We start from the raw sequence: 60,754 nt of genomic DNA on the forward strand, positions 1-60,754 counted from the left end.
CGTCGTGCCCCCATCCCAAAACCACGCGGCTCCACAGCCCTGACTCACGGCCCGCAGAAGGTGCTATTCACTCCAGTTACCAGAAAGCTGAATTAACTCATTTTACATCTCACGTACCGACGTACAAATGATTTCCAGATCCCAGAGAAATCCAGTATTTTGTAATCTCCACAAATGTTCCTATAGGAAATTAATCCCCTGTGTGTGGGGCGGTCTGAGGATGCTGTTCCCCCAAACACAAGCTGCTCAACCCCGCTGCTTTACAAAGATTTGAATTTTTTTTAACCTATTTTTCAATATGCCCCAGCGTGGCCTCACTGTACCAGTCAGCCACGGCGCACGGTTGCTCTTGGGGATGAGCACAGCCCGGAACGAGACGTTTTAACCCACCTCATTTTGTCACGAGTCAGCAGTTTCAGGTCACACATTTGATCAAAGCCAAAACAATCAGAAGTTACTTTTAATCATTGAGCCTTATTACCGCCTTGATTATAACGTCTCCATTTCATGTGTGGTAAAAGCCACATAAAGCAGGCTGCATATGTAAGTATATATTAGGAGAGGAGGCTTTTGGTGTAATAGCCAATGAATAGGAGGAAACCGATTTCACTGTGCCCTCCTAATTGGCCATGCAGACAGCATGTCTTGATTTTTAACTTCAACTAAATTCCCCTTTATTTCCCAGTTTAAGAGTGGCCCAGTAATAACAGCGCCGAACACGAGCTGGGGGAGAGGCTCAGAGCCGCAGCGCTCGCTCCTGTGACCGACTGCTTTTGACTCCTGCTCTGAACAGAGGGAGCACAAGGGCAATAATGGGGATGAAGGAAAGCTGGTGCTAACGGGAATCATAGAGGAATGTGGCTGTGATCACATACAAGAACGTAATGGAGAAGACCAGCAGCCCAGGAGATGCTCCCAACAGGCACCAGGCAGGTGCTGTGCTCATGAGGCTGTGCTCATATTTGGGGAAACAGCATCCTCAACTTTGTGGCCTACTGCTGTATTTCCCCTCCAGCCTGGGCTCAGTCTCTAGCTGGAGGATGATGCAGTGGGGTAGAGGCGGCCAAAAACACTGCTGTGTCTATCCTGCCCCCTGCCAGGGGATGAGAAAAAGATGCTTCAGCTCTTGACCCTACAGCACGACACTGACTTGGCATTATAGGGATGCTGCTCCAGCAGATCAGTTAACTGCACGAGCATCCTGAATCACTGTAGTGAAAGCCAGGAATTTGGAAGATTCACTCCCAAATACAACTAGTACTTGGCACTGTGAACCCTTACTTATTCTCTCTCACTGCTCTCCTGTTTCAGGGCAGCCTGGACTGTGACCACCCAGATTTATCTGTGACTTTTCTTCCTCCTCCTCCTCATAATAAAGAGCATTTCTCCATGTGTTCAATCAGCTGGTGACATGCAAGGAAACAAAACCCCATCCCACAAACCTTCCCAATGCCTCTGCTGGTTTGTCAGTGCTCAGGTACATAATTCAGTCAGTAAGACAAGGAGATGGGCAGCAAATTCAGAAATCAATTGCTGAATTTCGGGGACACTGCTGACCACTCTGGGCAGAGGTGAAACATGAACTAAACATGACTAACCCCCTCCCCTTGCTGCAGCTCATCACGTTTCCTGCTGACATCTGCAGCAAGAGATGTGGAAACACACAAGTACAGACCTGCAGACTGAGAGGGCTCAGAGAAATTAACCCCACACACTCATCTTTGGAGGTTTCAGCATGCAATGGAGGAGGTGAATTGCAGTCACAAGGTCCACAGCCACTACGCCTGGTGATTTGCCAATCCAAATTCGTTCAGGAGCTCTTCAGGTCATAGAGAACAGCCTGGAATAAACCCCTCCAGTCCCAAATCCCAAACACCTTGGGAACATCCACAGCACATTGAAGGTGCACTCTTCACTCCTGTTCAAAACAAGAGAGACTTCTAGCAGGTTTATGAAGATAAACCCCATTGCTGACAGCTCAGGAGCTCCCTGAAGTCTGGGCAGAGATTTTGGCAGCAGCATTTTGGCAGCAGCTGGAGCTGCACCACCAGAAAGGCAGATGTGCCACCACTGCCCTCTGCTGCAGTGGCCCCGGGCCATCCCACCTCGCCTGGGGGGACACGGTGTAAGATACTACAGCTTCTTAATTACAAAGACGTTCTATACCACCTGCCCTGACACCCAAATACCTCATGCTCTTCATCATCTTTTCCCCCCACCCCATCAAGTCACCCCCCCTACGCAGACCTGGCTTAGGGTGTAAAGTTTTTCTATATCCTCACATATTCAAAGTTTCTAGTTTGGAAAACTTAAAAGTCTTAAGGTGCATTTATAAAAGCCAAAACCCAATCCCAAAACATGCTTAAAACCCGGTTTAAACATCAGTAAACAGCGACCTGATTTATGGTGTATCGGAGGGGAAGATTTTTCCTTCACATAATCCCTCACAGACAAAGCAAACGATCAAAAAGGCTGCAAAAAATCCTTGTTTTGCAACAATGGGAGGAGTTTAATGCGGAAAATAAAAATTGTGGTCATGCGTTCACATCAGCCTGTTGCCACACATTTCTTAGTCCTTTTTCCTTTGAGTAATACACTGCAGATGACAGATTTTAGCAACAAGTGCATTCGTAATATCCTTAGTGAAAAATACAATTAATACCATCTGAAGAAGTTCCAGTTCGTGCTGCTACGAGACCATTTCGACACTTACTCTGTCAATCTGGCAGTTACTCACTGCCGTTTCTTTAAAATAATTAGTAACACTTGTAACCTGTTCACATCGAGTGAAACGCAGAACTGAACATACAGCTTGCTCCTCCAGTCCTGGCAACTGTCACTGTGTCTGTACGGGTCTTTTGTGACCAGGAAAGGTCTATGCTGCCTATCAGAACCTGACCTGTGATACAAAAAGTCCTTCTCTAGTCTTTCACCCCTGGGGATAATGCAGAGGACATGGGAAAAAGCCCTCAGAGCTCCCACAGCTGCAAAGCAATGCAGAACCATCAATCTCGACACCACAATCCTCCTGATGGCACAAAAGTATCATACAGGATGTTCTTATGGTCACACCTGTATGAGCTAAAACTGTTTTAGGTGACTGGACAGTCACTGGAATACTCTTTAATGTTCATCCATCACACATGCAGCAACGCTAAGCAAACCCCAGGAGAAGCACAAGCACACTAAATGAAGCAACACCTCGTTAACTGCACACCAAATCTCTCTCCCTTCCCTCTCTTCTTCCCCACCTCCCCTTTTCTTTCTTCACTTTACCCTTTTTAAGCAGTTCCTGCTGTGCTGGAGTCCCCTGGAAAACGCTCAGCACCAAGAGGCCAACCTGTTGCTTCCGAGGTTGATGAATTACCTGTAGCGAGACGACTCGTTTCCTCAGTCACAGTGAGATGGAGACTCAGGCATGGTTTCCTTTCCCAAGGAGAGCAGAGGAGACTTTCAGACAGCAAAAAAGTTGAACTGTATTTCATTGCACAGTCCCAAGTCCCTGAAAAGGCTTGCAGGGTGGCTTGCAAGCAGCAACCCCCCCAAAATAAAAGGTCAAGACATTTGATCAGACACCCATACTTTTAACATAACTGTTTTAAGGTGTCTTCAGGTGTTAAAAGCTTTCTGGAAGAAAATCCTTTGCTGTTGAGTGCACTGTCAGTGCAGGAGGTGACAAACAACATGGGGCCAACTTGGTTCTACTCAAAACACTGGAGGTCCTACCTGCAAATACAACCCCCTAACTTCTGAGTCACAAGGGACAAACTCACCTGTCGTCTCATCCGTTCAAAATCAAAGTTAATTGCAAGGGACTTGATCGCACGTAGTATGTTACTCATTCATCACCTGCTGCTTGATCTGGAGTATTCTGGGGAGGCTGTGCTATCAGGAACATACCTTTTCCCAACCTGCTGGGCAGACAGGTAAACACTCACCACAGACATAAGGAAAAAAAAAAAGAAGAAAAAGGATTTCTGCAGCACAGAAACTACTCAAACCAGACCCCCCCAGACACAGGACATGAATAACCACCACCAACACGGAACAGTAATTTCAAAATTTGGGGTTTTTCCTATTTGGAACAAGCCCCACTCCCCCCGATTCCAAACTCAAAACAGAAGCAGTGTCTCACATGGGGAATTCCCAGCAGGGCGGCCCTACACTGGGAAGCCCTGGCAGCAGCAGCCCCAGCCCCTCCACAGCCCCAGCTTCAGGGCACGCTGCCCAGCGAGCAGCCAGTAGCTGAGGTTTTCCCCTGCAACTGGCCAGAATCAAAACAAGTTTTGGACAGAAAACTGTTTCAGTGGTGGTGGCATGTCACCAAAAATCTGGAAGCGTCTCAGCCACCACCTTCTGAACAGAAAATGCTAATAATTTACTCATCAACAACAAGAAAACCCGTATTTGTTTGAATACCCAAAATGTCAGTATTTGTCAGTAACACTTTCTCAGTATCAGGACTGCAGTGAGATAATGTCACCTAATAACTCGAGACAGAAGATCACCCATCAGAAGATCACTCAAGGCTGAGCATGGAGCTCAGGACCAGCCCAAACACTCACCCCAGCCCCAGGCTGGTCCCAGGGCAGCACACTCATTACCGATGGGAACAGCAAATACAATTAAAACCCCAAATTTTCCCCCCAAATGCCACTATAAAAAAAGTGCAGAGTGTTTAGTCAGATTTTACAGAGTTTAACCTCACACTGATAGTCTAGGCTAAAGTCAGCTCAGCTTTGCTGGCAGCAATTCCAAGCACTTCTCCAGCAATGCACCACCACTGTCATCAAATTTAACAATGTATAGATGTTTTGATCATCATCAACAGCAGGGAAGGCAAAAGGAAGCTTGAGCAAGTTAGTATTTTTACCAAATCTTTCAATACAAATGTCACCTGGCTAAAGAATGGACTACTTCAGGCACAGGCAAATAAAACATCTTCCTCAAAAGCAACCACGCAGGGTTTTCAGGCAGGATAACAAAGGGATTCAACACCCCCATGGGGCTGATGGGCGGTCAACCCTGGGAGTACCACATCCCCAGGAGCACAAACGGGCTCTGCACTCGTGGTGTAGCTGTTCTGGGCTGAGCAACCTCCTCTCCCTCTCTTCACAAAGTCCAGTTTTGTCTCAATGCTGAAGGGGAACGTTTCTGAAGTTTCAAGAAGGTGTAAAGAGAAAATCATCCGCCCTTCACCTGGGGAATGGTGAAGGAAGAGCTCTACGTGGCAGTGTAAGTTTCCAAGGGCAGAATTTACACTGGAGGAAAAACAAAACCCACACACACACCTTAAACCAACTTTGTGACTTTTATTGATGGGCGACAACTTTATACTTCTAGATATCACTAAACTGTGTACAATTAGGAACTCAACATTATAGGAGAGCAGACAGCAAAATTAAACAAAGCAGACTTAAAGAAATATCAATCTTAATTATTTTGCCCATTTTTTCTTCTTAAATTTCATGTACACAGAAGCATAAATGCAGTTTGAAATTTCTTAATAGCAATAAAGTTACAATCACCCATCTATATAGACTAACATCTTAACTCCAAATATTTGATCTGCAATGTGTACTTAAGCAGTTTCTCATCGCACAATTATTAAAATGTGTCCTCCCATTAAGGAACCAGCAACTCTGCCATTTGTTTTTTTGAAGCACATAGGACCATCTCCACCTCATACACATCGGCTCATTTTTTTTTTTTAAACCACTTATCAAAAACTATTGGGGAAGCTGAGAGCGCTTTCTTCTTTTTTTTAATAATTTTTTTTTTATAATTTTTTTGTTTTTTTTTTTTACTTAAGTAAAGATAAAACATTTTCACAGAAATCTACAAGTTCTGTTGCTGGTGCAGGGTTTTCTTCTACTACGCAATTAGAAAGTGGGAATCAAATGCAAATCCCCTTTTACTATCTTAGGATTCAGCATTAACTCAGATTAATTTTTGTTGGTTTTTTGTAGTTTTGTGACTCACGAGACTTGAGTCTTTCAACCAAGTGACTTCATTCTGCCAAGTCAAAAAAGTCAACACAAACCATGATGTGCACAAACCCAAGGTAGTTTCCTTTATCGCTCTATCCCATAGTTGCAAGGGAAAAAAAATAAAGAGAAAAATAAAAAAAAAGAAGAAAAAGGAAAAAAAAAAGAAAAGAAAATATTCACTCAAGAGAGCATTTACAGGAGAGAGAGAAAAAAAGTTAGTGATAGTTGGCGTTCTACAAAGCAGGTATCTTGCACACACAGCGTAAAAGGGAGAAGGTTCACAGCAGGTCAACTCGGCGGTAGTACAGGAGGTAGGCTGTGCGTTCTGCAGACGGCTTCACCACCTGGTACTGATTGATCACTTTGACTGCCTGGTCATCGATGCGTAACCAGCCGTTTAAACCGATTTGGAAGACGTCCGTAGTGTAATGGCCACCAGTTGCGCTGTTTCCGTGATGGTAGACAACTGCAAAGAGAAAGTCATGATGCTCTTACACATGACATGGATGTAAATGCCCAGTGAAAAACTAAATCAAGGGAAAAAAATGTCATATGCTGCCTTCTTCCAAGACTCATTAAGCATTTAGTGTGTGTTTGCTTCATCTGACACCAAACATGAGCCGACACCTCCAATTCTAAACTTGCACAAATGACCACAGTATTCATTCGGAGGGAGATCTTACTAAAACCTTTAGAACAGTCTTTCCAAAACCTAAACTTAGCTCTTTAGGCCTACATTACCTTTAAAAAAATGCAAAATACCTTGGAGAATCAGTAATGTTTCTCCAGCATACCAAATCTCATTATTCTAAATGGGTGTCAAATTAAACTCTGAATTAAAAGCATCCGGTTTCATTTTAGAACATTCCTACAGGATTTCCCAGGACAGATTTGCCTCACCAAGGCTATCTGAAACTGATGCAGCATGCCCTTCAGACCTCCCAACAGGTACCACCATGTTTAGAGTGAGGTACTCTGAGCTAGCCAGTCACTCTGCCTCCTAATAAGATGTTTCGTCCCTCCCTGTAGAAACCTAACCCAAAACTTCACGCTGAGCTCTCAGTGCTCAGTGTGACAAATGCCCCTCAAAGGAAAAGAGAGATCTTTTATGTATGGAATTCTAAGGATGCATACAAGAAATTACATTTCAACTCCTGGGAACACTCAAGCCCTAACCAAATGCTTAGGAACAAGTACAAAAATTAGAAAAAAATGCTGTTATTTGACACAAGAGCACAAGAATACAATTATGAAGTCGCTTACACTACTTCAGATTAGAAGCACACATCAAGATTATTCTTTTTTTTCCACAGCTCTATGAAAATAAACTTTAGGATAATGAGCAAAGCAAGAAGGCTGAATATATGGCACCTGCACATCTGAGGAATTTAGGAAATATAAGCTTCAACTTCAAATACTGATGTTCTAAAATTTATTGTTAGATAATTAGGCAAATCCTGGATGACATCCAAAATGTACTTCTTCCAAAGCTTATTTGTTAATTTAAAACTCATCTAAGCAAGGTCAGTTTCTGGGGCTGAGAAGTCCCAGACTGACAGAAGTATTGTACTTTTCCACAGAAAGTCAGAAAAAAAAAAAAAAATCAGAGTTGTAACACGTTTTCCTCAAGCCACCTTAAATACACTGTCTAAACTTGTCCTGTGAAAACCACTATCAATTAAAAAAATAAATAAATTAAAATTACACTACCAGTGTAGTGTAATTTTACACTAACAGTCCTGAATTTCCACAAGAGACAGGTATGTTATTTCCTTCTGTAACCTCAGCGGTCACAACACTGGATCCAAACCACCAAGTCACATAAGGCCACCAGTACTGGCAGAGATCTGGTGACGTAGAAGTTGAGACCTCTGGTTCTCCAGTTTATTACATTCTCCTGACGCCAACATAAATAAGCAGGTGCAAATTGTAAACTGTGCAGGAGTTTTAAACTTCAGGAAATTCATTGCTGCCCAGAGATTTAAAAAAAAAAAAACAAAACTATTTTTTAATATTAAAATGCTGCTTCTGAATTCTTATGAGAGCTTCCAATGTTAACCACGACTTTAGGCATTCTGTATACATCACAGATGCTCTTCTAAACACCACTTCCTCACACAAAAATCAGCAACTCCTCCAAGTTAAACTTTTCCCCCTACAATACGCTATTCATGGCCTGCCAGCAATAGTCATCCTGAGGGTTCAAAAGGGATGCAAAGCCAGTTTTCAAACAGCTATTTCAAAAGATATTTGGAACATTATTCTGAGGATATGTGGTGTCTTGTAGGTACAGTTATGTTACAGCTGTACTGCAGCTTCTGCTGGATCTATTACAGAACTCTGGTTTGCATGAGCTTCAAGCTGGATCACTCAAATATATAAACACAGAGCAATACAGGCACATATGCACATATGCAAGAAGTCACTAAACCCAAGTATCTGACACCCACAAGTTACTTCAGTGTGATTTTAAAGAAAAATGTTTTATATAATTCAGGAAACTCCAGTGTTTCTAGAATTCTATATGCAGAATTTGTGTTTTGTACAGGGACTAGAGGCATATAGATAAAATACCTGCAAAGAGCCGGTAGGTTCTTTGGCCTTTAAAAATTTTACTTTTCACACCAGGAGATAGTAGCTCTGGAGGAAGAAAAAAAAAGTCACAAAGGTAATAATTAGCAAATTTAGAAATTGAATTTCAAAGGGATCAATTATTTCTAAAAGAAACACACACTACCATAATTTAATTAAAATGCCTTTTGCAGCCTTTAAAGAATGGTCAAGGTTCTGATAACTCAATTTGCTGCCACTGACATTTATAGAAAATTTAACACTACCACCAAAAAATACCCACTGAAGAAAAATAAGAAAAAAATGAAGGATATAGAAATCAGACTATTAATTCCTCTTCCTGGCATTCCTGATGTCAGACATTGACAAGAATTCATTTCAGATTCCAAGACATACTACAAGCAGCTTTGCCAGTCAAGGCAAATGGCACAAGTTCTGCAAATATCCATTCTTTAAAAGAATTTTAAAAATAAATATTAAGTAAAATAAATGTACTCTCTGACAAAGTATGTATTTCCCAAGAAAAACCCCAAACAAGAGACTCCCATAAAGATGTTAATCCAAATTACTACGTTTCTAGACAACGAGAGAACGTGGTGCACAAAGATGGGAGCAAAGAAGAAAACTGAAACAAACATTATCCCCAGGAAACATAGCATTATCTTTCGCTAAAGAGAAGACTCTGGTCAAAAATCTTTACCTTTACTAATTTCCAGATCAACAGGATACTCAATATTCTTGATAAGCTTCTGACATCCACCAGTCTTCTCATATACAAACCTCTTGAGGTGTAAAACAAGAACAGGGGGGAGTTCTTCTAGGGTCACTCTTCGGCTGATCTCCACCTAAAACACACGTAGAACAAAGATGAAGAAAAACTGCAAATTTTTGTGTCAACTGCTCAAAATTACTCCTTTACAAGAGGAATAAATATTTAATTTTAAATATGATAGTGCATAACAGTTCAAAAATTATTTAGCATTGACCAGAAGATAATGTACATGTAGTCCTGGAAGACTAAAGTGAGCTGTTAAATGTGCTACCTAAAAATGAGTGAGACATCACAATCTGTTGTTATGGAAGAGATCAGTAATTAAAGGTTTTTCTTTTTAAGAAAAGTACATTAAGTTCTTTAAAAGGTTCTAAAAAAAATTCAAGGAGAAAAAAAAAAGTTATAGCCTCACCTTTTTCTACTAAATATTGATTTTTATATAATTATAACCAATCTGCCAAGCTATATCTGAAAATCTGAAACTGAACTCAGAATTGCAGAGCAAAAATATTTTGCCTTCCTAGAAGTAAGGAGAAAAACATTTCTCGAAGTAACACCTTTAGGTTTTGGTTCTTTGTTTTATTGAGAAAAAGCTCTTTATTGTAAATTGTCAGCATATTCTTTTTCAACAGAGCCTGATTCTTCTAGAACCTATAAAGTGTGGAATAGAGAGAGTCATGGGAAAAGAAACTATTATCTCTTTCCAAGTGCGAAAAGTAATACTTCTTGGGATGCTGAAGCAAGCAGATTTTGTAGAACACTTTATTTTCAGCTGATCCAATTTACAAGAAGTAATTCTACATCTGAAGAAGAAACATTCAGTTTATAAACTGTGTAAAATTTCACCTGCATCTTTAGGGTTTAAAATATGCTTTTCTGCATCCAAAACCCATCAACCCTCTGGCAACAGCAGCAGCTTCACTGGGCACAGAGAGGAGATTTTGTGTTTTGTAGAATATGTAAGAGTGTTTGAGTAACTATTTACAAAGCAAGAGTGGTATAAAAGTCCTTTTAATAAGTTTTAGCATTTGACTGTAAAAATGGGTCAAGAGAACTCACCTCTTGCTTGGTTTTTGTGGTATAGCCCTGGACAGACTCTCTTGCCACCAAACTTTCCAACGCATCCTGAACCGTGCGTATCTTGTCTGACTGGATATCCAGTTGCAGGGTGAAAAAAGGCTGAAGCGTTGCAGACTCCTTAGAACTCTGCTGGTAAACAACCGATCTACAGAAACCAAAATGTTAAAATGTAATAAAGCAGAGTCATTTTCAGCAATATAGAATCTTCAAGAACAGACTGAAGTCTACATTAGTAACTGGATTTACAGTTATTCCAAGCCAACACAGACATACAAAGGTTAAGCCTAAGTTTCAACAACCTGAACCCATTTTACTGCAATTTAAATGATTTTCACATCCACTTAAGAGTACACTGAATGAGGGAATGTTTGAATTGTTTTAGTTATATAAGGCTTAAAAATGTAACTGGTTAAGCATCAGAAAATCGAAATTTTGATAATGCATTTTAAATTCACCTTTGAATTATTTTCCCCATTGAATGCTTTGAAATTAGGTTTTGCAAAAGATCTTCAAAAGTTACAACACTAGTGATTATCTAACTGCATGTTCTATTGTAAAAATTACAACTGAGTCCAGATTCTCCGATAAAAATACAGTCACTTCACCAAGACCAATTTCCCAGTGACTTTACATTGTTTGAAGCATATTCAGTTGCAGCTGGTACACAGCCTGGCTTGGAGTGCATTGTTTTGTGCAATGGGATCAGACCCTCTTCAGCCCCAACCTCACTGTATTAAGTGGATTGTTCCTGATCTAAATTTTTCTGAAGTTTTGTTGAAAACTTGAAATTGTCAAACATGGCTCAAGAGTATTTTTTATTGTTTTGAAAGCAGAACAAGCCCCAGCTGCTACAAAAATGTGTATTGTTACACTTGTTACAGTGCCTTACAAGGCTTGAAAGTAGTAAGACAATTAATCCAGCTTTAATCCATGTAGCAGTGCTGAAATTTCTCCAGGTCATGTCTGAAATGGGAACGTACAGGCTGACTGCCCATACTGCAAACTCCTACCAAAAGAGCCCCTTTGACTCAGGCAAAACCTGAGGCACCACGAGAGAGCCAATGCATCTTTATATTGGCAAATATATAGCCTTTGGAGGAAAGGGAGAGGATGAAGAACAGCAGCATCTTTATTTCAGTTTAACACTTCCTCCTTGGCTATATTTAAGGACAAAACCTTCAACACATGGCAAGCAGAGTGTTTCAACAAACAAACAAACCCTTCACTGTGGAAGCCTTGCTGGTTTTGGATACACTTCCGAAACCCTTTTTAAGCTAACCATTATTTAGTGCAATAGCTAACAGAAACACACTAACAACTCTGACTGTTTCCAAGTCCATATATTAAAGATTTAATTAATAATACCAATAACATTCTGAAAAGATAATAAGGAAAAATATTTACAAAAAATTAAGGAATTAAATTGTAACATTTCTTCATTAAGATGCAGAATCTGATTTGACAGCAAAACTTTTGCTGTACTGTGATTTTCTATGGTATCACTTAGAATAATTACAGATTCCAGTTGGTCAAGAAAAACTGAAACATTTTCAATGAATAATTACTCTAGGGGCCTGTAAGAACTGTACAGTAAGAATTCTTCAGGAAAACAGGCACTGCCCATTGTTGTAGTTTAAGCAGAGTAGCAAAGTCTTTGATTTTTTTTTTTAAATAAGAGTGCATTCAAAGGGAAAAGCTGCTGCTACTAATGGAACTATGTAGCTGACATCTGCCTGGCTTGTGAGCCAGCTTATGCAATCACCATTAGAAATGCATACAAGCTGGAAGTCAAAAGTCCTGCACATGAACACACCAGACCCCGATAGGACTGTGTATCTTTGTACTCCCACATTTCAACCTCACACAGCTTCAGACCTTTTGGGTTTTGTTTTGGGTTTTTTTTTCTTGCCTCAATAGGATTTAATAGACAATTAAAGCCTCAAGGGGACAGTCTAAAGTTTCCCAAGCCAAAGGATGCCAGTTCACACTATGTTTTCCTAGCTGCTTTTCCCATTTCATTTGTCCAATTTCTGATGCTTTCATTTGGTGGACTCCTACTGGCACTTCTGTGTTCAATCCTTCCTATCTCCACCCTCAGCCTCAGAAGATGAAGTTTTCCAACATCACAACACAGGATTCTGTTTTTGCAGTAAACCGTGTGGCCTGGTTTGGAGGCTAAATAACGTGGGTGTGGTGAGGGCAGACAACAGATGTTGGATTAGACCCTGTGGTTCTGCTGCTCAGTACAAGTTTTTGCCTTTTTTCAGCATTACCTTTGCTTTTCATCGTTTTCTGTGGAATTTACAGAAGACATCTTTCTCTTGGTATTCTTAATTTTAAAACTAATGGAATAATGTAGAGAACTAAACAGTTCTGACCATGATAAACACAGGAAGGGTACTAACAATACCTTGGGTATGCCAACATACCATCAACATGGAATTTCATCAATCCATACAAACATCTGCCTGCCAATTTCTATGGAAAATATATTTTTATTTGCCAGGTGTCTGACTCAAATCCCAGAAGAATCATTTCAGTGCATTTCACAGGCAGAAGGCACTGGCCCACATTATTCACACCTCCAGACTGAATATCTGGCAACGCAGGGAGTCAAACACTAGCAATTAAGTGTCTGTCTCCAATTTAAAAATAATTCTTCAAGTCTAGCATTTTTGTTTTGGAGTATGTTTTTAGCAATGTTTACCTTGCTTTCATTTTAAATTATACATTTCTCCCAACAAGTCATGAGGCTTCCTTTCCAAAAAATATTCTGTCAGTAACTTCTTTCTGCCTTCATCTGGTATCAGACCTGAATATAAGTCATGTCCCACATCCTTCTCATTCCTGTAATATCTTCTAGGTTATTTACATTTTTAAAACTTCTTTTGCTTTGAACATTTGTTAACTATTACACAAAACTTTCCTGCCTCTGGGAAGTATAAGTCTATAAATGGAAAGGTTGCAATTTTTATAAATTTCATTATTTTCCTGACAAGATTTAACTCACTGTCCCTTAGTATCTTTATTTACAAAATGAGTAAAGTCTCTTCTGAGGTCACAAAAATTAGGTACCTCTAAAGTTCTTTGGAAATCTTTAGACATTAATCTACAAATTATATGCATTTCAAACCCCTTCTCTATATGCAATTCAGGGCTTTAGTTTTCTAAACACTCTGCTCTTTTAAGACAATTAAAAGGGTTTGGACTCTATAAGAAGTCAGAGTCATTTGATCACTGATTCTAGTCCATCTTCTGAACTCTCTCTCGCACAACAAATGCTTTGTGGTAGAATGCTCTCCTGCCCTGAACAACCTGTGTAACTGCCTCCTCCATCCAACTATCTTAAGAATAGTGAAAAATAGAGAAAACGAAGCAGAGGAAAAAGTTATTTGTAAAGACAAAGCAGTCTATAGTCTCAGAAACTTTCATGAAAAATTACCATACCTTATATGACCACCGAAAATATCAGTAATTGGAGTCTGAACAAAGTCAGCCTGTCGAGTGACTGATGATTTGTTGCGAGGTCCCACTTGCTCCCACTCATCCTCACTGCCTTCTCCTTGTTCATCCTGCTCCTCTTCTTCATGAAGAGTCTGAGCCTCAGGGCCATTGGAAACTGAGAGTTCTTAAGTGAAAAAGAAAATAAAAATCACTGTTTTTTCCCCCCCAAATAAAATATATTTAGAGATGAAGAATCTGAAAGGCAAAAAGTCCAAACCAAGTAATTTTCAGAGGACAAAAGACTTCCACAAATCACAGATCTAAGAAATTAAGTGAGACCAAGTCTATTCCAAGCTCATTCACAGCTGGACACCTCTGTGTATTAACAGAATGCAGCTTGCTGATGACTATATGTAAACAGATGTAGTTTTCTAGCAAAGTTTGATATATTTTTAGTAGTCAATTTATGGGATAGAAAATTAGAAAGTCAAGTGTTATTCTGGAAACATAATTATGCCATTATTAAATACAACTCCTTTTCTGCACAGATATTTTACAGAGAACCCAAGGCTCAGCAAATATTTTCTCTGCAAGTGCCAAAGTCAGGAGGCTATAAACTGCACACAGCTAAAGAACAAAATATGGAATGATCACTTTATATCATAGAAAATTTACCTGAGTAATTGGATAACTAGTGATCTTAATTCTATACGTGGGTAATGCTTGGCTAAGACTAACAGTGTTTTGTTTCATTTTTAACAGGGGACCCAAACACAAGCCACTGTAAAATAAAATGTCATTTTACTCTGCAAACAAATTCTAATACTTCTTCCAAAGAAAGTTTTTCTCCAACCTTGTCAGTAAGAATACGAAAATAATTTACTGTGTTCTGCTTTTATACTGGACATAAGTTAACCATTAGTCTAGAAGTTTCTGTTTTAAAGAATTATCTTAATCAACAGTGGTTTAAAGATCAGTGACAAAACACACTGCTGTGTTTCTGAACTAATATGGAGAGAGCCAATCCCTCTGTAAACAACTGACACTGCAGGTATAAACATACCTATGCCTAGGTCAATTTGAATTAGCATCAAATACTGCTCAGTTGAGCTCAGTAAAAATTTGTAATCTAGAAATTTGAGGTTTAGAGGACTGGGTATATGACTTATTATTATGGTCATGACATTTACAGAATGATAATGCTTTTCCAAATACCCAGTAATATTTCAGACCATTTGTAAATTGGACAGAACAGACTAATTTTATTCTTTGGACAGATTTAAACAAAAGGCTGTTTGTTGATGCCTTAGAGTCCCCCAAAACATGGCATTCTATCCCTATCTTAACATCTACTCCAAACACTTCTCTGTATTACAGAATCACCACCACAAAAAAAGAAGAATAATATTTGAAAGAAATTGCATTTGCTACAAAAAACCAAACCCCAAACACTAACTTTCATTGTGTGGAGAGAGAAGTTTCTTTAGGGTCAGCATTTCTTCATGTAGTCCGTTGAGGATAAATCCCAAGTATTCTTCAGCATCCTCTTGCCTGCCCTGAATAAAACATTGTGGGTGTTTTTCAGTTATGAAATGGATATTTTCATGGTTTTATTTTAACAGAAGGTTCATGACATGGCTTTCTCCTAATAATACAACTATTGTACCAACTACTCAGTATCAGTGAAGTCAAGTAAAGTTTGAAGTTTACTAAAACCACCCCTCATTTTTAACTAATTAAAAAAAAACCCTACACTTCAACTGATAACCTGCCATAAAGAGCAAGTAGAACATAAGCTTGACATGGATATGAGCATTTCTGGATTCTTCTCACATGTAAGTGACTAAATTCTTTTTTTCCCATTTCTTTTAAAAATCGTATTAAATGCTGCTGTCAAGCCAAGGTCAAAGCAAAAGATAGTTTGAACAATTTTATTTTCTTTACATTGGAACTAAACCTGAAGTAGTATTTTGAAGTCTCTGTGGACCTTCAATCACTCCAAGCTGAATGCCAAGGAAAAATGAAAAACTGCTGATTTCTTCATTATAAACCAATAGGTATCTTCTTTATAAAGAGATGTTGCATTTCAGGTATAATTTTTTCATTATTTTGATGTATCAAACTGCCAAACTTATAATTAACATCTTCCTAGAATTTAAGTCACGAGCCAGTTTAGCATCACTGTACATGAACTATCAACTAGCTGATTTTAGCAATATTTAGGCATAAAACCTGATGTATGGCTTCACACTGCCTTGCAATGCAATTACAAATGTCAAAGATTTGTAAGTCACACCTTTTCTGACAGACTTGACTTTATAACTGTCAGAAGTCTATAGATGTAGGTAGGTTCAAAGGCAGCTCCTGGTCGGATGTCTCTGACAATTTTTTCACCTAAAGCTGAAATGCAAAGAAAAGTAGATATAAGTAATAATATATATATGTAGTCTTTCTACATTATACCTTTATATCCTCTTCACAAACAACTAGATTTTGGAATGCAAAATTATTTTTGTTATTAGTTTTATTATAATTTTAGTGGCTGAAGCTCAGAATCCATAAGACAACTCTTCTCTGCAAACTTTCTCTTTGTTAAAAACATCTTGCATCGCCCTACATAGACTTACAGAGGATGTGGAAAAGTTAGCACTCTTTTTATAGTCAGCACTGAAGATGAACAAGAATATCCACAGCCATCATGAAAGAACAATTCTGGTTCTGTATAAAGTTCTGTACTTCTGTTGTATTCAAAGAACACTTCACTTTTGTATGTTTGTAATTCTCATAGAGTGCTATTCCTCATTGTGGGGAAAAATACTAGCAAAACACTGCTTGACAGAATGTTCGATCTGATGGCAATACAAGGCCTCAGGAACTGTATCTGAAAACCACACAACACAATAGTGACCTAGAAGCGTATGGACTTGAGTAAGACAGCAAGATTTGTTTTACAGAAATAAAACTTAAGCAGCAAACCACAGCAATGTCTGACCTGTTTGGAAATCACTGGAACAACCAGCTCCTCATGGTATTTTCTTATAATGTTACACAAGCAAATTCCTGAATTTATTTTTTTTTTAATTTCTGTAAGTTTGCATTACAACAGATTCAATTTAGAGATTAAAAATGAAACCTACAAGGTTTCTAATTGCATCCAGAAAAGTTCTATTCTTCCCCAGATGATCATCATTGATCCTTAACATCTATTAGTAAGTGCTTCTAAAGTTTTCACACCCAAGTGCATAGGATGGGGAGGAATTAAAAGCCATGGTAACAGGCCCCTTCTAACTCCTAGAGAGACCTATTATGGCCCTTTTTGTTCTCAATGAAGGAGGAATGACAGAATCAAGCAAGTTGATAATCAAACTGCTGGAAACAGTAAGGGAGGGAGCAAAAGATCCCAGTGAATATCAGATGATTGTTAGAAGTGCATGTTCTTGGGTATCTTAACAAGCTAACCCTCAGCAAAAGCTATTCTCATTGCATTTGTATGTTTGGGCTAACAAATAAAAGAAAAAAATATCATGTGCAACAGCTGTGACTTCCTGACATGAATCACCAGTAAGGATAAGCACAACACTGACAGGAAAACCACAGCAAGCCTTTTAAGGCAAAAAGTCCCCCCAAAAGCCATGACACAGATGAAGCATCAGTATTTAAAGGCCTTAGACATATCACACAATGTAGATCCTTACCCCAAACCATCTTATCATGTTTTTAAGATTTTCTGCCAGCTATTCCCACTCACCTTGCTTTGCTTTAGGAGGTACAGGCATATTAGTGAACTCATTCATTAAACGAACACTGAAACAGAATGGAACAACTACACATGAGCAGCAAGTTATGATTCAGAAGGACAAATAATAAAACTAAATCATTGCTATTGCTGACTGCCAAATAAATAAAATCACAGAATATCATAACAATTAAAGTTCAGACAAAAATTCACCTGATCATTGCTAATGAAACTGAGGTGTTAGGCTAGTTCTTGCAGGTCTCATGGTTCACTTTGTATATTAAACACAACTTAAAGCTGATACTCCTCAGGCAACAAGAAGTATCTTCTTGGACTAGTCAAGCCATTGTAAAATACCTCCTTCATCATAAAAGCCACATACCACCAAAAATCCCCCCCCCCAAAAGACTTCTGCATAAGTATCAACCTTCAGCATTGTCAGTAAACAAGTATTTGTTAGATACTTCTGAATGAGAGGTTTTTTAAATTATTTTTTTAACAAGCTACTTACAAACTGTCTATCATTGGTGTTGAGGTACACGGCCGCTGTGATTTTGAATACATTGGAATGGACTTCATTAAATGATACATTGGAGGGCAAGCAACCAAGGCTTGCAGGGTCTATGCAGTGGCATTAAGGAAATACTCAGAAAATGACAAGTATTTGAAATTCTATGCAAAACAAAGCAAACTCTTTATTACATACAGCAACCCAGTAACTAAACTGGAATAGATGGATGGATTTGTATCACATTAATAAATGTACAGAAGTTATACTAAAACCCCTGGCACCTTGTAACATGCAGTGATTTCACTGACATTTTAATAATGTCAGAATCTTTTAATTAAAAGTGGAAGGAAATATTCAGTCTAGGAGCAGGTGATGAAAAGAACTTTCAAAGGATAGATTTTTTTTTTTTTTACAATTAACAATTTGAAAATTGGCAAGTGATAACCTGTAACACGTTTTCTTAAGAGAATGGAAGAAGCTAGATGACAGGCTTCAAGTCAGAAGTGATGATTCAGCCCCATAATCAAACCAAAACACAAAACCCTCTGTGATGTGAAACATTCTGTAGTGTAAAAAAGAATTCAGAGTAACTGGTAAAACTACAGTGTATCATGGGAGAAAATACTTTAAAACATCAAAATCCACATTATCTGGTGAGAACAGCAAACAAAGGAAAGGTATTAAAAGTCTGGAGGGGCAGGGAAACAACAAAGCAGCAGCCTCAACAGCTAGAGATGTTAACTTGATCCCTACAGCGCGCAAAAATTGAGTAATGAATTCCCAGGTAGCATTTTAAGAATGAAAAATGGGAGCTAATACATATGATCAGACAACTTAAACAGCAGAAGTGGTTAAGTAAGATAAAAGCTGACAGGTTAAAGAAGAATGCCTGGTCTGGACATAGTTTATTGGGTTCTGCAGTGATCAGTCTTGAAATTAGTGCTTTTCACTAGCAGTAGGAACAGCTAAATAGAAACATCCTGTCACTTGCAAAGAGCCACCACTAACATAGGAGATACAGATATGAGTAAACATAACTAGAAATGACAAGAAGGTTTCTGGTCAGGAGAAAGTTACAACTTTGAAATGTTTTGACAGAGCAAAGAGAGACAAACTGTGAACAGGATTGTGCAACCAACTGCAGGGGAATGTTGGACACAAGGTTCAACAATCTGAAATATCCCTGGGTTTCTAGACACTACCCTTAAACAGGATATGGAAAGACAGCCACTTCTATAAAATACTTACCAGAATAGTCCAGAAAAACTTTGACAGATATAATATACAAAGTTTAACTTAAGTGTATTTATTTTTCGAAGGGAAGGATACAGCATTGATGTAGCACCAGTTTCCCTTGTTGATCAGCCCTCGGGGTTGCAAAGACACTGGTTTATGTATTAGTCTTACATTTTCCAGTATTTCTGTAGAATGAGAAACAGTAAATTGAGCATCAACAAACTGCACATGCTAGCCATCAAAACAAGTATCTGCTGACAAATTATAAACTAATTCAAACCAATTAACAAGATACTTAGAAACTTCAGCAAACAGTTTTCACTCAGCATAAACACTGCTCCCATTTCAAATGAGACATTTCTTAACCAAAGACACTCTGGAATCTGGGTCAGGATGATGTGGATACAAGAAGTAATCACTGTAAGTCATCTCAAAACTCAGAAGACTTATTTGTTTTGTGGTTGTGGGTTGTTGGGTTTTTTTTTTTGCTTTTCTAAAATCAGATTCTTTTATCCATACAGGTACAGGTACCACGAGCCACAATCCCTTGTCACTGCTTTTATGAAGTATTTCCCAAATTCTTCAGCTTTCAAGGGCGACGAAGCTGATACAGGGGTCTCAGTTCCCACGTCTCAACACATGTTATCTTACAACAGAAGTATCTTAGTGCAAACAGGACTGACAGGTGTTAACATGCTCTTCTGAACAATGTGTTATTTAGTGGCTTAAGGCTTCCAAAACCTGTAAGATAACAAACAGGCTTACATAATATAATGCCTACTGTTTGCCTGCTTTCACAAACTTCAGCAATGGCCCAAGTTTAAAACTTAGAAACCACTGCACATAAATAAGTGTCTCAGTTTTGAAACTCAGAGCAACAGGGGGGAGCTGCTCCAGGAAGTCTGACCTGTTATTTAGCACCTAAATAAAAACTGTTTAAGGAAAATATTGGATCTGGTATATTTTAGATTTGCAAATCTAAACAAGAGGTATATAAGACAGAATAAAAAATGCACATAAACATAGCAATTGTCTGCCAAAGGAGTTGGTTATTTTTATAATAAATGTGAAGGCCTCTAATGCCCTTATGTGCGACACTGCATAAACTTGGAAGAGTTTGAGCTACTGCTCTCTAGGACTTTAAACACACAAGATAATATAGGTGGAAAAGCAGATAGGGACAAAGCACTAAGTAAACAGAGGAGGTGGCAGAATTATTTCCAAACTATCTCTTTACCTCTAAGATCCTACTTCCTGCTGATACCACCAGTTCTCACCAAATAAATACAAGCAAAAAAAAATTAGATCACTCTTCTATCACATAAAGAACCTGACCTCTGAAAAGGCAAGACAGCAAAAAGATGTTGAAAGGGAAGATGTTAGCACCTAGCACAGATAAAGATGAAAATTCTGCAAGTGTTGAAATGTATTCATTAAGTTATCGATGCTCAAGTACTTCAGAACAATTCATTAAAGCAGAAAACTTTGAAACATGTTGTGCACACATACAAGTTTGCTGTTAATATAACTAAGTCTCATTGAAAATTAGGATAGAATAATGAAAAATACTTTGTATCTAACAGTAACTTCTTATGTAAACTGTATTTCCCCCATTTTTGTATCATACTAAATAAAATTATTATTAGGACCTTTAGCATCCTCTTGTGGTCATGAAGCTGCTTTGTAAACAGTGTTTCTTTTAACATTCAGGTACAGCAATTACATCTAATACTGCATTTTTACCTCTCACCTAACATTTCACAGTAACTGAAAGAACTGTTACAAGGGTGTATCAGAAGAAAATTACACTTATAACCAGGAGAAAACTTTCCTTACATTTCAATACCGTTATAAAGCACAAGTCACTAACCAGCAAGATTCACATTCCCTCTGCTGGATACCCCACTGTGATACCTGGCCCTGATTTCAAAGCACAGCTAGACAGATACTGCATTTAAAAATTTCTGTTGGTAAACAGTTATTTTGCTGAAGTTCATTCACCTGTTTTGGGCTTTTTTTAAAAAGAGGGAATTCCCCAAACAGTACAAGCATCAAAGTTTAACAGAAGAGAAACCACGTGGATATGGTCTCCCTACTGAAGAGATGTGTGTTACAAGGTAGTGATGGAACGCTTAGTGTGTTTGGCCAACAGCCTGTGTCACTCAGGTCTCACACACCTCTCTTCCACACCTCCTTGCTCCAGTGCTTACCTTGCTTTATCAGTAAGAAAATAATTTCTGGTTTGTAACAGTGAAACACCATTGTTACAAATTAAACCCTGTAGTTCTGTGTCCACTGCAGTCCTGGGAGAGCAGTTAATCATCTGCTTTACAAAGTTTTTATGTATTTGAAGGTACATCCATGATCACTCCAACAACCTCATCTGAGACAAAGTAAATCCAAATTTTCCATGTTTCCCCCCAAAGAATATGGTTTTTGAGTAGTATTTTTGCTGTCTCTGCTGCAGTATCATGTCTTCCCTGAGAAACGATACCCAAAGACTGGCATTTTCATTGAGTCCTCAACAGCAACAACACAATTACAGTTCTCTTCCATCTTTTCCATGCAAATTGGTACTAACACATACTGGAAATAAAACTTAAGTCTTCTTCACCTTTACTAAGGGACACCCATCAATTCCCTAGAATTTCTATATCCTTTTATTTCCTATTACTATTAACAACCATTTGTTCTTCATACTGCATGCTTGTATTTAATTTCTGTTCTGCTGTGTCCTTCTATACTTGCATTTATTGAATTCCACTCCTCCTAATATAAAATCATGCCAGATTTAGTCCCATCTTAAGTGTTTGTGTTCTTCAATTCACCTGAAATTCTGCCTGCTGTAAACCAATTTTACGTGCACTGTAAATTCCCTCATCCACAATGAAAACACTGCAAGAAAACACAATTTCAAAAATCTTTTAAGATTCCCACCTGGAAAATTTTACTAAGAACAGTTAAAAGACTACTTAAAACATTATATAAGGCATTAACAACTATCAGCAGGTAATGCATCGAAGTGTAGTAACTGAAACACCCAAGTGAAGCCTAAGTGTTGAACTTCTTACAAGTATGGGCTTACCTTACTGTCCTTTAGAAACAAATTGAAGTGTTTGCCCTAGCATCTAAATCAGGCTAGCATACAGTTAGTACTTGTATCCCTTTCTAAATATGCAAGTGCTGTACCTGTACTTTGCTACCATTCTGATGATACCTGTCTTGAGCTTTGCCCAGTGAACACCAAGGGTTCATAGTTTGCTTCAGAAGCTCCTTTCACTTGTTCACTAAAGCTCCTCACTCCACACCTTAGGCATTTCTACAATGAACTCTTCAGTAACTTTTTCCTCATTGAGGTTAACATGAAACGTGTCTCCATTATTTATTTTCTAGTCCTGATCTTGCTTAGCTTTCATTTAAATCCAAGGACTAAAAAACTACAGACCTTTAGCAGGCTGAATGAAGTAGCATTAAACTAACTTCATGGTGCCTGTGAAGCATCAGCCTCCTTGTAATACCTGGTGAAATTAAGGTTCAAACCAGCATATTGTCCCTAGAAAAGTAACTTATTTCTTGAGTCCTGAGCAAGTTCTGAATAAAACTATACAGAAAGGCCTCAAAGCTCCAACATTAAGTCAGAAGACTTGCTAATTTTGCTTGCTAAGCTCAAAATACTTTAGGTCAAGATTTTACCTGTGTCTAGTACCTTGTGGAATTGTGGTCAAAAATTCATTCCCACTGATATGAACTGAGACTGGTGCATTCCCAGCAAATCCAACAACAGGATCTCAACTCAGTCACACAGAAAACAAGGAACACAATCTGCAGCTACCTATGAAAGATGTACAGGCTTGCCAGTCACCCTTACACAATGATGCCAGCCTAGCCATCTGAGATGAAACGTGCATGGAACAGAGCAAATGATCTCTCTGGAAATCAAACTGAAACTCACCAAACACATCTGAGTGTGGGTGTATAAATAAAACACTCATGCACCTAAATTCCTACCTATATTCCAAACAGGACAGAGAATATTAACAAAAGGAACAGACAATGAGAAAAGTCACCTCTTTCTAGTCAGCAAAGCACTGTTGACATGGCATTCAGACCTTCAAGCAAACATTTCATACCAAAATCAGCAGCATTTGAACTACAGGAATTGCAGCAATAGAACTCCTACCTAATACAGCTACAATGAGATTAAAACTTCTCACTAGAAAAGAACCCACACCCAGATTACTCCTCTGCAAAACCAGCTAGCTAATAGTGAAGATGAAGATAACCCTATAAAAATTATATTACTATTTTAATACATTAAAGACAAAATAAAAAGCTCTGCTCCCACCTGGTGGCAAAAAATAGTACAGAAACAGCAAAAGTCTAGAAAGTTAACTTGAAGTCAAAGCAACTGGACAAGTTTAACACAAAAACCAAATCCCTTTTCCATCTATCACAAGCCATTCTAGGTTTATGGTTGTTACAAAATATTCTTAAGTTAAAATTCATTTCCAAGTGACAGTTTAAGATTTTAAGGAGTACACATATGGGTTCACACAAACCATAATCACCTGCTTATACGTAATTTTTTAATAGTCAACTGTGTTTGTGGCACCTAAGTGAAAATTACACAGAATGACAAATTATTCTGACAGCTTTCCTCTAATTTTAAGTAATGAAATCATTACTAAGGAAGGGATGAGAGGCAGCCATATACTTCTCTCTGGGTGTTCTGAACAGAAATCTCCAGGTCAGCTTCTGGTTAGAGTAGAAAACTTTGACTTGAAGCTGTCACAACACACAAAAGGCCATTGTACTTGTAAATTAGCTTGTACCATAAATAGAGGGAGTTTGCATAAGCCTTCTGACATATGGGCTTTTTCACAGATTTAAAATAATTATACTTGTTCCACCAAGTATGAATCTGTGACACTGAATGCAACCAACTGGATATTCTTCTTCATGCTTTCTGACCAAATTTGCAGAAAGGATCACCTGGACATTCTAACATTTCTCCCTGGAACCACAGGACCAAGGCCTTTGTATCACACATCTTCTTCCTTAACATTCCCTCTGGACACTTTACTACAGCTATTCCTGAACAGGCAATGGCTAGCACTGCTTCTGAATAAAATATTATTTTTTATAATGGTTAAGGATAATTCTTCAAATTCTGGAAGGCAGTCCTCTCAAACAGCAAACCAATTAACATAAAAATCTATTTCCTGAATTAGCATTTCTGGAGGCAGACCTACTGAGATGTTACACTTAAGCTACTGTATGTGTCCACAAATTTCAGCTATGTTGGCTTAATATTCTTCTCTTCTTGCAATGGAATGCATTGAAAAATTTAGAATACTGGACAATATAACACACTGTTTTCATAACACATATTTCTAACATGTTCTCCCTACTACAGTAGCACACAGCTGAATGCAACCAGCCTATTTAAAAAATAAAATAAAATCACGGATCACTTAAACACATAATTTGGTAAGTCATAATAGTTTTACCACATCTGGATTAACGACATGGTAACTTCTCATTGGAATCTTTACTCAAGGGGTACAAAATTCACTTATTTAAATTACATCTTGCATAGCAGTGTTTGACAGCCATCTTAGTAAGAACATTAACAGAGGAATCTTCTCTACAATAGTGCAGCACGTTCTTGTTTACAAGCAGAGTTAATACCCTTCCAGTGTAACATCCACTTGTGTGTATTAACTATACCTGCAATCTTTATGGCTACAGGATCCTCTGAAACTGGAACAGGTCCCTCTTTGACTTCAACCTGTTTTTCAGGGACCAGAGTAGATGTGGCAGGAGGGGTATACTTAGTCTCAACATAGACCACAGATGTGGAAGCAGAGGGCTTGGAATTGTGAAAAAGACTAGCCCACGATTTTGCAGGCTGATTAACAGGGACTGATCCTGCAACCGGGACCGTTGCCTCAGTAGTAGGTGAAGCTTCCTCAGGCTTAGCTTGGTCTGAGTCAGTGCTTTCCACAGTGTGCAATTCTACCCCATTGGCAGCTGTGTCCTCACCAGAGGATTCAAGTGTTTGTCCATTAGTAACGCCAAGATTTTCAGTAGTATCAGTACCAGCATAAGACTGTACAACAGCTGTCCTTAAAGGGCTATCTCTGCCAGTCTCTGAGGGGATGCAAAACTGTTCAGAATTAGTAACACGGCATACCTCAGGCTGCCCTGCAGTCCTGGTATTGTCTAGTGCGCTAGAAACAGAATCATCAGACACAGCTTCATTAACGAAGTCCACAGAATTGTCTGGGCTGTTGCAAGTCCTTGGTGTGACCAGGGAGGGGATGTCTCCTGCCAGTTCCGTATCCTCCGTGCTTATACTGTTCAGTCCCGATGAATTGGCGTGGCCATTTACAAGAGCTTCCGTGGGAGCGATGCCATCGTTGACATCTTCCAAGTAACTGTAGTATCCAGGAGGTCTTTTTTTCTTCTTTTTACGCTCCCTTTGCCCAAGGCCTCCAGACAAGCCATCGTTTTCAGCATTAGAACCGCTGTCCAAAGCGAGGGCTGGATCGCTGAACTGGCAGTCAATGGAGTTGTAGTTTGTTTCGCTGAGGCTATCATCAGGGGTCTTCTGAGCAGGTGCACAACTGAGAATGAATTCTGGAGCCTGAGGATTCAGAGTACTTGAAATACTGTAGTCAGTGTTATTTAGTACAGATGCCTGTGTCTCGATAACTTCATTAACACCAAATTCAATTCTCTGATATTCTTCCCCTGCACAAGAGAAAGTAAACCCAAGTTAGCAAACGCCATCTAATCAAAATCCTACCCCAAAAAAAGAAGAAAAAAAACCCCATTTCTTCCTGCAACTCAAGAAAATAAACCACATTCCTTCAACGTTTAAAGAAAAAAAAAGTTCTTACTTTCTAACTCAATCCTGAACACCATTTTAAAATGCCATTTTCTTAAAGACAAGCGTATGATTCAGGTTTTCTTTAAACAGAGTATGTTGTTTATCAAATCAATGCAGTTCCTGAGAAAAACTATTAAAGCCAAATGACTTAGCAATATTCTGCACTAATTACTGAATAACTGCATATATAATATGGTGCTATATTTCATTCCACACTTCTAATTCTGGTCTTTTCCACTGACAACTACAAAAATCCAAGCCTTTACCTGTTTAACTTTTAGAACTAATTTCTGTATGTGGACTTTGTTTATTGAGGGTTTGGTTTGCTTTTCCTGATATGTGAAGTTTTACCATAAACATTAACAATACAAAAAAATATTCACTAATTGTGTGGAAACACTGCAGTTACAGCTTTTTTAACTGTAGGTTCATTGATAACTGACTATTATCACAGTTTATTACTATGTGATAATATGATATATACGTATGTGACTGCATGACAAGAAATACAACAGACATCTCAACCTAAGTCAAAAGGGTTCCACATATATAAGAGCAGCATTGAAAACTTTGTAAACAGGATTTGGTTTGGGGATTCTTTGGTTTTGGTGGGTTTTGTTGTATTGTTATTAATCCCTTTCTTTAAGCTGGACCTTTGACATGCTTTTTGCAGAAATGCTGAAAAATATCCTCATGGCAGGTTTCAGATTCACAAACTATTTTCAGTGACAAAGTACTGCAATTTCATGGAGCTTAATTAGTTTTATGATGCATGTGTGCTAACTACAAGAAGTGAATACTTCACTTACAGCTACTTCCATAAAAAGGGAGACATAAAATTAATGAGTCTCACCAATGTTAAAGGTAAGCTCACTTTTCAGTACTTGGAAGTTTTACAGCTTTTTCTATGACATGTAAGTTACTGTTTCAAAGACATTAGTTTCAATAATTTCTGTTTTCTTCAGAGATGGAGGGGGGCAAATCCACCTTGTTTCAATTTTTTGAAACTGTTATTAAAGAGCCAAACAACACCAGATACTAATTCCAAAGGAATATAAATAGATGCAACACTGAACTTTTGTGCAGCTTACATTATGTACTACATGTCAACTGAACAAAGTTTTCAAGTATAGCACAGGAATTAAAAAAGTCTGTTTTCTGTTTGTTGTTAAATGCAACAAAAAGCAACCAACAGCTCCTAAGAAAAAAAAAAGTTATTCCTACAGCTACAGAAATAATCTGATGGGAGGAAAGAGTCTAGTGGAGAGTATCTTGTTACATAACTGATAACGTAATTGTTTTGAAACTCTAAATATGTGCTAGAAAAGTCTGGTGAAGATTTTTAACTTTAAAACCAAAAACCAGTGATAGAAACAAAGGCACATACTGTTTTTAATATCACATGAGGGGTAACAAAACATTCAATGTGCACTGAGGTCTGACTTATACATGCAACACCAAAATATTATGAATTAATGAACAAAGATCAACCTTATATCATTTATTGCATATTTTATATGGTCTGTAGCTCACAACAAATTTTGGAATAGAACTTCATGCCAAATCAAAGTATAAAAAGTAAATACAGATGTTAATTGCTCATCTCTTAATACTTTGATTGATTAGCCTGAGGTGTGAACACATCTCACCTATCAATCTCACTGCCACACTAAAGGAAACTTCAAAGAAAGGGAAAAAAAGACAAGTTTTCTTCACCTCTCCCCTACGCCCATGAGAGCATTTTAAACACTGTGCCTGGTAATCCACCAGTCCCCAACTACTCCTGCAATCCCTGAGCAGCTATTGCCAAGCAGAAAAGAGGGCCTAAGTTCCTTGTAAAAGGAATAATCAGCAGGGAGGAAGAAAGCTGCTGCCTGATATGCACTTAAGGGGGAAGGGCAGGGAGATGGTGGGCATCCCCTGACTGCTCAGCAGCAACACTAACTGGGTACCAGTGATATGTATACACTGGCTGACTTGTCAGGACATACACAGCTCACAACCAGCCACAGCTTCATTTGCTTCCAAAGGCAGAGCAGGGGGTTTTAAGGGATATGGGACACCATCAAAGCTATCCCTCATTAGTTCATCTGCTTAAGGAGCAACTTATTAGTTCAAGCATGAACCAAGAGCTACTTCTTTACCCTTTGTTACACAGTAAGAAGCACAAGCAACTGTTATCAACTAATACTGCTTTATTCACAGTAAGAATGAATTACTGGGCACACTTCAAGTTGCTACAAATTCAAAATAACCTGGGACTTCTGTTTGTTTTCCAAAATCACAGCTTAAAAAAGTAAGAATTGATTTAAAGCACAGAAAGTGGCTTCCCTTCATGGAAGAATTAAGTCTACCACAGCTGAAAGAAAGAGCCCTCACTTCTGCTCTCCTGTCCTGCTCCTCTGCTCTCCAAGGAACTTCCAGCATCTGTGTTACCAAAAGCTGTCCTAGCAAAAAAACCCAATTCAAGTGAGGATTTTTTCCTCTTTTGGGGAGCAGAAAAAGTGCATCCCTTACAATTATGGCATAATGGTAATTTAGCTGAAGGTTCAACACACACATCATAGGGTCAAATCTTACCAAAAGCACAACTGAAATTCTCACACTTAACATACAAATTAGGAAGTTACATCTAAGGAATTAAATTTTACACCTTATAGGAAGATTAGAATAATAAATGCAAGTATTTACTGTACAGTTAGTCTATAGGATGACTGGCAGAAGCTCATTTGCTGTTAAGATTGCATCAAGTTCCCTGGAAAACATGAGAGCTGATTTTTTTTCTATTTGTTTTGACTTTCTACTTTGCTTCTGGGCATCTTTGTTTCAATCTAGTTCACAGTGCTATTTCTGAATGGAGTGAAACAGATATATCTGTCATGGACAACATGACATGCATATTGAAACAAGGATCAACAGATGCTCCAAGGACAAAGTCTATGTTCAATAACGAAAGCTGTGAATCCATAGTACTAATTAGTCTGAACAGAGTTCTGCATATTAGAGCTTCAGCCGTGGCTTGATTATTCCTAGGAAGTATTAAAAGATCTCCTAATTCCATAATGAAGTTAAATGCTAAAGAAAATAGGGAAAAAATTAGATGATGGGGGGGTGACAACATGGTCAGTCTGTGTCATTTAATTGTAGTTAAGGATATTCTGCATAAGCATCGCATTCCATTTTAGTTTCCACAGCTTCTTAGGCAGCCATCACAGTGACAATGTGCATGCACAGTACAGTGCAAGCTTGTTAAAGACATTTTTCAGGCAAAACCTAATTTGCTGTCATTACCTAATCTCAGGGCTGGGAGGGGTTCTCTCAGGGTCTAGGAATGATCTGAAAAACATTTGTACAAACCAACTTTCTGTATGGCTTGCAAACATTAAAATCTCAGTCTTAAAGAACAGCACTTGAATCCATAGTTATACAAAGCCACATAGGACTGGATGCCCTTGTCATGAAAAGACAATTTGTACCATATGGTTCTTTTAATGAACATTTCAAACTCCTTCTTCAAAGTACTGGGGGTCCTAAACCTGGTCTTGTACTGAACAGAGCTCCTGAATTTTCAGAAATATTGCATAACTGCTGCCAAACAGAACCTGCTGTCCTTCCTTATGACTATCTTATTTACCTTTAAATGCAAGGCCAAAGTCACTAAGTATAATGATCAGGTGCTCTTAAGTGTTAGTATGTGCTTTTTGGTCCTCTTAAATATTTTTGAGAAATATCCAGTAAGACACCTGCATGATTTTGAAGATCTGGATGTCATGTGTAACATTCTTACATACATCTGGGTAAGTCTCAGCTTCCTTGCTCTACCCTGCTTCAAGGAAAAAACAAATACTAATTTATGCTGCTTAAAATATAAAGAAAGTTTGGTTTAATTATAAAGAATGATGATCACATGCCAACTCAAATGTCAACTTTCTGTAACTGATGTAAGGCCAGGTTTCTTTTCAAGTTGTAAGGTGTATGGGTTGAGACAGAGTAGACACATGACTGCTAGGCTTTAAAATGTGAAGTCTGTAATGCATGTTTATATCAAAAGTCATATTGCCACCTAAAAAAACCACCCCAAAATTTAAGAAAGAAAAAAAAAAAAAGAGTAGCTGGGCCAGACAGAACCAAGAGCCAAAGGGAACACTGAACAGAGCACTGCTTGCAGAGCTGTCTTCAGGTTGCAGCTGCCAGGAAATGTTCATGCTACAGCTCTATAGTAGTTAGTTACTTCTTCAGAACAAATGCAGTATTTTTCCAATACTGTCACAGATCTCATACAATACAGGTGGTTTAAAAAAAAAAAAACCAAAACAAACCTGCAAATTATGTGCATACCTGTGTGCTGAATGAGTTCTAAAGATTAAGTTTGGAAAGGTTGTAGTAAATCTAAGGAAAATGCCACAACTTTCAAGTTAAAAAAAAAAAAAAAGAAAAAAGGACATTGATTTCTTACCAACATAAAACTTACCTGTGGATTTAATACCACACGAAACTGTTTCATTGTATGGGGGGAGCTGTACAAAAAATAAAGAAAAAAGCCACCTTTAAGGACAAAGCAACTATATTAACATTTGATATCTTTCATTTGAAACATCTGAATCCTTCAAAAATAACATTATTAAGGTTCAATTTTCTGAGAGTACATCTTGAACTCACGTTTCTATATTTATCAAATCCCACACTGTAGCTTCAAGTGTCCTTGCTGATTATCACAATTAGGGAAAGATAAAGATTATCTTGGTTACACACCATAGGCTCATCAACTTCTCAAGCAATTCACCTCACAGCATCAATATCTTCCTTGATCAACAGTAACTCACCATGATTTTAAAATGAGGAACACATCCTCTTTTGAGAGAAAAACTGAACGTAGACCAAATTACCTGTGAAAGTATGAAACAGAGTTTTGCACAGACAGTAGTCACTCCTAAACCTTTTGGCTTCTCCATCTGGTTCAGCTGTAGTGTTGCCCCTGAAATCTTTCAGTTAAAGTGAAACAAAACCAACATTTTTTGATCATCAGCCTAAGCAGAAAGTAACCACAGCAAGACAGTTTCGATCTGGATCTTATTTATTGACTCAGTGGTTGTCAGAGCCTTTGTTATGTGTAACCACAGGTGGGCAATGTCTAATCCCCCCCCTCACCTGCCCCCAAACTAGCCTTCTCCTCTGCCTGTATGAACGGGTGCCACACAGCAGTCCAACAGCTCCTTGGAAAACAGCTGAACTGTTCCAGCTGTGGAAGATACAACCTTGAGAGGATAGTGCAGTTTTATAATGATATACTAAATATTAATTATAATGGGGTAACAAATATAAAAGATCTATCCATTTAAGTCTTCAGACCTCTAAAGCTACAGATACATAACCTATTGCCCTCTAAAAGCACTGTAGACAACAGTGCACCAGAAGTGGCAAGATAAATATTCCTAAAATTCCATTGTAATAAAGAGCTTAACACACACACAGACAATAAAATCCATGTATGAACCATACTGCATCTTAATACAGCAACCTTTCAGGTCAAAAAGGAGACTCAATGGGTCAGAAAGCGGCTCCAAGCTGCTAAGAACCTATTATCTATATTCATCTTGAATAAACGTTTAACATAATTTTATGGTTAGAGGTAAAACAAGAGCTCTAAGTCTACAGTCGACAGCTTATGATACAGCTTGCAATTCTTGCTTCTCTGCAATTTAAAGGGTTTAAGAAAAACATTAAAAGAAGTCATCGCCCACCTACTGGTCCCCTAAATATCTGGTTACTCAGCAGCACCTTTGCAAAGCAGTGGTTTCTGAGTTGCCCTGTTTCATACAACCAGGTCACCTGACATCTCAGTCAAGAGGTACCTGACAGAACATGCACTGAAAATACCATGTAAAAAGAGACATTGTAGACAACTTTTAGCTGTCACTAGTCCCTTGCCTCAATTCACCCTCCAGGCTATCAGTAAGGGATTTCAGGACACCAGAATCAACAGATGCTGAGACCCCCAGAACCAGCACTTCCCCCATCAGAAAGAATGTCAAACACCTCTGCAGTGTTACAATCTCAGTCTTGTCCTCCTTGAATTTCACCCTATTTCTTCAGACCACTTTTCTCTGAAATATCTGCGCAGTGCAAAACTAATAAGCATAATTTTTATTTCATCATCCAGATAATTAAAACATTGAACTGAACCAGATCAAGGACAAATTTAAGGAACATCATTACACACAGATTTTTATTCTGATAGCTAACCAGTAAGTGGTACGCTTGAGACAGTTACAAAATGAAGTAAGATTGGTTCCTGCTTCCCCACCATGCTTCATGAGAAGTCAAGATACAACATTTTCATATATTACAATGTAGGTGTTAGAATAGCTGATGTAGGGCACTTAAGGTGACACTACAGAGGATGCAAAGTCACAGTGCTGCTACTGTATTTAATGGTGGGAAAACAGCAATATAATCACAAGAAATGTATTACCTGAATGAAGATCTATTCTGCATTATTTCCCAACTACAGAAGCTGTATTTTTCTTTCTAAATTTCCACTAACCTCCCTCCACCTTCCTTTCACCCACTTTTACTTTCAGTGGTATAAGTTAAAGTTAATTTTTAAGTCACAGGAAAATAGCATTAACAATGGTCGTCAGATCTGTAGAATGCGACATAAGGATTTCCCCATCTCCAGTTGTTCATTTCCTTTAGGCTGAGATGTGAAGACAGAAGCATGACTGAAATGTCTGAACACAAATGTTTGGAGAAAAACATGTAAACTGACCTAATGTAGAATTCTTTATAATTGGACATTAGGACAGTGGCACAATACTCTTCTCTACAGAGGAAAAAATTTTCCTCACTGTCTATAAAGAACTACAGAGAACAAGAGTCTACAATACTATCTGTAGTATGTTACAAGCTCAAACTGTTTCCACTCTGTGGTTCCCACTGCCACTATAACTAGTTCACTGCTGAACCAAGGATGGGGCCTCCAACAGCCTGGTGTAGTGAGAGGCATCCCTGCCCATGGCCAGGTTGGAACCTGATGATCTTTAAGGTCCCTTCCAGCCCTGACAATTCTATGATCCACATCCAGAGGAAGAAGCCTCCTGTTCAGTATCTTCAGTTTGTAAATTAGCAAGCTAAGAGAATGATAAAACAATAATTGTAATGTTATATTTCAAATATGCACAAAGACGTGTAGCTTTAACATGGTATTTCTAGAAGTTTAAAGCAGATCTTACCTCAACAGAGCATCGGGGAGTCACAAAGAACTGATTGAATTCGTCAGGGCTGAACTCCCCAAAAATATACTAAAAATAGAGGAGAATAATATTTGTTAAAGAAGCATAATATAAACTAATATGTTTATTATTAATATAATTAATCATAAATTCATAGTAATATTTATTAAGATACTAGCATTCAAACAGATCTCTGTATTTGAAGCCATAAACTCACCTGTTTGCATCCCAACTTTCTTTTTAATTCCTTCCTAAGTCTTTAGCAAAATACTTTAGGCTCCAAAATCAAACACAATGCACTTTCCTTCAAATTCCCACTAGAGGTATCCACAGCACAAACTGCAACTCATCCCCTGTTCAGCTTTAAACCAGCACTTAAGAGCTAAAAGCTGCAGCAGTTCATATAAACCCTGAACACAACCTGGTTTCCCTTCTAAAACAGCAAAGACACATACTGTTCACAAGAGAAAACCCAAGAATTATTCCAGAGTTCTGTTAAACTAATGAGTTATGCAAGAATAGTAATGGTACCACTACCTGGGTGCACAAGCAGCCCCACTGCCTAGGTGTAGAAAAACATATCAATCTAAGTAAGTCATAAATTTTGGTACAACTCTTCAGAATTTCATTCCTCTTGTGGCTGACACACTACATAATGAACCTAAGATGAAATGGCTTTTCCCCAAAATTATCTTCCTGCATCCTTTTTAAATATTTTACATACTTGCAAAAAAAAATTGAAAAGCAAGTACCCTAGCTAGACCACAGAACACCTCACATAAAGAGAGTTTAGATTTAGCTTACAGGAAACAAAACATTTTCAATTGAAGACCTGACATGGATAATTCATTGCACCTGGAAATTTCTATAAACTTCCATCACTGGTTGTTAACTAGCTGAATAGTATCTCAACACTCAGGACAGCAGGGAGATACTGGGCCAGAAAGATGCTGAGGGAGGAGTTGAATAACTGATCTAATAAGACAAGAGGACTGGAAAATATTACCAACACCACATTCTTCACAGGCAGAAGGATATTCACATTAAGTCACTAGTCACAAATATTATAACTGTGGATAAAGTGGGTCAGTTTGGTCTGGTATGTTACAGCTTCCCACTCATTCATCTCCAGTGCATGCTGATAGTAATTTCAGACAATTCTTTGTTCCTCTATCTTTCCATGAGAAATTCTTTGTATCCTCTACCTTTCCATGAGAAAAATGGGGCAGACACCAGCTTTTTCATCAGTGTTAAGCTTCGCTCACAGCAAACCTTTAGCTTGGCTGTATCAGGATACAACTACACTAGACTGGGAGTTCAATCACTAAAAAATGTTCTTAAGTTTTGAAAAATCATCTACAGCGAAGTGCAGACTGTTGCCACAAACTCTATATACAGCAATTCACAGCATTTTATTTTAGACTTTACATGGTTTATTTCAATAAAACCCATGCACTTGCTGTGCTTGCATGACTCACAGCCATCCACATTCATAAATTTCAAAGCTTAAGTGTAAGCTAAACTCCACAGCAACTACAAAATGTGATTTTCTGACACAAAAAGTGATTTACCCATATTCGACATCTGTGCATGGAAAGAGTTTAACCATTTTCATGCCCTTCAGTGTTTTTAAACAAATATTAATACAATCTGGTATAGTCGACAAACAATTTTAACAGTCAAAACAAACCGGAACATCTGTGATAGCAACATCTGAAGCACAGTGAAACAGTTAATGCTTTCAACAACCTTTGCAAAACCAATTGAGACACAAGTACAACACCAAAGCAAACAGGATCACTAAACTGTACTTGAGTGAATGGCTTCACAATTCTTGGCACAGGACTTAAGCTTGGCTTATGCTCTCAGCATAGCCGAGTCATTTTTATTCAGTAACATACCAGATAGAATTTATCATATTCCAAAAACATGCCTAAGAAAAACACTTGCTGAATCATAACTAAATTATGTTTCTGGGAGATATTTTTGATGCAGTCATGCAACAAAACAAAACGATAATCTCAACTGCAGACTATTAAAAATTATATAAATCCAACTCTAATTCCTCCACAATACAGACCTCACTCTTTTCATTTAACAATGTTTTTAACCAAGGTTTCATAGGCCTGGTACTTCTTTCTGAGCAGAAGAAAGTGCTTCTTTTTAAAACAGGGAATACAAGATGAAAATTAACCAAAGTGATCATTAATGCTATCTTAATGACACTGTTTTACTACATAATAATGTATTCATATAGGGAAATGTAGTGTCCATGCAATTGTTTCTTCAAAATTTAAAACAGGACATAAATTTACCAACATCGAACCCAAAACCTAATCCTAGTCAGACAAAAAAAACCCAAACCAAAACATCCCATTTGGGCCTGAAGAAACCAGAATATTTGATTTTTTGAGGCTTAAATAGACAATGCTTTATGTCTGCAAATACAAAGTAAACCAGTTAAAAGATCCTTCCATAATAAACAAAGAACATTGTTTCAAAATAAACTTATTAGGCCATATGAATGATGATAACATTAAACCTACCCAACTTCAACCTTCCTGTCTTCTGTCTCTTAATCAGTCTGGTGTCTCAAGAAATACCTCTAAGAAGATGAATACACAGCACCCTCTGCTAGCACAACTGAATTTTCTGTTCCTTTTTAAGGCATAACTACACGCTGAAGTGAAAAAGAACCATGGTATCATCTCATCACTTGGCAAGTGTAACAATACCTACAAAAAAGGATGCAGAGGAGGGGAAGACACTGCATTCTAAGGTCCCTGCCTGCCATCCATCCATCCATCCCACATCCCAATGAATCAGTGTGTCTGGTGCTATACAATCTCTGTGTAAGAAAATATTTCTTTTAGCTGTGAAACAGCTTTAGAAAGACATCACTGTAGTACTTACTCTGAACTATTATTTCAAATTTAAAGGGTTTTTCTGCAACTGAAATGTGTTAGTAGGCATTAAGAGAGCACTAGGATTTTGTAAAAGCAATACACCCTTGCAAAAAATAATCTCCTCATCAGTATGAGCTTTTCAGCTTGTACACTGAAATTTCAAAGGCCTCAAAGTTTGTGGGGGATTTTTTCCCAAATGACAAATAAAATCTAATACTTAAAATAAATCAAACTGAAGTTTAATTATATAATTTACACAATTCCTACACGAGCTTCTCAGAATCAGCAATAGTTTACCCCACACTGTAAGTAAGATTTAAAGCACACAGTGGAGATAGATACACTAGCATGTGTTAACACTCTGCCAAAGCCATTTCAGACTATTTCAATTCCAATTTTAGCATTTGCAGGTGTGTACCTGTGCAAGAAACAGACATACCCATTACAGCATCAAACGGATTCCTTTAAATGCCACTCTAATCCATCTTACACTGTTATCAATGGCTAAAGTTCACCATAGAGGCTCTAAGGGAAAAGCAGGTTTCAGACACAGACTGCTCATGGCCAGCCCTAACACAGAGGAGAACGTGCTGGGAGGTAAGCTGCTTGTCATGCCAACCATTACCGACATGTCAGTGCATCCACAGCCTCTTACATACAATAAGAACAAATGTAGAGTTTACTGAGCAAAGGATGAGCACAATTACTATAACAGTTCATAGGAACAGACAGGTGAATTGGCTCAGTTTGCAAAATCCAGCCCTGTGACCATCTGTGTGATACATTAAATATGTATGGCAAAACACAAGCTCAACATATTAAAAACTACTGCCAGAGAAAAGTTGAAGCTTAATTGTAGGTCTACACACAATTCATTTTAAGGAAAAAAAAATTTTTTTTTAAATCAAGCTTTCTCCCAGCAAAAATACAATTCAGCATCCTATTACATATTTCAAAATTTAATTATTAATATCCACATACAAAAAAGCATCTGCTTGAAAGCATGCCAAGTAATAGTCAACAGTGTAAGTAGTAAGCTACAAGGAAACACTGGAATGATGCTTAGAAGAGAGCATCATGTCTTACACTGAGACAGGATTTGGAAGAAAAACTCAAAGAAAACATTGGGGGAAAGTTTTGAAAATTTCCAACTGTAACATTACCCCCAGACTTACTTTTAAAGATACATAATCCTTAAGAGGCTTAATTCAGAGTCGGATCTGATCTCCCTCCTTCTCAAATCATCCCTACAACCTACATAGAAGCTTCCTGATCTGGCTCCTGGGAAGGAATCTTCTCTTACTTTTTTAGGAGCATATATTTCACATGGCATGTCTCCCACCACTGTCCAGATTATTTAACTCTGCAATCATTAACCTTGCATTCAACTATAACCCAATTTGACCATTTGCTAGATATAAACAATATTATTAAATATATTAAGGATTGTAACTGATGTGAGTAAACATACACCTATATAATAAGATGTCTTTCTTAAACTGCACCATCAGAAATTGATGTTTTTTCTATCTAGTATCTTCCATACAAAGTTTAATAACTAACTGCTATGAAAAGAAAATTATTCACAAGGGTTGGTGCTTCCACCTCTTCTTTAAATGCTAGTTTCAAGATACACAAGTTCTGAACTTCTGAGCTTTCAAGTGTGAATGCATTCCTGTAGATGCTCACATCCATGAGATGAAGGGTGAAAATAAAAGCAAACAATGGTTGAATTAATCTTAAAAATTGTATGGCATTAAGTGGGATGGTACACAACATGCAGAGTCTCTCAGGTAAAAAGACAATATGCAATTGTAAAATGGAAGCTCATTTCACAGGAAGCTGCTGATGGCAAGGGTGTCGCAGTTTTTAATTAAACTCTCCTAGGTTACAATACTTCAGATTTAATTTACTTGCCCAAGATTTTTCAGTTAAACTCTGGGGGTCTGAATTCAAAGCATTCTCATACAACTTTGAAAAAAATCACCCAAAAAAGTACAAATAAATTCCTGAAAATGTTTGAAAGCGACAGATAAAACCACAGTCCTGAACTCCTTCCTGTGCAACTGGAGAGAGGACATCAGAAGACCTGTATCTTTACAGCTCTGAAACCAGAGTATTATACAAATACCCTCCAGAGATTTTTTTTAAAAGTGTATTACAATTGCAATCTATTTTTTCTGCAACACAAGTTAAGAATAGTGAATGAATGAGACTACTGAAGCTGGTGCAGCAGAAAGGACTTCCAGCTTGTGTTTCCAAGTCACTAGCACGCTGGTGGCACCAATTTTAGTGCTCAGCCCAACATGCTGTAAGGGATTGGATTGCCCTGTGTCACTTGTCTGCTTCCCAACATTACTTCTCTCTAAAAAAAACAAACTCATGTTAAATACCTCATAGCAACTTCCCAAACCCTCCTGACTGTCAGTTGCTGGTGTTTCCAGTCACAACAAAACCAGTCTTTAAATGAATCTCAGTAATATAAAAACAGTGTAACATACATCTGCACTCCAGCAGATTTTACACCACTTTGAACAAAGCATTTCAATGACATCACCTTTACATCTTTGATATACTAACTATATCTAGATTTTAAAACAAATTACATGAAATTAATTACATAAATTCAGTTAACTAAATAAATCTACACCAGAAAATGTGTTTCCTACCTCACAGACATGAAAGAAAGAAGACAACTTTTATATTTGTAGACTATATCTGATTATCATAACTGACCAAGTGGCATCTTCACTATACAGACAAAACCAGCAGCATCAGAACTAGTTCCAAGAAGTGGAAAAACATTCTCCAAAGGTCCCAAAGAATTAAAATGTCTGACCTAGAAGTTCTCCTCATGTCAACTGATTTTTGTTGTGTTCTCCTTAACCACTTTAAAAAAATAGAAGAAAAAAGAAATATATATATATATATATAAATTTAAAAAACTCAATGCTAATGTTACCCCACTGTCTGGAATGAAAACTCCACTGGTATTCCAGTCTAGCAACACACTCACTCTCCTGGAGCAATATGAGGAGGAGGAGTACGTGTTACACAGCTGCTTGCCCTAGAAAAATGGGTAGAAATAGCACTGCTGATGCATCATCATCTTGGCATCACCTGTGCTACAAGAAAGCTAGGAAAATGAAGTGTCAACTTCTGCTTTCAAGAAGCATTTACGTGGCTTTCATCTAATAACCAACAGTTTCAGATCTTCCAGTCAAATTAGTTTAAGCTGCAAATACTCCCACTCCAACTGCTTTTCCATAAATGAGTTAAAAATACGGCTTTTACTTATTGGTAGCAAGAAATAATTCAACTGTATCTAAGGGGAAGGCCTAAGAAGTCAAAACTATACACAGCTAACCTGAAATCATGAACTAGTTTATATACACAACAAGCTCTACAATCTTGCTCACCAATCTACTTCTACACAGAGTACCTCTTCTTAAAGCTATCAGGACAGGTTGGAGTAGGAGAAGATTAACTATTCAGACAGAAGTCTGTTTTCTGGCAAGGAAAAAAGGGCACATGCATATGACTGCATTTGGGTTTTATTAGCAGTGAAAATGCTCTTACATTAGTCATCCCAGCAGCAAGTAAGTTTTTTCTCCCTCACCCTTTACTTCTTTTTCACTTTGTCAAGGTTTGTCAACTCTTTTTTTCTGCAAAATGTAGGGAAAGAATCTTCCCTCGAGTTCTCCTTCCTTTTGAGACATAAATCCATTAAGCCTTAGTATATGGATGATTACCTAATTTGATACTAGAAAGTTTTCTGAACTTCCAAATCCCCAGAAACTTATTGCTAAAATGCTTATAAAAAACACAGACAAAACTGTGAGACCGAAAATCAGGTTTCAGTTGTTTGTGTTTATTTAGGTGCTGGATTTGCAAACCACTGCCCATACCCAGGAGCTACAAAGACCACTAGTGATGTATTTACAGCTGTATGTACAGCCTAAACAGTAATATTTTAGGCAAACCAGTTTCTGAAAAAATCCTATGTTGATATATCCTCTTTATAGAAAAGTATTTTTATAAAGAAAAATGTATGGAAATGAAGTTGTATTTTAAAGTAGTGCAGTTGCATATTAAAGCTTTTAACAGTTGAAAACAAGGAATGATGAGCAAACTCTCAGTACAGCTTACAGTCCTTTATCATTAGCCTGCAGCTTAAACTAGAACATTAACAAATCTACATAGTGCCTGAAGAAAGATCAGAGCTAGGTAAATGTAGGTCAACCAAGCCGGTGAGTCAGTCCAACTCTGCCTGCCTACCATTTAAGCAATCAAAGGGCTCAAAAATATAGTGCATGGCTGTACCTTCTTTTTATTTTTTCCACCTTTTCCTTCCCAATTCAAGGTTTCTTGGATGTTACAACAGAATTCTTACAGCTGGAGGAAGTGAGGCATTTTCCACACATTTTACATGAATTAATCTGAGGGGAATTTATTCCATTATTCAAAAAAAAAAAGGTAATTTTGAAAAGCTCATTTTCTAATCAGAGGGAACACCAGACCCCTGGCTGATGTGAAAGCACAAGCTGTTGACACTTCAGTTGCAGTTACAGCGTTAGGATCACAGAATAGTTTGGGTTAGAATGGACCTTAGAGACCATCAGGTTACAACCCCCCTGCCATGGGCAGGAATACCTCTCACCAGACCAGGTTGCTCAAGGCCCCATCCCATCTGGCCTTGAACCCTTCCAGGGAGGGGGCAGCCACCACCTCCCTTGGTTTAATGAACCCAAGACCATTATGGGGGCACAACACAGATCAGGACAGTTAATCCTGAAGATTGCAATTTAAACACTCACAAAAGCAAAGCTTGTTGTGCTCTTTCATTAGTGGTAGTTTTTGTCAATTACACAACATATCTGAAACAAGAGCAACACACCAAAGAACTGCCAAAACACCAGCCAATTTCTTACACCCAAATTCTGTTTATGCACTCTCTTGATTCAATTACTAAAAATGAGGGGCTTGTTGGCATTCTTCCATTTCAAACAAACAGCAGCTGCAACAAAATGTAACTAGCCCAAAAAGCCATCTATTAAAGTGCTGACTACAGTTAGTAGGGGGGGGAAAAAAGTAGTGGAAGAGTAAAAAAAAACCCAAAGAGTAAAAAACAAACCCATCACCTTACATAGACACATTTTTGAGTATGGTGTACTCTCCCTAACCATGTGAAGTCTCACCTTTTCTAGTCTCCAAACCAGGACCGCTGCAGCAAAAAAACCTCTGCTGATTCACATTTAAAGCTTTCCCCAATTGATACTTTTCTTCTGTTCCACAGGACAATGACAGAAAAAGCACTCCCAAAGCCAGACACGGTTTTACTTTATAAATCATAATAGTATTAAGGCAGCAATGCAACTGTATCACTTATACATGATCATAAAGCCATGGCCCAGCAACAGGAGGATTGTATCTACATTTTATATACCCTTTTAACTGATAGCCTATGAAAGAGCACCAGATATTCTTGCTGTACCTTTTTTCAAGCAGAGCATCTTCCTTCGACCTTCCCCTGGAATCCAAGTTAAAAGCATACATTCAGTGTTATACAAGCAAGAGCTGCAGTGATGCTCTGTCCTTCTGGGACTACAGTGGCATGTTCAGATGGAGTTCATTTTCTTCCTGGTAGCTGGTGTGAGGCCGCGTTTTGGGTTGGTGCTGGAGAAACAGCGTTGATTACATGGGGATGTTTTTGTTACTGCTGAGCAGTGCTCATAATGAGCCAAGGCCCTTTCTGCTCCTCATCCCATCCCACCAGCAAGTGGACTGGGGCTGTGTAAGGAGTTGGGAGATGACATGGCCAGAATAACTGACCCCAGTGACCAAAAGGCTATTCTGTACCATATGATAACACATTCGGTATACAAAGATGGGCAGAGAAGAAGGGGCCCCCTTCTTTGTATTTGTCTTGCCATGTCACTATTACGCACGATGTTCCATACCTGCCATGGGAACTAGGGAATTAATTCCTTGCTTTGCTTGTGCAGGTGGCTTTTCCTTTACACATTAAACTGTCTTTATCTCAACCCATGATTTTTCTCACTTTTACCCTTCTGATCCTCTCCCCCATCCCACCACCGAAGATGGAGTGAGCGAACAGCTGCGTGGTGCTCAATGACCTGCTGGGGTAAAACCACAACAAATAGGAATCCCTGGGAAGAGTACTCCAGGCAGCAAACAAGAGGGAACCTAACTGAATTGCCAGAGCTTTTTTGCTCCCCCTCCCTCTTCAGAGAGCAAAAAATGGAATTTCTACAACCTTTACACCAGCAGCTCCACCGCTCCAGCCTATACAACATCCACCAGCAATCCTGAGACATGTAACACTTTCCAACCTATTTTCTTGCGATGTTAAATGAAAAGCCAAACAAAAATACTGTTCTGCTCAATTCTCCAAGCAGGCAGTCTTTGTAAATATCAAAAGAAAAAAACACTTCCAAAATGGGTAAATAAGTCTTCCTCAATTTTGAATTCAAGCACAGTGGTCAGTAAAACACCTATTGCTAAGCCTCTACCTTCACATCCTCAAAGAGTCTGGAAACATCAGCTTCAAGCCGGTTGCTCATAATTGAGCAAACACATTTACTTCAAGCTCTGCAAGCTCTGCTTGCACCGAGCTAGTTACTGAGCCTAACGTACATTATAGGAAGAGTTTACAGTTTGAAGAACAAAAATAATTAAGACCTGAATTATTCTGATTTACTATAGCATGATAAGCACTGAGGAAAGAGAAGCTGGAACATGAAGTTACTCAAGAACACAGCCAGTTTAACTACTATTTTATTATAGGCGGGGCAGGCAAAACAATCTCTTACTAATTTTATCTAATGCTTCCCAGCAGAAAAACTTTGGTGTTAGCCATTTTTTCCTCTGTCAGACTAAAACCATTAGGGCTGCAACCTTCTGTGCCAGATTCCTACAGCAGAAAAAACTTCTAAGAACATGGTAGTAAAATCAGTTTTGCATCTAGAGAACGCTGCTTTGGCCACATTAAATAGCAAACTGTCTTTGAAAACCTCACTCAGCATTCTTCTGAGGCTTACAAAATCTTTATTTAGTAGGTATTTTAACAACTATGATTGCGAAGAGTTGTTTTCAACAAGCTTCTCTCAATTCCTCCAGGTGGAGGTACAGTACATGCACTATCTTTTCTACTATCTGCATAGTTCCTAGTATGGAGGAGCCAGGACATTCCTACCCCAGCAAGACAGGATGCTCTGGGCTACCAGAACAAAGACAGGCTTTCCCTGTAATGGCTTCCAGCTAGCAAACTTCTGAGGTGGCAGGCAGTGCCCCAGCAGAGAAAAGGGTTTCTTCTTCACCTGCGTTTACCTCACAGGCAACTTTCATCCATCAAATCCGTGATTTAAAAATCTAAAACTAATACATCTAGAATTGGACGAGGTTACTGAAAAAAGTGAGGTAGAGGTCTGGAAAGAAAAGGTGAGATAAGACCCTGAGTTTTAAGAAAAGCACAGTTTTAAGTGCTACAAGGGGGATTAGAAATGGCTTGATGAGGTCAACGATGAGGAACAAGAGTTAGATGAACAGATGACACAGCACCTGAACTGATCGGTGGAGACAGCCTGGGGAAAAAAAGTGAAATAGAAAGAACTGGTCTGTGCCTGCCAGACCACTCTCCTCCCCAAAGGCTGAACCTCAGCTCCTGCTCCTCTCCTCCTCAGGTCCCCCTCTTGCAAATCACTCCATCTGCTTGAATAGCAGACGCCCTTTCTATGTATATAAAGGTGCTAACCTTGCAGACACAGCATGTGCAAGTCAGGATAGCACCCTATTATTTAAGAAAAGGAAATTACACTACAAGTTACCCTTCATGTAATAAAAAAACAAAAAAGAAAAGCTGCACAAAAATTAAGACTGCTTCTATCTTAAATTGATTCCCACTAGCTTGTGGATATTCGATATCATCTTTACTTATTTCCACTCCACATCTTTGCAGAGGACTAACACCTCAAGGATCAATACAGAATCATGCCAGGGGATGATGCCACCCTGGTTAGAATGCTGCTGCAGTGTCAAGAAAGCTGAAAAATATGCAGGAAGATAAAGAAAAGTGGGAAAAGAATGGTTAGCCTCTCAGTAGCTGTAGCTCAATATTGTGGAAGGATAAATCCTTCCCAAACAGCTCCATGGCTAGACAAGTCACCCACACAATGCTTTTCACAAGCAATTACTCAGGGCAGGACTTAAGATGGCTAAGATTAGGTGAGGTAAAAATTAGCTATCCAGACTCCATCCTGACAAGGAATACAGATTAGCACCTTCAGAAGGCAGTTGAGCACACCTACCCAGGTCTGATATGCCTCTTAAGGCCTGACTTTGCATCCCAACCCTAAATTTTGCAACTGCTGAATAGTTAGAACTACTGTTGAGTGAGATTTAACTTGAAAAGTTTAGTATTAATCTACACGAGGTGCAAAGTCCTATCAAAACCAGCCACCAAGGACAAAAAAAGCCAGTGCAAAAGCTAATGATACCCAGAGCTTGTGCAGGGATAACCAGAAAACACTGACTGAGCACAGAAAACAAGCACCACCTGCTCCATCTAAGGCCACACAGTTTCAACTCTTTTTTTGTCTTGCTGGAGTCCCAGTTCCACCTCTTCTGTCCTGGCACAGTCCTGCAACACACTGATCTGGAAGTTGCTTATACTCAAACTGAGAAAAACTGATCCAGATGATCGCTTACTTTTTTCTCCCCGCACTGCGGGAGAAGGGTTAAGAGAAGCTGAGGAACCAGCATAAAGCAAAAGATGCAAGTGGTCAGGAGCAAGAAAGAATGAGACTTTTTGCACCTTGCGATGTGACAAAACCAGGTTGTAAACTCATAGGGAAACAGCCAAAAAACAAACCAGAGAACTTGAAAAAACACTATGATTGGTAAATGACTCAAGGGGATCACAGAAAAGAACCACAGCTACAACCACACAGGGCTTAAAATATCAAAGACTTTACTATACCTGCTGAAGTTGAGAGTCATTCTACAGAGGTCCCTTTTCTGTCTTCTCCCTGCAGGGACTCAAGCCCCTTCCACTGCTTAAGCACAAGATACGTATGTACACTGCCTGTCCCCTCACAGACAGAAACTGAGGACATCATCCATCCTTGTGATTCTTGGTATACACACAGCCGTCCATCTCCTCTGCCACCCTGACAGTGGCAAGTGGCAGGTGGAAACCCATGAGGATCTGGCACTGCCAATGACAGCAACTTTGTATTTTGAAATAGTACACAAATTAAAATGAAATTGGGATGCCACACATATACCACCTCCTCCTGAGATAGTTTTAGAGCTTGTGTCTGCAATAATTTTATGTAGATGCTAGACGGCTGTTAAAACACAGATTAATAGACTGCTGCAACTAAAAAACAGACAATAAGTCTATTAAACACAAGTATTTTTAAGAGGCAGCATTAAACACTGAGTATCAACATGGCAGTAAGTTTACAGTATGCCAATAACAATGGTTTAGAACTTGGGCTTTTTTAGGTAGCTCATTTAAAAAAAGAACAGCACTGATAGTGGTGTTTACTACAAGTCTTTGATTGTACAAGGTCTTCTGTTAGCATTCAGATTTCTTTTGCATATATGAATGAACAGAATGCAAAACACGGCACTCGAGATACTTCCTAACGTATTTGTAATACTGAAATTCTCTTGCTTTCTGAGCAACTAAAAGGGACTTTGAAACCAGAGTATACCCTGCCATACAACTACTGATAAAGCCCATAACACTGAAAGATCAGAGTACACAACCCACAGCTCACATACCCCTACATCCATGGAGGACCTGAGACCGCCATCCCTCAGCCTGCAAGCCCAGCTACTTACAATCAGGAGTATCCATATACATGGCTGAGGAAACACACACAATGCAGCACAGGCTCTTCAGCTTACTCACTGCAAGGACAGAGGGAGAAGCAGCTGCTGCCTGCAGTGTCCCTGCTCACACAGCACTTTCTGTCCTTGCCCTCACCCACTGACAGTACAAAGGAACAGGAGCATTTTAGGGGACCCCATGTAAATATCAGCAAATTGCCATCTAATCAGCAATGCTGACAAGGTTGAGCAACAGCAATGCAACACCCTTGTATCTCAGCCTGCGTATTGTGAATTTGTAATACTTTCCACTTTCAAACAACACTGATTTGAGGAGCTCTGGGAAGAACATACTTTTCACGTGGCTGGACATTGTCTCCTTTGGTCCAATAATAAAAAAAAAAGTCTTGCAAATCATAACAAACATTTGGTAAACACTCATACTACTACTGTTCAAAATGACTATTTTGCGAATAAGACAGAAAATACAAACTGAACTAAATTTCAATTTAGTGATGTGTGCCATTATCAAATATTGCAACCTCTGTCTAATCGGTAAACACACTGTATGTGTTAGATGCTCTACTTGGAGCTGACCATCGAAGATAACAGCACATAATACAAGACCCAATTGCCCACTAATTACAAACACTTTTATTTTTTAAAGCTGTAAAAATCAATAAAATTGAAGCACAAGCACTTATCTAAAATTTGGTATAGAAACCAAACAACTATAAAATACCTTCGCTCTTAGCTAAGCTCTAACATTTTCAGCTAGAATAAACTGTGAAGAATCCAGACTAACTGTAAAGTTGTGCTACAGTGAAAATACTGGACATGTACATGCTATGCAGCTCAGCACACAACTGAGCACTGGCAATGCACAGGAATGAGGGATCCCTCTAGCCCACTGCGACTGATCATGGTACCCATCATTCCTAGCAGCAGCACAACGCAAGGGAAAAAAAACCATGCACAACTGCCCTAATGTAGCCTTCATGGGCTGATCGCTGATGAAAACTGCTATTTTAAGGACACAATTGCACCAAAGCAGAAAACCATCACAGCCTTTATGTGACAATCATCAGTACTATGTATAATACATGTCCATTGCCATTAACCTTACCAATTAAGGAAGCGCTAAGCCTTTGGCAACACCCTAAACACCTCATGCCGGCATCTGGTATTTGCAGTCGCATTGACTCACAGCAACTAGGGCGACCACCACAATTCAGTGATGTGTTTGAACAAAGGTAATGTTCAAAAGGCTGAGAACCCAAACCTGCTGACTTGAGCAAACTCAACAGCTTTATTTCTTCTGCTCTGGAAACTGACTACTCTTCTTTCACACTTCTATGAGTTTGCTGCACTCAGATTTTCTGTCACTTGCAATGCCAGGATGCTTTTTATGTATCTTGTTCTTGCTTGCTATGCAAGTGTATTAACAGCACAACCACTCTTTTTGTTGTCTCAAGTTTTGTTAGGGACCTTTCACTATCTGTGATCCATGGAAGCTTAAAACTTCTTGTTAAGGGGCAATAGCATACGGTCACAGCCTTCAGCTGAGGAGAAGAAAATGAGCATTGGGAATTGCCTAAATAAGTTGTTTTTGACTTTTTTCCAACTTTGTATCAATTAGCTACAGTGCTACAGAGAAATTTTCAAACAGTGGCAGCCTTGGTTTTGTATCCCAAAGGCAGCAAAGGAATGAACAGAAAGTGAAGTTTTCCATGCTTTAGGGGTATTACAGCACTATTTCTCACTTTCTTTGGTAACAGCTAGCTATTATTAGAGACTGTTTGATTTAATAGATAGACTGAAGTAGAGTGGAACTCAAGAGAACTTGATTCTTCTTGCAATTCAGCTGTAACTTGTGCTGACAATGACTCCTTCCCTCTCTCTGCTACATCTCCCTCTCCGTTTATCAAACCTTCATGTATTTAAAATGGCAAGACCATCCTATATTATGTACCAGTACAGCACCATTTTAATCAAATCATCTCCTAAGCAACATGATCCAAAAACACTACTTGGCCACAATCAATCTACCATTAAACTAAGCAACTCAACTTTTTTTTATTTCCCTCTCCATCCATCCTAATGCTTGCAGCAAGAATCAAAGGGATGATCCGTATCTTGCCTTTATCTCCTTTTTTTTGTTTCATGTCAGAGTAATTTCTTTAACTCCCACCTTGTAAAGAAGGTTAGCTTTGAATTTGTCTCCCTCTTTAAAACTTACACTCAGCCTATTCAAAGGAGAGCCATGTGCAACAGGAACTCTGCTTCACCAGACGACCGGGAGCAAGAATACCTGTGGTTTGATACCACGTACAGCTTTGAAGTCTTGACACACTCACACAATGCAAGTCAGCACATCTAAAGTCACTCTTACAATCCAGTACCTGTCAGCCCGCCTATGCCTTAAGAATTTTCTATGCTAACAACAGGTGATCTTCAACTTAAAGCACATATGTATATTTTCACAATACAGGCTAAAGAGTAAATTCTATAATGTTCCCACTGAGATAGGTATGTGCACATGGCAAAGCTGTTAAGTACTCAGCAAAAGCAGCACACCTCCTTGACACTGTAAGAATCACTATTGGTAACATGTTGCTATACTACCCACAAAGGAATCCCACTCCAGTGAGACAAAACATTTTCATGACAAAAGCCTTCAATTCTTTGCATGAATGATATACAACTTCTGTATTTAAGTTACACTGGTAAATCCATTGCCTGCCTGCAGCATTCATGAGGAAAAATGAGGCAGGAAACCTGTGAATCACTACTGCAGGCTCTACACTTTGTATGAAAAAACAGGCCCACTGCACAGGGGGAATCCAGCACTGATATTTCTGCTAGTATGCAGAGTTTTATTCAAACATAACAGAAACAACTCTTTCATGCACAGAATTCTTTGAAAAAGCCTAGTTTTTTGTAGGTTTTTCTAAATGCATCTTTTCACTCAAACTTTAGAGACATGTTCTTCTTTACCCTATCTTACAGATAGGGTATTTTCTCTTCATCCCCAAAGCTGAACCCAAATCCAGGTGTTTACTTTTTTAACAGTAAAAAAGCTACAGAACCCTGAAGTGACTTCCCAGTTTGTGTTAACATTAGATTCAATGGAAGCTGATCCATATCCCTTTCTTTCCTACTGTAACTCCAAAGCAAATAAGTCGCAAAGTTTTAAAATCTCCATACCTGGTATATGCAGCAGAATTTCCTACATCCCTCTTGCACACTTCATTCAGTTTGTACGGCACTATCATAGGATCTCAAGGTCTTTCATAATTTGATGTTAAGCATATGCTTTTCCATAAGGTATATAGTTTCAATAAGCCTTAAACAAACACTTTGTCAGGACTACTGTGATTTAAGCTAACTCCTGCCTAACTACAGGTGAAGAAAAACAAGACCTTGTAGCACGTACCAAAGACCAATAAATCTTATGCTGGTAAACAAGGAGGAAAGGTTCTCACATTTATTTAAAATATTAAGAACATCTGCAATTAAATTAGGTATTTATTAGAGTCAAATACAAAATGAACAATACTAATGTACTTCAAAGTTTTACTCTGTTAGGGTGTTAATGAATATATTAATGTGAGCGCTAATCTAGCAAAATCCTTTAAAGTGTTTCAAAAACAATCAACACCAGCATCATTATTGGGAATACTTTAAAAATGTCTTAAATGCACATGATACAATCTCATAGAATAAAAATAGGGTTTAGAATCTATGTTTTATAATATCAGACTGTTCCATTATGGAGTATTCGTGTGTGTGTGTATTTATACACACACTTTCACACATTTTTTCCACCATGAGGCATACCCCTTTGTTCCATAATCCCCAGTTGTATGTTTAATGATCACACATAAAACACTTCCATCAGAAAGAAAAACCGCAGTTCTAGCACGTTTAATTCTTTGGAAATGAACATCTACATTGCTGAAATGGCATTACAGCGACAAATGACTATAATCCAATGGCTCAGGGCCAGCAACTTCTATTACAACAGATTTGGCTGTTTTGTACGACACAGCATGTTGCATGTATATCACTAAACAGAAATGAGATTGCTTAGTTTACCTATAAACAAAACCCCACTTAACTTTATAAGTATTTCAACTGCTACATGAATGGAAAAAGCAGTGTGTCTACACAACTGCCTACAAAAAATAGATTTATTAATAGGTAAATGGCTGGATCCATTCTAAACGGTCTCTGAATCAGTGATATAGTGTAGAAGGCACATAGCAAATAGCAAAAACTCTGGGGTTTCTTCTATTATTTGCATGCTACTGTACAGTTCCAAATTTAAGTTCTAAGTCAGCTTTCCCAGACTTGAAGTTAACCAACCCATATTCACCCACTGTACTCTGCATGAATTCACCATTCACATTTTAGAAAGGCAAATGATACCTTCTGGCTACTTAAACTTACAGCGTCACTGCAGCCTGAATTCCTGAGACCAGCAAAGCCTATAACAACTACTCACTCCATAGGCAAAAGCTCTAGAACAAGGGCATCAACCCAGCTTCTTCTGAGCAATGAAAGTGGGACTTGGAAAAAAACCCCACAACCCACATAAAAAAACCAACCAACCAAATAAACAACATAGGGGGAAGGCATGTGGGGGACAAATCCAGCTTTTTCACACCTTTAAAACACAGAACAGCAACTGCACAGGGCAGAGGAAAAGCAGCAGCTACAGCCAGCTGATGCAGTCAAACACCCCACCCCAAATCAAGCTCGCTAGCAGCCCTTGCCCTGAGCACCTTTCATTTGCATTCAGGGTGCCCCTCTTATTTTTCAGTGTATTTCAGGGACCTGACAGCCAGACCCTGCACTGCCTTTTCACCAAGCACTTCTTTCTGCCTGTTCAATACTGTAACATTAGACACATCTGCGTGGCTACAAGCAAGCTAGCACAAGAAACTCCACCATCTGCATAACAACCATTTTTTTTAAGATTATTTTTGAGACAAATCGATTTCCCAATCAAGGTCACACACAAACATCAGGCAACACACTGCACAGACAGCATGGAACAAATGCCTACAGACTGCTGCCTCTTTTTTTTTTTTTTCCCCTCCCTTCCAGAAACAGCACTGGCTTAAGGGAACATCAAACTACACCCTGCCAGGGAGCAACACTCAAGCCAGCCATAAAAGAGGTAGTTTGCAGAGCAGTATTATTTCAGGGAGTCGGATTGCATGCCATGTTCTGAGTTCCAGTTATTCTGGTTGCCAGGCCAGACGAAGGCTCGGGTGAGGATGAGCAGCTTATGAGCTGGTTCAGCTTTTTCTGAACACAAACTCTACTGGTTTTGACTTCAGCCAGGTCTGGGGGGGTAATACAGTACACTTTAAATGGCAGTGAGTTAATCTGACACCACAGCAATGGTGAAAGAACAAAACAAGCATAAATGATTCATTCTGCTATGGTATCCTTTCTGCTTAACTTGTTTTCACAAGATTTATAAATGATGCGTTCATATTGATCCTTTTTATGAAAAACAATAGGAAAAGTGGCTAAAACAACTGTTTATACAGTTCCTACAGAGTATTACTCTTTCCAAACAGGGAAATAGTTTTTTAAATGTCTTTTTTTTTTTAAAGATGTTACATGACCTTGATGACAAATGGTTTCATCTACATCCAGTACAAAATGAGCTCAACATCTGTAGCATCATAGAAAACCCGCAGTGATACAACAGCTTTACTTTTAGCTCATCTTAATAAAAATAATCTTACAGGTTTTGAATATACTCACACCCAGAAAATCAACAGCAACACTTAAATGATTATGAATTAATGGCATGGAACAGAGGTACAAATGGCCAGCAATATCTAAACTGGGTTGGCACACACTCATGTGCTTGCTGACCATCCAAAATTAATCTCCCTTTGAAAACAGACAATATAGTCATGTTTCATCATTCACTGGTTAGAATATGCAAACCTGACTGATGAAATATTTCTGCCCACTATTACATGAATCCATTAAGTGGCAGAAACCTGACTATACATTTTGGCTATTAGAATAGCATGATTTTTTTTGAAGGCTTCCCCCCCCCCCGTGTGACAAAAGACTGTTTCAATTACAATACACTCAAAATTAGCTGCACGAAAAAAACTAAGCACTTTTGCCTAGGAGTCTGCTTTCTGACATGAACATAATGACTAAATAACATAATTTAGTCTGGTACTCAGAATAGACAACTTCTATCAAAACTCCAATTTTTCTGCTGATCTGCAACACTACCATCCTGACGTAAAAATAAAACACATGCATGTCAAACTACATCCCTGAACTTAGTTTTCATTAAAAAAAGAAAGTCCAAACCATGGTTACCTTGCTTCAGCATTACAGCATTGTACTGCTCCAGAATATGTATTCACATAAATCCCAGGCAGCATTTAAATAAACTGTTTACATTAGAGGGGGAAACCCCAACAAAACAGCACAAAAATATACTGTGCTCAATGACCTGAGAAAAGCATTAACTGAGAGATATGGAGAAATGTGCTTTTGAATTACATATAAAATTAGGCAGCAATCCTCAGGAGATCTAAATGTCTACCTTCACCTATACAGGGGGCTGATTTAAAATAATCTACATGGAAGTTATTATGAAAGATGAATTTACAGTATAGCTTTAATTAGAGCAGTAGAGTGCTTCACCACAGACTAAATCATCAGCTGGACTAATTTTTTTTTTTGGTTTTATTTCAAGGTACACCAACTTCAGTACAGACACACATAAGGTCCTTAATTCTTCTAAATAAAGAAAAAAGCTGCAATGTAAAACTCACTCTTTTAAAACCAACCACATGCGGTGCTGTCTAGTACTGAGGGGAGGGGAAGCAGCAAGTAAAAGCTTCTGAGTTGGACACCGAATCCTTTTGATCTATGTACATCCTAACTATCATTCATTAGGAAAGTAAAAAAATGTCCAAAACTGAGTTTTCTCTACTTTGTCAAAAAAGTTGGAAGGATATAAAATTTTAAAGCTATTTTAAATTTTTAAGAAACTCCAGGCACTGTGACCGCCCTCAGAATACCCACGTTAACAAAATCACGTCCCTCTTTCTCTCAAGCATAAATAAATCAAGCTGGACAAGAAGTGTCATGAGTTTTCACCTATTACAAACTCTTCTTTATGGCAAAAATATTGCCAGTGCTGATGGCACACCACTTCATTACATGCATACCTTAACTGCCCTTCAGGAAAAAAAAAATAATAAATTCAGAACAAAGCATCACCTTGTTTAAAACACTTTTATGAAAGCTCTTTTTCACCACAAAAGACACAGCTACTCCATAAGATTATCTTTAGCATGATCAAAGTCTCCTCAACTTTACTATTTGCTAAAAAGAGAAAAAGTTGTATCAAGTCTGGCAAATCAACACCTCGGTGCTACCGCACACATGGCCTGAGGTTTTTGCTTTAAAGCTTTTTGGGAGAAAGACCTTCTAAGAAAGAAATAGCGAGGTTAACTCATTCAATCATTTGCTTTATGCACACACTAGGTTAGATTGGGCATCGGGCTTTTTAGCCACCGCGATTTTGCAGGGGCTTTGTTGGTTTTTTTTTTTCCTGGCCTCAACTCGGTCTATAAATATTCTGGTTTAGTTAGTGGGAGACGGAAACTGCCCCGCATCCCCACGCGTAGTAATCTTGCAACACTCAGCCCTTTGCACCCCAACGCGCTGAGGTTTACGGAGTGTTTGGGCGGGGGGAGGGAGGATTAGTTTACAAATCTCCTTATTCCCTTCTCATTATAGAATCGCTTCTGCCTCTCCCCCCTAAAAAAGAAAAAAAAAAAAAGAAAAAACAGGCCAAGGGGTTGGGGTTATTTTTTTGAGTCTCTTCCGACCCATCTTCTCTGTGCCACGGCTCAGGCGGGGGGCACGGCACCGACTTCTCCCCGCGAAGATCTCCCGCAGGCCGCCGCCTCCCCTCCGCTCCTTCCCCCAGCCAAGGCGCGGTGACACCGGCGCGGCGTGGGGGCGAACCCCAGCAGCACGCCGGGCCCCTCCGCGGGGCAGGGCCGCCGCCGGGAGTGCGGGAGGCCGCCGTCCCGACCGGCGGCGAAGCCCTTCCACCGCCCCGAGGAGATTCAATGAAGCTGCAGAATCACCCTGGGCCTAGTCCCGGCCACCACGCTCCCCCCCTCGGCGAGCCGCGCCGCGGGGCCCAGCCGCCCCTACGAGCCCGCCAGGGATCCCCGCAGCCCCCCGGGCCAACAGCACAGGGGCGGCAAGTACCTGGGCGCTGTTCACGGCCATGGCGCCCCGCGTCCGTGGGGAGCTCGGCGTCTCCCAGGCGCCTCACGCTGCTACCCCCGCCGCCGCCATCTTCTCTCTCGCACGCACCAGCCGGGCGGGCAGGCGGCACGCACCGCGCCTGCGCACAGGGCCGCCGGGGAGGGGCGGGCGCGACTCTGCGCCTGCGTACGGGCCGGGCGGCGGCGGCGGGCGGTGGCGGCGCAGGCGCAGTGGCGGTTGAGCAGGTGGTGGGGCGGTGCTGGGGAAGGGGCCCGGCGGCGGGTGCTGTGTGGCTGTGGGCTGGCGGCGCGGGCGGTGCCCGCGGAGCCACCGCTCTGAGGGGGCAGCCGGGCAGCCCGAGGCGGGAGGAGGGCGAGGCTGCCGAAAAACTTCGCTTTCAGCCCGTAGGCATCGTCTGGGGCGGGGGAAGGCGCCGTGAGGCGGGCGGCCATGAGGCCGCCGTGAGGCGGGCCCGGGCTGAGTCGAGCCCGCCGCCTCCAGAGACAGTGGCGGGAGCTTGGTCCCTCACTAGGGGGTCTGCAGCCGTTGTAACCCGGGCTGGATAACCAGGCTGGCCTGGTGCTGCCAGAGCACGTAGTGCAGTGTGGGAGAAACGCAGCTGAGAAAAATGCAGGCGGGCAGGGTGCTCCCAAGGAATTAATCCTGGGTTGGCCTCGGAGGTCTGTCAAAGTCCGTGTGCCAAGGGCTGCTCTGGCAGGTGAGAGGTTGGCCCTGAGCCCGTGCGCTGGCACAACGAAGCTGTCCCGCATCTCTTCCCCAGCAGTGAGAATGGGAATGGGTTCAGGGTTTGTATCTGGAAAAAAATGAAGTGACTAAGCCAATCTCATGATTTTGCAAGGACTGAGTCATAACTGAACGCTGAAACCCCCAGGCAGGAATCCATTGAATTAATTGCTAATTTACTCCATATTTTCTTCCTTAAACAAACTACTGAATCCTGAAAAACTCTAATTCATCAGGGGAGTAAGCGGTAGAAAAAGCTTAACGATTACGGTGAAAATTGAAGAGAAGAAAAGGAAATACAGAATTTTGTGCCTTAGGCTGTCCAGAGAGTAGCTTCACTGAAAGCGCAAAGAAGATCCATGCATCCCTCTCCGATAAGAGCATTCCCATTGCCTTTTATGAAATGCAACACTTAACGTTTGCTCATGACAGTGAATGATTTTCCATATCATCTCCTGTCCATTCAGCTGACACACCCTGCTGCTGCTCCTTTTCTTTTGTTTGTAGCAAGTGTTGCTCTTCTGTCCCAAGGCAGAGGCCTCACAGGCTGTTTAATATTAAAAGAGAGAAAGAAAAAAGGGAGACAAAATGTATAGGCTCTTTGCATACAGCATTTGAAACATCTGAAACCCCCTCTCCCCTCAGGAGTCTCATTTACAAGGTAAATAATGGAGTGAAAAACCCTTACGTAGCTCATCTTGTGGAAAGCAAAATTCCCTTCTGCCCACAACACTGCCTGAGTAAACCGACAGTTTCTGCTGGAAGGGCTGCCCCTTCAAATGGCTGAAAATACAAATGAGCACAGTGCCTCCCGCCTGAAAACCAGTTAATTCAAATACCAATACTGGTAAAAAGCTGTGGCTAGTGGTGAAAACACGTGGGCAGAGGGGATGTCACTGTCTCATAGTATAGCAACGTTTAAAACACCTTTATCCTGCCTTAGTACAGTTTCATTGTAAGGTCTGTTAACATTTTGCCACAAGATTTTGTAATAATGGATGGGTTCTTAAGTTTTATTGCAGTGACATGCTTTGAAGAAACTTACCTGCTGGAAAGTTTCTGCCTCTGTTCTGTCTTACCATTCATTTTTTGCCATTTTAAGTGGTCTGTTACTGCATTACTGCATCACACAAATCAGTTTTATTTTCTTCTTTCTGCCAGTGGCCATGAATTACAGCTCCCAAGCGTGTTGTTCCGACCTCAAAAAGGTGGGGCTGTGTTTTTTCTTTCCATATATCCACATTCTTAAGATTCACAGAGTAAAGTAATGTTCCTGACAACATGGTACTGACTGAATTATTTTGTAAATTGATCAGCAACAAATGAGGTCCATGGCTCTGGAAAGAAGAAAGGATCATTTGATGAGGCTTTGGGCAACCTCATCTAGTGAAGGGTGTCCCTGCCCATGACAGGGGGTTGGAACTAGATGGTCTATGAGGTCCCTTCCAGCCCAAACCAGTCTGGGATTCTATGACATTAGCCAGTGAGCTGAATAAACTACTCCCAAGTGAGCTGCCTCCCAGCAACTACTGTAATTGTTCTTGCCCTGCTGCAAATGCAAAGTGCTTGGGAATGGCTCTCCTTTCCATACTGTACTCCTCATGATCTTGCTAGATCATAAGACCTGTGCTTGTGACAGTGCCCAGGAGGTAAGAAATATATGTGTACAGCTTTTCTGAAGTACCTGGTGGGACACACACATCCGTTCTTTCAGGGCTGGAGGGGAATATCTTCCTGTGGTGTTGCAAGAACTGGTTGTTCATTGCGGAAGGTTTACTGCTGTCCACGTAAAGCTTCCTCCTAGTGCCAGAAGCCTTGGGAGCTCTGGAGACCTTTATGCAAAACTTTTACCCCCACAGTCTCTAGGTACAATAAGGGCTTTGCTATTTCTCCAGTCATTCTGGTAATGAGGTTCAACTGGGAATAAAACAGTCAGTACTGTACTGTGGTTTGGTGGTTGATGCCAAAAATGTGTTAATGTAAACCTGACTTCAAACTCCATATTCCCAAATTTGCTGAAAATTTGTAACAAATACATTTAATTTGTCAATGTGAGGAGCTTAGGCATAGACTAGTTCAAGTTCACCTGAAACAGATTTGCATTCTGGACAAGCCTTTAGTAGATCATTTTGACTCACTGTGTTCTGTGTTTCAATTATCTTTGCAGACTTTCTGGCTGAATTATTGTGACTTACCCTAAACACAAACCTTCTCTCTTCTCAGGCGATCATCTCTTTTAGGGCTGCAGCCTCAAAAGAACCTGCAAGTCTCTATCTCACCTTCCGTCCACGTTCTGTCACCGAACCCATCGCGATAACAACAAAAAGTACATTTTTTTCCCCAATTCTACTCTGAGTTCCAGAAGGAGCCTATTAGATACTAAAAAACTCTTGTGGTATCATCAAACCTGATCTCACTTACTCGTGGAGTTACCAGATGGGAGAAGGAAACTGGAAGTAGCGGGAGCTCCTCTGTGCTCTGGCAGGCACAGCGCAGCGGCAAAGCATCTCCACCCAAACTGGGGATGCACCTACCCTCGCCTGGTCTGTAAGACAACTCAGAGCTCTATGTTTATGAAGGCAGCATAAGCTCCTCACTCATTATATTCAGGAGAACTGAAATATGACAAGAAACTGAAAGAAAATAATAAAGCTTTCTCTTTTGATCCCCTCAATACAAACTTCTTCCTGGTCAGAGTTTCATGAAGATGTATCAGCAAGATAAGAATCACAATTAGAATTGAGGCTTTTTCTTTTTTCCTGCAAGCTAAATTGCTTCTGAAAAAAAGAGTACTAAAGGTTAAATTATTTATTTAAATGCTCTAGGCACGAGACACTTAATAATCCTGAATCCCACATGGCAGTGTTTGGAAGAAAGCAGTCTGATCTCTTACGCAGACAAGCACATTTTTCTCAATTTAAAATTTCAACTTGAGAACAAAAATATTTCCAGCTTCTTTCTCAAGCCTTCTAAACAACTGCATCTCACACCACTGTGTGATTTTCCTTCAGGGTATCTCAAGGGATTTATGTTATCTAATGTTGGTGTTTGAGGCAGCAGCTCCTTGACACGCTGATGCCAAGATGCAGACATGGAAGTGTGGGAAGAAAAAACCTGAGGTTTTGGATAGCTGCTTTGTGTCAGGTAAAACGAGCTTTCCTCCGAATTTGGTAATAGGAGCCTTTTTTAAAATGAGGTAGAGCTGCAGTTATTTTTTCCCCAGGGCAGGAAGAGTCAGCAGTGCTTCCTGACAAGAAGTGAACTGCTGTGCAAAGCTTACAGCTGAAGGCAGCAGCAGGTAAAGTGCAGGCGCCAGGCTGATTCCATGAGCACAGGCGGGAGGATATGCCTTTTCTGTGGTGGTGGAGAGGGCTGTCCAGATCTCCAAACTCCACCTAGAAATCCACTTGTGCCATGTGGATTCCCCTTCAGTTCACAAAGCAGCTCAGCACTTGTGAGCTTGAGTTATTCTCAAGCACCATGTGTGTGCTATCTACTAACACTTCCCAAGCAATGATCAGCCACGTCTGGGAACACAGCATCCAAAATCCAGGGGCACTCTGCAGGACTCTGCTTTTAGCAGTGCCCACTTGTAGGTGCAAACTGTAATCATCTGTTCCTTTACTACTGGGAAAACACTTACAGCCACAACTGGTGTGAAATCCCGGTGACTTCTAATATCAGGATAGAATCCAGTACTTACCTACAGCCTCTGTGTTTGAAGGGCCATAAGTGGATTGGGAGACATAAAGTTTACTTGGGTGGGTACAGAGGTTCTATTTTGCCTGTGCAATTAAGTTTAATGTTACAAAGTCATCACTGGGTTAATCTGCTCCCCTTTAAATACTGTCTGTGAAACCACTGCAAGCGGGATTGAGTCTTCTGTCACAGCTGCAAAAAAACATGAGAAGGAATTTCTTCCTGTCTGGTTTGGGAGGTGATACAGGAAAGGGAGATTAGCCAAACAAGTGGTGTTTCTACTTCATATCAGTACTTTTAGCTTCTGCCTATTAAAATGTTTCCACCATTACCAATGACACCTAATGACAAAATTACTTCTTGCCAATTTACCAAAAAGAAAAACCTCAATTAAACCAGTTCACAAGCCAGACAGTGATGAATATTCTAAACTGGATTTATTGTTTCCAGACATTAATGTAATACATAAACACATTAAAAGGGGGATATAGTAACAAGCAACCCATTAACAGAAACAAAGCAAGTCTTTGAAACTTTTGTTCTATACTTACACATGAAAATGTCCCCAAAAGTTATGTAGTTGTCAGTCAACATAGCAAGGATCTCAGATATAAAAAAAACCCAAACAACTCATTAATGAGTTTGTCATAAACAAAATGTTTGTTTTGGTTTTTTAAATTTATTTCTAGGATGAAAAAGAATAACTATCACCTCATGCAGTGTACAAAGGCTTTAAAACAAATCCATAATTGCAAATGAAAGACTAACTCCTGAGGTTCTTTTGTTGGGGTTTTTTTTTTTTTTACTTAGCACCAATAAAAAAACCTCAAGGAGTTTCAGAAAACTAATTTCAACGAATTCTTATATCTTTTCTTAGCATTGAAGAAGAAACCTGTAACTTCCTTGCACTCTAGAAATTTCCTCTTTCATTACAAATAGGTTCTTGTAGCATATCTGAGAGCTCTTTTAAATTTACAATACAGCTTCAAATGAAATTAAGTGCAAAAATGTACTTTCCTAGTGTTTTCCAATTATTGAGGTAAATAGTTGGAAGGGGAGGAAACAAAAGATGGGGAGCAGGTATCACCTGATGGAGGGGCCTGGAAAAAAAGAAGGCAAATCTGAAACACACTGTTATGGTGCACGAGGGAGATGTGGAAGAAACAGTGGCAACAACCAACAGCTCCCCAACAGAACTTTACACCAAAGCCCTTGAAATCCACCAAGCAGATCACCCATAGCTGAAAATAAAGCGTGTTTATTGGCACGTCTGGCAAGCTGGACTATCAGGGAAGAGCCTGTACAATAGTCCCAATTCTAGCTGACTGCCTGACAATGCTGGGAATGTAAATGCTGCTCCGACAGCTGCACCACATCCTGACCAACTACACAAAGACAGAAAGATCCATCAGATGATGAGTTCCTGACAGCAACAACGGGGTCACAATTACGGAGCAGTGGCTTCTGTAGTAAATCATGTCATATATGGCAAACGAGAGACTGAGTTAGCAAAATGCTTTATATAAAAGTACAAAAGTTGTTTGTTTTTTTCTTTAAAAACTTCCTAAAAATTTCATTTGGGAAGGAGGAAGAGTAAATCTGTGGCCTGGCATTTACAATAACTGAAGGGGTTGTATCAGATTGCTGGTGATTGACTTCTTGCAAAGCAGAGGTGGGGCTGTAAAATGCCCCAGGGTGAATGCCTGAAAGCTGGCCAGACAGTCGGGGAATTTCAGTACCCACAGCATAATCAGCTGTGTTTGTAGAGGGTGGACTAACACTTGGGCCAGAAATCTC

General features: G+C 39.5%; 1 protein-coding gene across 1 annotated transcript; it reads right to left on the reverse strand.

The window, feature by feature from the left end:
• Positions 1-5,296: 5,296 nt before the first annotated feature.
• Positions 5,297-35,398, reverse strand: USP10 (ubiquitin specific peptidase 10; the record flags this gene model as incomplete). The annotated part of the gene is made up of 14 exons (XM_084270074.1): positions 5,297-6,456; positions 8,565-8,630; positions 9,262-9,406; positions 10,393-10,558; positions 13,861-14,041; positions 15,314-15,413; positions 16,154-16,257; positions 17,606-17,661; positions 18,105-18,214; positions 19,434-19,525; positions 25,071-26,096; positions 30,707-30,752; positions 33,468-33,536; positions 35,369-35,398. 14 exons carry the CDS (start codon positions 35,396-35,398, stop codon positions 6,269-6,271), a joined length of 2,379 nt encoding a protein of 792 aa, XP_084126200.1. The 3' UTR covers positions 5,297-6,268.
• Between the last annotated feature and the right edge of the window lie 25,356 nt (positions 35,399-60,754).

Source organism: Gallinula chloropus, assembly GCF_964237585.1.
Source record: "Gallinula chloropus genome assembly, chromosome: 13".
NCBI classification, from domain to species: Eukaryota; Metazoa; Chordata; class Aves; order Gruiformes; family Rallidae; genus Gallinula; species Gallinula chloropus.